The 54735-nt window shown below is 33.2% G+C and overlaps 7 protein-coding genes across 7 annotated transcripts in view; 3 read left to right on the top strand and 4 right to left on the bottom strand.

Annotated features, from left to right (window-relative positions):
- TRIADDRAFT_51271 (uncharacterized protein) overlaps positions 1 to 8481 on the bottom strand; it is a gene marked incomplete at both ends in the record, with an annotated part of 9441 nt that extends 960 nt beyond the window's left edge. Inside the window, 26 exons of the mRNA XM_002107559.1 lie at positions 14 to 88; positions 184 to 276; positions 356 to 385; positions 467 to 522; positions 590 to 701; positions 795 to 904; positions 988 to 1052; positions 1249 to 1370; positions 1452 to 1507; positions 1587 to 1719; positions 1805 to 1888; positions 1998 to 2216; positions 2307 to 2480; positions 2577 to 2666; positions 2748 to 2872; positions 2947 to 3053; positions 3134 to 3224; positions 3342 to 3386; positions 3489 to 3564; positions 3649 to 3774; positions 3854 to 3955; positions 4144 to 4240; positions 4517 to 4619; positions 5490 to 5679; positions 5857 to 5934; positions 8404 to 8481. Of these exons, the coding sequence (XP_002107595.1) occupies positions 14 to 88; positions 184 to 276; positions 356 to 385; positions 467 to 522; positions 590 to 701; positions 795 to 904; positions 988 to 1052; positions 1249 to 1370; positions 1452 to 1507; positions 1587 to 1719; positions 1805 to 1888; positions 1998 to 2216; positions 2307 to 2480; positions 2577 to 2666; positions 2748 to 2872; positions 2947 to 3053; positions 3134 to 3224; positions 3342 to 3386; positions 3489 to 3564; positions 3649 to 3774; positions 3854 to 3955; positions 4144 to 4240; positions 4517 to 4619; positions 5490 to 5679; positions 5857 to 5934; positions 8404 to 8481 (2637 nt within the window). The remainder of the gene's footprint in view (positions 1 to 13; positions 89 to 183; positions 277 to 355; positions 386 to 466; positions 523 to 589; positions 702 to 794; positions 905 to 987; positions 1053 to 1248; positions 1371 to 1451; positions 1508 to 1586; positions 1720 to 1804; positions 1889 to 1997; positions 2217 to 2306; positions 2481 to 2576; positions 2667 to 2747; positions 2873 to 2946; positions 3054 to 3133; positions 3225 to 3341; positions 3387 to 3488; positions 3565 to 3648; positions 3775 to 3853; positions 3956 to 4143; positions 4241 to 4516; positions 4620 to 5489; positions 5680 to 5856; positions 5935 to 8403) is intronic.
- Positions 8482 to 10720: 2239 nt separating this feature from the next.
- Positions 10721 to 20587, bottom strand: TRIADDRAFT_49541 (uncharacterized protein; the record flags this gene model as incomplete). The annotated part of the gene is made up of 48 exons (XM_002107558.1): positions 10721 to 10851; positions 10961 to 11045; positions 11124 to 11240; positions 11327 to 11440; positions 11517 to 11588; positions 11659 to 11762; positions 11846 to 11944; positions 12088 to 12163; positions 12249 to 12377; positions 12470 to 12525; positions 12659 to 12735; positions 12806 to 12887; positions 12968 to 13002; positions 13086 to 13270; positions 13357 to 13389; positions 13458 to 13539; positions 13612 to 13706; positions 13880 to 13966; positions 14062 to 14189; positions 14277 to 14376; positions 14452 to 14494; positions 14567 to 14682; positions 14766 to 14807; positions 14925 to 14928; positions 15011 to 15080; positions 15167 to 15281; positions 15429 to 15485; positions 15565 to 15624; positions 15699 to 15788; positions 15881 to 15942; positions 16066 to 16150; positions 16266 to 16322; positions 16579 to 16616; positions 16692 to 16756; positions 16832 to 16905; positions 16998 to 17072; positions 17190 to 17240; positions 17313 to 17372; positions 17473 to 17530; positions 17598 to 17649; positions 17713 to 17803; positions 18512 to 18578; positions 19186 to 19187; positions 19461 to 19523; positions 19616 to 19666; positions 19778 to 19781; positions 20010 to 20061; positions 20467 to 20587. 48 exons carry the CDS (start codon positions 20585 to 20587, stop codon positions 10721 to 10723), a joined length of 3612 nt encoding a protein of 1203 aa, XP_002107594.1.
- A 3376-nt stretch (positions 20588 to 23963) lies between these two features.
- On the top strand, positions 23964 to 26196 carry TRIADDRAFT_51268 (uncharacterized protein; the record flags this gene model as incomplete). The annotated part of the gene is made up of 5 exons (XM_002108376.1): positions 23964 to 24044; positions 24880 to 24931; positions 25378 to 25548; positions 25880 to 25920; positions 26041 to 26196. The coding sequence occupies 5 exons, from the start codon at positions 23964 to 23966 to the stop codon at positions 26194 to 26196; spliced, it is 501 nt and encodes a 166-aa protein (XP_002108412.1).
- A 3101-nt stretch (positions 26197 to 29297) lies between these two features.
- TRIADDRAFT_51267 (uncharacterized protein) lies at positions 29298 to 30104 on the top strand (the record flags this gene model as incomplete). The annotated part of the gene is made up of 3 exons (XM_002108375.1): positions 29298 to 29439; positions 29526 to 29663; positions 29998 to 30104. The coding sequence occupies 3 exons, from the start codon at positions 29298 to 29300 to the stop codon at positions 30102 to 30104; spliced, it is 387 nt and encodes a 128-aa protein (XP_002108411.1).
- Positions 30105 to 30956: 852 nt separating this feature from the next.
- TRIADDRAFT_51266 (uncharacterized protein) lies at positions 30957 to 36889 on the top strand (the record flags this gene model as incomplete). The annotated part of the gene is made up of 15 exons (XM_002108374.1): positions 30957 to 30996; positions 31728 to 31797; positions 32137 to 32260; positions 33053 to 33114; positions 34172 to 34202; positions 34298 to 34423; positions 34492 to 34569; positions 34731 to 34844; positions 34919 to 34968; positions 35076 to 35179; positions 35342 to 35400; positions 35514 to 35661; positions 35757 to 35851; positions 35962 to 36076; positions 36432 to 36889. The coding sequence occupies 15 exons, from the start codon at positions 30957 to 30959 to the stop codon at positions 36887 to 36889; spliced, it is 1674 nt and encodes a 557-aa protein (XP_002108410.1).
- Positions 36890 to 41078: 4189 nt separating this feature from the next.
- On the bottom strand, positions 41079 to 41860 carry TRIADDRAFT_18815 (uncharacterized protein; the record flags this gene model as incomplete). The annotated part of the gene is made up of 4 exons (XM_002107557.1): positions 41079 to 41224; positions 41328 to 41463; positions 41558 to 41651; positions 41724 to 41860. The coding sequence occupies 4 exons, from the start codon at positions 41858 to 41860 to the stop codon at positions 41079 to 41081; spliced, it is 513 nt and encodes a 170-aa protein (XP_002107593.1).
- Positions 41861 to 42194: 334 nt separating this feature from the next.
- Positions 42195 to 54383, bottom strand: TRIADDRAFT_18273 (uncharacterized protein; the record flags this gene model as incomplete). The annotated part of the gene is made up of 32 exons (XM_002107556.1): positions 42195 to 42350; positions 42643 to 42726; positions 42822 to 42925; positions 43020 to 43113; positions 43196 to 43297; positions 43494 to 43614; positions 43714 to 43814; positions 43926 to 43976; positions 44059 to 44112; positions 44225 to 44332; positions 44414 to 44473; positions 44571 to 44651; positions 44746 to 44796; positions 44967 to 45087; positions 45181 to 45231; positions 45329 to 45537; positions 45792 to 45932; positions 46526 to 46766; positions 46887 to 46955; positions 47035 to 47108; positions 47203 to 47277; positions 47371 to 47508; positions 47602 to 47733; positions 47838 to 47897; positions 48026 to 48214; positions 48308 to 48514; positions 48597 to 48698; positions 48813 to 48955; positions 49076 to 49214; positions 49696 to 49866; positions 52423 to 52500; positions 54120 to 54383. 32 exons carry the CDS (start codon positions 54381 to 54383, stop codon positions 42195 to 42197), a joined length of 3771 nt encoding a protein of 1256 aa, XP_002107592.1.
- Positions 54384 to 54735: the final 352 nt, after the last annotated feature.

Raw genomic sequence — 54735 nt, 5'->3', positions numbered from 1 at the left:
TAAAGGCTTCTACATTTCCAGTATATTCAATCAAGTCATCAAATGCGCAAATCGCCCACTGCCTCTCCTGCCAGTTTCGATCAGGCGTCTAGGGAAGTAAATCAGAATTTAGATTTACAATTTTATGGTCTGATTTAGCTGATCTTAACGTAACTGCCAAAATCCTAACAAATGCATACGTACAATTAAACCAGCAAAGTCCGGCAATAACTTGTCGAAAACTGGTAAGAATTCTTGACCGTAAGTTTTAAACAGTACATGAATTAGATCTGTAACCTAGTACAGCAAAGAAAATACTTGTTAAGAAATTTTAATCCTTTGATAGGAATAATTTAAAAGTAATGTAATCGTTCACCTTTCCAAGTACTTCCGAGTCACATTCGTTCTATCAAATACAAATAACATTAGAAATATTATTATTTAGTACCGCCTTGAATTTACTCTAATTTTGAATATTATCTGCTACCTCTTCTTGAAGATTTTCTTCAACTTCTTCATCATAGTCCTCATCGCCGCGTAATTCTGTGATGAATAAAGATTAAAATGCATAACTTGAAGGCAATTCGAAGACATCATCAATAAAGTCTACCTTGTCGCAATTGAGCATTAGTCTGCAATTTCTTGATTTGTTCATGTATAATCTCTGTCAGCTTTTCCATATCTTTGCCGTTTACACATCCTTTTCCTAATGATTCGATACACTAACGAAGTGAAAGATAGATGCATTAATGATAGCTCGCGTCACGATATTTATAATTATATATAATCTAGACTATAACAGTTCCTATACCAACCTTAGCAAAAGAGTCTAATACATTGGCTAGCATTTCAGGTTCAGGTTCCATTTTAATAGCCTGAAAAATCTCTTCCAACACAAACTGCCATATTTGCGTTACAAGACCACCTGTAATGTGGTAGTTTAAGCATTATTTCTAGCTCTCATTGAAAATAATTATAAGGATCCTTTAAGTAATCGTAATCAAGTACCTTTAAATTTAGCGCTTTCAATGAGGTAAGGTAATGATTCTATAGCTGCACCTCTAACACGTGTCCTTTGTTAAGGATCAAATTAGTGTAGAAGATTACATTTATTATAATAATAAATCAGTTTTATAAGAAATAGTATTAGGATATCTTCATGCAGGTAAAATTTCATAAGCGGGACCATTATCTTTGTAACCTATCAAGGAGAGCGGTCAATTTTATTTTACTATAGTGCTAATTTATGCATAGTATCTACATTGTTACATGCTACTAACCTCTTCCACGTAATCAACAAATCCATCTTTTAATTCTTTGGCATAGCATACCAACATCTGACAGGCTGTTCCCTTATCATCGAGGCCAGCGGTTTTTATTCCAAACTTTTGCTAAATTAATCGGTAATAATAAAATTAAAATTTTGAATAGTTGATATCAGATGTAATATTAAAAGTTATTAAATTGTGTACCTGCTCCCCAATTTTTACAAATTCCCATCCGTCGTCTTGAGCTTTTTCATCGTCTTCTGTAATTAATAATTGATATAGTAATTGTAAATTCCAAGCATCACTAAGACTGAACGGTTTTACGCATATTCAACTAACCATCAAATATTGCAACTTCAGGCTTGGCAGAAGCAGCTTTTATTAAAGGCGGCATTACAACTGGTAGGTACTGGACAAATTGCTTTCCAAGTATCTTGCAAATTCGAGCCCAAGCCGTCATCATATATGAAACCTATTTTAATTATGGGTTTGAATAAAATACTTAAAATTTATGAAAAACGCGATTATCCGAGCAAGGCCAATACTATATTACTAACCTGTGGATCATCATCTGTCATTTCGATATCACCAGTTTGTGTTTTGAGAAGTAACTGCATAACATCATTGGCATCATACAGGAACTACATAACAATTCAAAAATTTGTAAATTATTTAGAATTTTGATATTTGAAATGATAAAGGTAGTGAGAAGGTGTATTAGTTTGTTTAAATTTGAGAACAAGAATGTACCTTATCGGTACCAACAGCTAAGCCAATAAAGCTGACACATTCAATAGTTTTACCACGCAGTAAACGATATTCAGGAGTAGTAGCACTTTGTATTATGAACTTTAGACTAGGCATGAAGTGATCATAGTAAGGTAAAAAGTTCCCTTCAGCTCTCTGTGCTACGGTAGATATTGCCGTAATCGCTTGTTCCAGGACATTTTTAGTACCTTGCTGCATTAGCTACATAATTAAAGATACGTATAACGTTATGTACTGGGAAAATTTAAGTTGACAGAACATTTATATACCGTAGATCAATAAATCAGATACCTCCTGAAGCTTTGATTGTAATAATGCTTTTAACTTGATAGCTATTGGCTCCAGATAAATTTTCAGGATATGGGATGGGCAATCGTCACAAAAATGATAGAGCGCAGCACATGCGTGAGCTTGTACACGAGGATTTGCGATATCATCCATGAGATCCAGCAATTGCGGAAGGACCTAAAATATCATAATAGTATTAAAAAATTTTTCATATCGGGTACAATAAATATATATATAATCAAAACAAGATAAATGTAACAAATTTGTTGATACCTTATCATGAAATTTTTTTTGGAAGTATTCTGCGAAATCAGTTGACATTTGTCCAATCGCGTTGCAGGCAGCGTAGCGGACACGAGGATGCTAGATTATATTTGATTTGAGATTTGCGTCAATTTATAAATCTTACATGATATTGGATAATAAAGCAGTACAAATGCTAACCTCATCTTTTAAAAACGGAAGTATTGTCATGACTACATTGGTTAAAAGTTGCATCATTTGTTTCTGGCATCCATCCGCAACAGCCGATATAGCCATTAATCCAGCATACTTATATCGCCAATCTCCTATGTAACGTAAGTGATATTTTATAGCGTTAGTATAAGTTGGCCAAATAATTGCTACATCAGTAACTACTCACCATTTTGCAACATTTGTGGTACAACACTGACAATATGAGGTAAAATGGCTTTACCACCAAGTGCCATAGCTAAACGATCGAGAGCAAATTCAGCCACGATAGGGTTGCTATTCCATTTTTAGCAAACAAGACGTAAGCGAAATTTTCTATTGACATTGTAAAGAAATTTAACAGTAATAAGGCTTACCTGTCAGAATCTTCCGGATCATCACTATTATCCCAAGCACTCCATTCAGGATCATCCTCCAGATCTATCATCATTGACAAACACTGGGGTACTATCAGATAAAAATATTAGGTATAGAGGTTTTAGTGCAGATTTTAAATCGTTAATTATTGCGTGCGATTGCAATTTTACATCTTGTAGAATTAAGAAAAGAAATAGAATTACTTACTCAATTGTATAATAATTTGTCCGTGTTTTCTCATCATAGCTGGGGCTGTAAAAAAAAATGTATGCAATAAATGAAAGTAAACTATTTAGTACTCTGATGATAACAAACTGTTGTACGAGCAAAAAAGTATTGCTGTGATGTATCTACCTGATTCAGCTAAAGTCACTAATACTTCCAGAGATAATTGTCTATAGTTGCTTTCTGCTTGCGAATTGCTGATATTCTATAACAAGCGTAATATTTATATAATTCGAATTCATAATTCCAGTTATTCAACTCTGATGAAATCAGTAGATAAAGTCTGTACCTTTATTAATTCAACAGCTAAGTCATTCAAATGAGGCCTGATTATTTTCGGTATTGCTTCAGCAATTTCGATTAAATTTTTTAACGGACTGTCATCGTCGGTTTTAGCTAGACACATTTGAACGACCTGTGATAGAAAGTAATCAAAATGATAACGTTACTTATACAGCAGATTACGTAAAATCTAAGAACCATTCTAGAATTACCGTTAGTATCGGTGGTACCATATCTTGAAAATGTCTACGTAGTTGATCGTTATCATTTACCATTAAAAACGCAGTAGTGGCATCGACAGCTAAATATGCAATCTGCGATAACAATTGAACAATTGATATTGTATAGTATTTATTAATAAATACCATGGTTAACATTTAGTCTATGAGTACATCTATAGAATTGGATAAGTTTATTAACCAAAAAAACTTAACAGCAATGAGATCATTGTGAATAACTTTAAATGTTGCACATGAGAAAGATCGCTAGCTATTAAACTAACCTTGTGATTGGTTGTATCTGACATACACTGAAATAGCATTCTTTTAATGACTTCTAAATAGTGAGTTTGTTGATTACCAAATATCGTTGGGAAGTTACTATGATAATAGAATAAAATCAGGCATTAATACCGGAAAGAGTTTAGTATCAATAAATAATATAAGAGACAGCATCGAAATCTATTTTACAAAGTCTATATGTCCTTGTTGATTAATAGATGGTAGCCGTGTGTAAAAATTATATGAAACCAAACTTTTATCCTACGTTTTTATCATTAGTATTAGTAAATACAGCAGGCGTGCCATATCTGAATACTTTGAGCAAAAAATATTAACCTAAACACTAATTACAAACACTAATAAAATCACATTTACCGAAAGATTTGTAAGGCAACTTCCTTATGAGATAAATTTGGAGAGTTAGCAAATTGAAACAAAAATTGCAGTATTTCAGGCCATAGGTTTTGGTTGTCGTCGTCTAGTTATCACAAAATGGAAAATTTCTGAATATTCATAATATTAGGTATTAAACTGTATCATAGTAGCACAATTTTTACAAGCCATAGCGGTATGCTTATATAAAAATATTAGAATTTAAAATTGCGTAATAATTATATCTGTAATAAAATATCGCTCGGTGATACTCAGTAGGGATAAATTATCAGGAGGAATAACCGTCTAAGAGAAAGCTATGAATGTTAAAATCATTACATTTAGCTTTTTTTGGTCTACGTCTTCAAAATTAAGCATTTTCTATCGAGCGATTGTTGATTGTAATTATTTACTCGCTTCAAAACTACAGATTCAAGCCAAGAGATACAGTTACTCTCTATCACTTTTATTATTTTATCAAGCAAGAATATTTCAGCTTCGTTGTATTGCTTGAGTGAGAGCAGTGATCTTGGCAATTTTTTTAGTTATTGAAACCTTCCGTGGGCATGCAATAAGTTAAGGTCGATCTATAGTCTAGTATGGTATCAGAGCGTACTCTTTCAAATGAGTTAGGCTACAATAGGTGTGTTCAATATGAGTATTGCATGTAGTGTATCAATACTGTAGAACAGGTTAACTGCTTTATTTTTTATCGTATACTACAAGTAGAATGACTTTATAATAGATATAGAGAGCCAATGGTTTTGAGTAGAGGGAATGTTAGTGTGCAAGTGCTATTTTAAGAGATTTTAACATCACGCGTAAGGTGACTAAATTATCAAGTAATTAATTAATTACTACCATTTCGCACGTCATAATATTAACTCATCTGTAATTAATAAAATTCAACGTATAAAAGGATAATTTGTAATTTCATTTAAGCACAGAAAAATAGCCTATACGTAGATTTACTAACCAACATAAAGTCGAGCTAATTCGGCGACAGCATCACAGACTTTTCGTCTCACTAAATCGCTTTCTTCGCTTTGAAGTGCTGTTAATAATTCCGTCTTGCAGTATTGCTGAGAAGACTCATCTAATTTTCTATATTCATCGTTCTTGTCATTTAAAACTTTTCTAAAAAGGACGGCAGCTAATTGTCGATTCTATAACAATATAATTAGTAATTAGATTTATAAAATAAGTGATAATAGCTTTGAAAAATATTGGTTGTCATACTACGTTGAGCTGACAAAGTAATAATGTCTATTACTACTTTTCAACCATACGTGTATTTAGTTAAGGAATTTCTATTTTGATACTATATTACTAGAGATCTTTACCTCGATGTTTGGAGAATTTCGTATGGATTGAATTAGCATAGGCAATTTTGTAGAGAATGGAAAATTGGAATATTGTTGCTGTTCAAAAATGAAAACATGCAAAAAGTATGTTAGTCTTTAATCAAGCGGTTGCAATCGATAGGTATTACGTGCACATCCACGCTCTACCCCTGCTGTATGGTCCGTTAATTAATTTATAGTTTTGATGTATGGATCAACAGTATCCAACCTGTGCATCGCTAGAAATGGGGGTATACAGAATATGTGGCCACGATCGGAAAATTTGCAGTGACTCGTATTAATGATTATTAAAATGCCAGTTACAATAACGATGGTATGAATAGGAGTATTTCCTGTTTAGTAGGGATGCATCTCTATAAATAATATATAATTTTGAATAGTGAATAACTTGTTGCAAAAAGCGATCTCTGCCTGGTGTCAAGAGATGTTTCATTACAGGGATTCGATTTTGCCATATTCTACAAGTAATATTTAATATTCATTTTAGCATAAAGTGTTAAAAATCCCCATTTCCCCTGTAGTCTTGGCTACTGTGATGTGCTGTCTTTTATTTTGTAAGAACTAAACATCGCCAAGTTTGAATAGCAAGTTATAGAACAGGTCGATAGGATAACGTTATCGATATACTAGCAATCATCTAGCAGCCAGTTTTGTGCATCAGTAAGTATATTTATTCTAGCCATGAATATAACTGGTGTCTCAGTTGGCTATTTTGGAAAATGATTGCAAGTTAGTACAGTACCGAATTTCTGTTCAGTCCGCATGTCCGTAGCTAGCATGCCTTGTGAATCAGACAAGAAATGGATTGGCTTTTGTCAATGCTTCAGATTAATTAATAGTCGATTAAATCTTATTTTCTTCAATGGACTAAATTTAGGTCTAGTGCGATGGGTAAATACAATATGGAGAAAGTAAAATTATAGTGAAAAACACTATCAAGCACTCAATTTCTTACAATAGAAATATCAATCTTTTCTATGCAAGCTATGGTGAAGACAGTCTTCCCAATCGATACAGTGTACTGTAGTGAAGATGCATGAAATGATTTACTACGAGCTACTCAAATCTTCCTTTCCCATCAAAATGATATTAAGTCACCGATCGTACACTTACTACTATTTTCTCTTCTTTATTTTGAAGATGAGAGTTTTGACATCCTTTTTAGGGGAGTAGGACAGAGCGTTGAAGTCCTCCCTGGACTCTATCACCATGCTATAGTACTACCATAATACTACCTAGTCGTGGACAAGAGGGGCGTGTGAAATCGTCGACATTGGGTGTAACAAACGGTCAATTGATGGCTCGATACCATCATGACTATGCGTCACGTATGTATCAGACACAGGGGTCAGCGTTACCGTACTGCTAGGGTCTCCATTCTCATTAAAATAATAAGCAACTCGCGCGAAATTTCATTTTAAGGGTAAAGAACATACAGAATAAATTAGTTGGAAAAGTAGTTCTAGCACGATATCACACTTTGCTTGATTGATCCTTGCGATTAGTATATTGCAGATTTTACCAAGACTGGATGAATTGGTATGCATTACAATATGGAGTAGAAAAAAGTATTCAATGCAAGATTTGCAATACTGTACGATATTATATCAACTTCCGGACAATCTGTAGTCAAGGCAAGTTCGCTCATTATTGTCGACATTGTAGGATGTATGGGTATGGACTTTTCATCGATAGACGTATTTCGGACTTGATCCGACGGAGTTTAGTCAGTGGTATCAGATGAAGAGTAGGACGATTGCGATAATCGGTGTGTTGTTAACAAGTAGTAAAACCATGTATGTTCTCTATTTTTTCCCTACTCTCTTTTAAGTCCACATTTATATCCTACTGTACAACAATCGGATAGCAGTACTACCGCAGCATGAGTGTTGAGGCGTGGGATTCTATATTCTGATATCGCTTCATTGATGAAGAAATTAATCTGCAGTCCATTTTATGCCTAGTAATCGAGAGTAACGATCGCTAATAAAAGAGGATAGAAAAAACAGATTGAAATTTGAAATCCGTTCTACTTGGTGGAACGATGAGTCAAGTGGGAAGAAAGAACGCGCCAAGTTCAGAATTCTCTTCCATGAGCTTGGATCCTAGTGGGGATTCTGACTGACTCAATGCAGGCGTTAACTCTTTCCAGTGACCAAGAAAGATTTTACACGCTTCATCAACTAGTATGTTGTAAGTAGATCGAGCGGGATTGAATCATCCAAAAGCTCCATACAGATCGAATAGTATAAAAATGTCCCAAGATCATTCATTGTTAGATATCATACGTTATTAAATCAAGACGATTTGATGTACAGATTGTCCGTACTGTCCCTAGCGAGGTGGACTACAACATACTGGATATTATACTGCATGGTAAGTAAGAGGTAGAGTACAATCAGCGGATCCCAAAATTGTAGACAGAAATGGCAAGCTAGATACTTTAAATGGGTTTTGATTTTGGGTCCAAATTTACAGAGTTATTCAATATCTTAAGATAGAATTGTACTAGATAATAAGACAAACCTCAGCAGCATTTCTAATATCATTGTCAGCTAGCATTAAATTGCTTAGGAGATCGTCAAAAGACTTGTTGTACTCCATTTTGGAAGAACGACCTGCAGCCTGGGTTGCCGGGTATGAGGGATCTTCTAGTGTGGACGAGTGCTTTAGTACTACGCAAGCGTTGACTTTGGCGCCAAAGTTTGGTTGCTTACAGACTCTAGACCACACTGTGGTCTTGAGGTGTCATGCTTCGACGACAGACTCCCAGTAGACTTTCACTGCGACTGGACTGTATGGTACCGTACCGGAACACGTCGTACACACTTTTGACCAGTGTTGTATGGTCTGTAGTGGATGAAGTAGGTTATGTCTGTCATTGGCCTACAGAGTACTACAAAATGATGACATTCGTTTTACTCAGGAATGGATCCTTGTATAGTTATAGGATAGCTTTGAGATTCCATTCAGTGGTCACTTCAAATTGATCATAGACTGCTAAAAACTAGAAATTTCTTTCCTTTTCGTAGTCCCTGATAGTGTATGAATATGGAAGAATGCCGCTGGGGTGGTGATATTGTTGGCTTGTATGGCATAATGTTGTTGTACACGAAATAGAATATCTCCCACGCCATCGCAAATACGATATCATGGATTTTACACGTGACACTGTACTGTGTACACTCAACCGCGCGGCCTTTGCTTTGACCTTATTACGGTCATGCTAACGTGGTTGATTGCAACATGTCGGTCCTCCTCGGCCGCTGTACAGTATATTACAAATGTCAGTGAAATGGAAGAGAATCTGTATCGATTTTCCCATTTTTAAAAATTAGATGAAGTTTACTGAAACTTTAGTACTACATGTTACTGAGTGGATTCTAGTTATAATTTACAAGGACCATTTGCTGAGCTGTCTCAGTCTTACTAAAAGTTTACTGCAACGAGGATGCTCTTCACCAAAGAAGAATGATGTTATTATCTGTTTAGCTATAGCAGCAGATGAAAAAAACTTTCAATCTTGAAGAAAGTTGACTGAAAATGAGTGCTGCACGCTACTGAGTCCATTCTAGTTCGAAATCATTAATCAGTACTATTAGCCGAGCTGTCTCCGTCTTGCTAAAAGTTGGATGCTCTGCACCAATTGAAATTGTTGATCGGTTAAGTTGTTGCAGCAACAGATGAAGAAGAACTTTCAATCTTGAATTAAGGAAGTTTGCTGTAACTTTAGTACTAAACGCTACTGAGTACGTTCTAATAACTACGATACGCCTAATAACTGAGCTATTTCAGAAACAAGTGAACACTCAGTGTTTACTAAATGACTTGAGAACGACAGTATGCTCTAACAAGTGCTTCTAGCTGAGCTATTTCAGCATAAGGTGGAAAAAAACTTTCAATCGTAGCAAAGTTCTTCGAAGCTCTAGCTTGGTACCAACTGCAATGGATACCAAGTCTGACGGGCTAAGCCGTTTCAGCAAAACACCTGGAGTTAGAGTAAAATCTTGGAGGTCTTGAGTAACCTTTCTGTGAACTAATGCAGCATGCAGGTCTTGGTACTGTTTCGCTCTCTAAAATGATTTATTTGCAATAGCTTGGAATGTTAATTTGCCTTACATACAGTAGCACTGTATGTAGACTACAGCTATGCTAGGCGTGTGATACCAGGATATATGGTATTATCTATTTCGGCAATGACTGCGTAATGTTTTTATAGATAATTTAGAAGTCAATGACAATGATGTAAATTATCCTAGGTAGTAGATTCGATCTATCCAGATTTTCGCGCTCCATCTCTCCGAAAATAGCACTGTTTACAGTGTCCGGTTAGACGAGTATAATCGTTTTGTAGGAGGTTGCTATCGGATCAAACTGAATTCTCTTCTGATTTCAATTGCATAGGTGGCCAATCTAGACTAGGTTAACAAATTGCAATGCACCCATTATTAAGCTACAGTATAGAATGTATGCTGTACTTGTTGAAGGATTCCAGCGTACTGATATCGTATTGCATATAGACTTATCACACAGTTTTGTATAAGTAATTACATTAGACTTGTAATATTTAGTATACATATTAAATCAAACATAATCCTATATAATATGTACTAGCCTGCCCCTAAAGTCAAATGGATGATACACATAAAAATTTTCAAACTTTACAGTATGAAATCAAATGATTACACGGCATACCAAATGATATCCATCCACATCAACACGTTTCAATAATGCAGGCAGATCTACTAGTAATAATAATATAATAACAACATTCATGACAAGACAGTAAAGTACTTTCATCAGATTTAGCTTGGTCTCAATTGAAGCCTTTAGCGGTACTTTTTTAACGCTTAGCTGGACCAGTAAATAATCGTTGGAATAACTTGCTGAGATTAATTTCTGAATAGCCATTGCGCGATATGATCTTGTTGACGGTGCCATACAAATTCTTAAAATCGGCTTTAATATTTTGATCTATATCAATAACAAAAGACGTAAAAGTAAATTATCCGATTCAAGACAGTAAGTTATTAACACAAGATTTAATTTCATTTCTGAATATCCTATAATTCCTATAGATTACCTATACGGATCCCCTTTTCAATCTGATCGATATCGAATAAATGTTGATAGTAGAGAATTTGATTGTACAAAGATTTTTCAGAGTACTAATAGTAACATGATCAATTTTAGGCAAGATAAAAAGAGTAAAACTTCGATAACATTTTTATTCAGTAGCATCTTACCGTTAGAGTTAGATGTCCCCTTTCGCATGCAGGACAACGAATAGTACGACCAGAGATAAAATACGGAGCTTGCCGCATTTTATAATCACAAGATGGATCATCACATTGCATCCAATTCTAAAATATTTAATAGCATACACATCAGTTTAATACTGCCTTCTGACATATATCGAATTATAATAGGTTGATAATTACAATCAAACCTGGTAATATGTTTTAATAAATTTTCGGATTTCTGAGACAACTTTATTCTGTATCGTAACAACATTATAGTTGCTGTTGCAATGAGGACATACTAGTCCCGATTGCTTCGTAGTCTGTAAATTATTTTTGATGATAATATCATTGATATAACAACGTAGCAGCAAATAACAAATTGTATTTGGTCCTTACCTTATTATATGCACCGGCAAAATCTTCTGTTACCTTACATTTCGGACAACTAATTTTTAGAGGTTCCACGTTCTGTGACATAGTAGAATTGAAATTAATCATTAATAAGAATTCCCAATTAATCTTAATATTGTAAATTAACCTTAAACTGTTCTTCCAAGCTCATATGCATATCACCAAGCATGGCATCAGATTCATTTTGTTCTGCTGAATAGCTCTTATGTTTGTATTGTGAGCCATCCAAACCTAGCGAAACATAAGAAACTGTTCAGTACAAAGAATCATTTGCAACAGCTACTACAGACTTTTTTAAATTCGTAATATAATACCTAAGCAGTCAGCTATCCGAGCGGAATCTGTACCCTCTATAGGATCACATAGGCGTGAAACAACGGGGTGTATTTGATATGCCAGATAATACTTAAAATCTGCATGAAAGGTACAAATACAACAAGTGTAAATTAAAAATGAAGTTACTATAATTTCACAAATCGCAGGGATAGAATCTGTTCGAATTCGGAATAACTATTGATAATAGCTTAATTTCAAGAATAGAATTCTTAGCACATACCAATCTTAAGGGAATCAGATCTGCGAAATTGGTCAGGATGGAAGGCTCGTTGGGCGACATTTAACTGCGATCCATCCTAAGTTGCAATAGGAGTTAACTGTTGTCATCCAGTAATTATTTTCCATGGATATATACGTGCATAATTTGGTAGCAGCACTTACATCACAAATTACATAAGGAACAGCATCACCAATTTGCACTCTACGATTTTCAGTTTGCATCCATAACGCCACATGAATATGAGGTAAGCTCTTTTTATCAGGGTAATCGTTAGGCGACTTCGACAAAGTCTGTATTGGCAGTAGAGGAATTAAAATTTTAAAGCAAATAGACATTTACCATAGTCAGAATATCTAACTTCCTGTATAATATGAAGACATACTTTTAAAATAACGTATTTATCTATGTCGATGCGACCGGAACGGACGTCGTCTCCAACTAATTATAAAACAAAAACGAAATTTTAAAATTTTCATCAATATTTAGTTTTTACTGGCTAATAAAGTAGAACTTCCAAGATAAACAAACGTTTTAACTTAATTATTATTTCAGGAAGATAGTAATAAATTACCTTCAGTGAGATAGGAATGAATTTTATCGACAATATTCTCACGAGAATCCGAAGATAAAATTTGTGATAGGGCGTAGCTGGAAAAGTTTTAAACTTGTTATAGCAAATGATTTAAATTTATAAATTTTATGTATCCATAGTGTTTACTTTCCAACGTCCTTTGCTAATTGACACCAATCTCTTCTGACTATGTCTAAGCCTTTCAGTTCCTTAACTTCGGAAAGAGTTCCTATAGATAAAAAGTAATGATCAAATGACATCAAATAGCCTATTAGAGAAAAATTTTGATATCGAAAAACAACTTCCTACCGTCTTCATTCTTTTGGATTGCAAGAGCTGCGTACCTTGTAAAATGAAATTATATTAAGTTAATATATCGTTTCGTTATATCTAGCTTTTCGTATAAATATTGTAGTAAATATCGTACTTCTTTTTCTTTAGCAAAAGCATAGATTTGAAGACACCGTCAATGTCTATTTCTAAAAGTCTATGGGATTTGTTAATTTCTGCTTTCACTTTATGACCAAGGTTATAAGCTTCGTCTAAGTTAGTTGAATTGGTATTTATCATGATTGAATCGGTATCACCATAAATAACTTCCAATAACATTTGCTGTAATTCAAAGAAACATGATTTAAGTAATTTTATATGACGAAGGAAATATTCATTATTTAATATGTTTGACTATTATATCTTACATTTTCCACCAATTCTTTAGCTTTAGTTAAAATCTTGGAAAAACAAAAATATCTTTAGCTTTAAAACGCAAGCATGACAAATAAATAATATAGTTTTCTACCTCTCTTCCTTTACTTGTTACCAAAGCGGCTAAAGGTTTTGCATAAAATCTCGAATTCGAAAATCCTAAACAGCCATACAAGCTGCAATATAATAAGCATTAGAGTACGTCTTAATTTAAATTCTAAGTTGTAACAGGCATATGAATGATGTACCTGTTTGCCGTTAATTTCAGAGCTTTTTGGCGAATGTCATACTGCAATACAAGACGATGAATGAGGAATATTAGTCTTAAGTACAGGTGGCCGTACTCCCAAAACGAAATATTTCGGTATTACCAGTAGTAGGCTATACTTACTTGTTTATAGGCCAATTCATCTTTGCAACTTTTCATTAAGCCTTTTACCTTTATAATTTTAATTGTACATAAGATGTTAACAGCAGCTTAACTATCAGCCAAAATAAGATATGCTGTACAAATACCTCTCTTCGTCGCTCTACAAGTCCTTTCAGGATTAGCGGAAGAACACCAGGCTCTAAGTCTGGACTAGGATATTCACATTCCAACTCCTATAGCAAGTATCGATCATGATAATCATTCGACCTCATTTATGTAGCTACAACGAAATCTTTTGACATTAAAAGTGACAGAAATGTAGGCATACGTTATCATTGTTCTCATCCGCTGCAAGATGATGACGATCAACTGTAGTGAGGCATATGTTAAATTCTTGAATGATCGTCGGATACAGACTGTTAAAATCCAGCAGCAAAATATATTTGTCATAGAAGCCTAGGAAAAGCAAAGTAAGTAATATTCATCAATGAAATCATGAGGGACATAATTTAGTTATACCACTAAGAACAACTCGCGTTATACCTTTTTTTGGTTCAAGAACTAAACCACCGGAATACGCCGGCTTTTTACGCCTATTATTAGATTTTGCCGCATCATCGTGGTCTTCAAATTCTTCATTAAACTGATATTTTCAAGTTTGTAACATACAATTATTATCAATATTGCATAAAAAGTTAAATTCGTATAGAGCCCAAACCTGTTGCTTCTTTTTAAAACTTTTATCAGGACAAACGAAATCTCTATAGTAATAAAATTATAACACTTAGAAAATTTGTACTATTTAAATATTCAGCAATTCTTTAAATCTTTACTTTTCAGAAAATGCGTGCAGGAGTAAAAATTCATTTCTCTCCGATCTTCCACCAAGGAGAGTTCGTGATAGTACATTTCCAACAATGTTGGTAATTTGTAAGGCTAAGGGTAACGCCTGTCCGTTAAAAAGTAAATAAGAAAATTCCTTGAGCTGAAAATTGATCGCCATAATTGACCTTAAATTTCTAAGATGCTTACGTTCAACTCATACACAATCCGCAAGGCAAAGGTTGCATCCATCTATTATGAGTTTGATATAATTTAAGTAAAGAAATATGATATTCATATACTATTATCACAGTGTGATATTTTATTACTTACGAAAGTATGGTTTACTAGAGCGAATAGATCACCAACAGAGCTAAAAATATTTTAAAAGTTTGCAAAGAAATTAGTGAATACTATTAACTGATTTAAATTTTTGAAACCCATAAACACCGTACTTAAATTTATCTGCAATCTCATCTTGGTTAATATCGAATCTTTTCGCTTTCAGAACGTATGATGTGAGTTCTGCAAAGATATGTAATTGAAATAATTATATAAGCATTTCTATCAAAGACTAGGCAAGACCTAAGGTTCACAGTTTTACACATTACCTGTAAGATCATAACTTTTAACTCGAATTAATTCCTTAGCGGATGTTTTGGCATCACAAATTAATCGACCACAACAAGCGGAACGGTCTGCAAATCCGAAACCACCGACGGTAGACTGTAATCATAAAGATTAAATGGAAATGACAGCGATTTACGAAGGTGAATAATAAATGCAAATGTGATACTAATATCATATCAGACTAAAATACAGCTGTGAGGATAAACGGAATGCGCCATTAAATGTGTGCGCATCGAGACTAACAGATAATTTAGGCATGGCATGTCTTTTAATTCTTCCAATTCGCGACCATAACGACACCTAAGATAAGGACATTCCCATTAGATTGCATAAGAACAAAAAGGTAGTATGTGCCAGACATAAGCGATAGGTATCTTACTTTACACGTATTCATTCTATGAAGGATAACATCGATATCAAATCCACATATATTATGTCCCTGAGAATTGGATAAAAGGCACATTCACTTCAATGTAGGTATAAAGAACGATGGCAAGATACAAGTTAGCTTACCACGATGATATCAGGGTCGATTTGTTGTACTTTAGCGAGCCAAAAACTTAATAATGCTCTTTCCGTGGATGAGATTTCAAGATTTATATTCTACTCGATTAAAATTGCAGATTAATCGCGCCAGTTTTGATGAGCGTAAAATTGTTTAATAAAAATGTATGATTGTAAAACATGACATAAACCTTTTGTTTCATAAAATCGCGAAAACCCATCGGGATGTTATGATCGACGAGATTTCTAATAACTAGAAATAAAAAATGTAGCCTTTTCAATTAAGCTAATGTAATCTTATTTTATCTTGCAATACATAAAATGGTATTTTAGCAAGTAAAACTAGATGATAGTCAATCAACATCTTTCTACGTACCTACGAAGTGACCCTCGAATAAAGATTTTGGGGGTGGTTTATCAAAGTAAAATGATTGGTGTGTTACAGCAGCGATCGCTACAATCTGGGGTACATTAATTTTAAATTCATTGCAGAGATAAAATTATGATCAGAAATTAGTACACACGGAATAATTGGTAGGAGGATTAGCACTTAAAAAGCAATATCAAACTTTTAACCTCATTTTCATGAGTCTTAGGGTTAATGATCGTTTTCATACTGAAACTTAGGATAGTCTGTATAGATTTTAGGTAAGATATAAATTTAATTCAAAGCAGTATATGGTAGCAGAATTATGTAAAAATATTAAAAAAATTAAATATTGACATTAGCAAGAAAAGTACCATTTTAGGCAGTTCATTCCCTTGTAAGACTTTAATAGTTTCAGGGTCATCAACACAAATCTGCAAATGTGATTACATACATGTCAACATACAGTCATTTTCAGATATATAAGTATAGTGCCAAAATTTTGTATACGCGTATACGTACCTCAGATCTGCAGTAGCTAACTTTTTGTGATGGAAATTCTATTGCATTGAATTAATTATACATTAATAATTGCATATGTTATGTACTAATTGACCAATATACTAGAAACTAACGTGGGTTTCTGATTCTAAGCCAGTTGGGGCCCATAATTTTGTTATGTAGTAAAAACGACTCCAAACTATGAATCAAAGATAAAGTTGGCCAGAACATAAATATTTTGATTCCATCTTAGAACACTCAATATATAGCTGACCTCGACGTGTTGGTTCCAAATACATGACTGAATGTCTGCCCTTGCATATCACTTTTTATTTGCGGTAAAGCAGCCTGAATTGAAAGGAAAATATGAATGCACGTTATTCCGAAATATTTTCATCTAAATACATGTTTAAAATGTACTTATTGTCTATAAAGCTTACACTATATTTAACGTGCAAATATTCCGATTCAACAGGCACATCTTTCAATTCAAAAGCATATCGCTTTTTAGTTACCTATATAGTATTGATATGTCAACGATTAATGTACAGTAACACACATAATTATAAAATATGTAATTTAGCATATTTTGTTTCGTAAAGTATTATAATTTGTTTTTACTATGATCTTACTCTGCTTCGGAACGTCATTATTTTGTTCTTATTACAAATTTCACTAAATTCCTATTTAGATCAACCAAATCGTCTTACAAAATTCATTAAAATTTGACACATTTAATATATTTATAGAAGTACCTCGTACACATCTTTCATAGTAACTTCAATTCCCGAGTCTGAACCGTCCGTGTCTAAACGCTACACATGATATAAATTCACGTTATTTTTATTTCATAGACGCATAAATAACTACTTCAGTCTCATGAGCGTCATTTGGACATTTCCTAATAACACTTACGGTTTTTCTTGGTAAGATGTAAATATCGCGTTCTATATTTTTCACAATTAGGCAGCAACTATATCCGAGTGAAAATTATCTCATTACATTTTAAATAAAAGTCATTAGGCCAATCAATGTATTACCTAGCATATGCATTTTCTTTAGTTTTGACTTTACCAAACAGATAAATAATCCCTACGGTAGATAAAATTATAAGTAACAATATAACGAACTATCTATCTCAATGTTTAATCCTACCTTTCTGAAGACTTGGGTCTTCGTAAGCATCAAACCAAAAGAAGTCGATATATTTTTCACCTGCAACAAATTTGATATTATATTGCCAGTGCTAGACATTAACGTTATCTTAAAAAGTTTAGAATAGCAATGTTGCGCAACCGACCGTCTATCTCATCAACTGGTATAGTGGGTGTTGTAGTAGCCATACTATCGACTTTCTGTAAATTTGAATTAATATTCGACTAATTAGTGACACTATATTATGACTAAGAAGATAATTATCAAAATACTCGTAAGTGTTGGTACAGTGTACCTGAAAATCGGAATTATGTAGCGTCTCGTCTGTCATTAATTCCAGATCGTGATTCGAAATAAAGTCCGACCTGTTACGACCCAACGTAAATATATTTAGTTTTATTTTACAGGATCAGTCGTAAAATAGCTAGGGTAGCAGTGAATGTAGCTTACGATGTAGAAAGATGACGCAATCGGTCATTTTTGACTGCATTTACATTTTCCTCCTCAGGATTAACCGTATCTGTATTCTCACAATCTGGGAAGGCTGTTTAATCAAATTTGTTAAATGTAACATTTTAGGGCTTAATTTAATTCAATAGCGTTTTGTGTATAAAATAACCGATACCGATGGCATTTTTAGTTATAACTTACCATCAATGTCATTCATTACAATGTCTAAGTCATCATTGCTAGTAAAATGGTCAGATTCCTATATAAAAAGTTGTGTTTTGTTGGTCAGAACAAAAACCGTATGTTGCTCTAAAGTAGTAACCTATCGTCTTAACTAAGAATCACATACCTTCACAGCAGGAATGTAATTTTCGGTATGAGAATCAATTTCTTGTTTAATAGAAGAATCCGGAAGCCTTAGGATATAATATTTGCAGCATAAGGAGAAACCGTGGTTACGTTGTTGTGATGTCATAATAGATTGCAATGTATTAGATTGACATTTCAGTACTCACGACGGTTCACGATATATGCCTGGTTCTTTTTTTATTACAGGAAGGCTACTTGCTGTATAAGCCTCCGTTAGATTCCTATCGATCCGGCTGTTTTTGAATGCTATTATCATCATAATACAATTCCAGAAAAATAAAGTTTTATTGCATGCTATTCATTGATTTATACAAAATGAGAATATTACAGAAACTAATCGAATAATATCGTTTGAGTAATTAGTAAGTAACATTAAAGAAACTTTATCTTTTTACTTAGTGATGTAAATACTGTAGTTGCGCCAGAAAAATTATCCAGACCTGATATGTTCAAATGACTTGTATACCTACATGAAATATTGTCAACGCGTGTGACTTTCGATTTCTCCGGTTGAATATCAATTGGCTCACGGACATATAATCGCCTTTTCATAGCCTAAACGAAGCATATGTTCAGATTTATTATTAAAACTTTTGGAACTAATGTAACTGACGATCGCGTTAAGTAGCTGTTGCAAGATATTATATGACATACAGCTCCGGTAAGTTGTTTTTGATTTCTAGGATTAGATGGTGTTCTGTAATTGGATTGTAGACAGTAATTGGTCAAGTAGAATAATTAATATCGAAATTTAATAGAACGGATATTTCTGGTTAAAATATTTTACCGATCAGACTTATTCGCATTTGGTACAGGGTCTTTTTTCTAAAAGTAGAGATTAAAATCGAGAATAGGGTTAGTGTTCATGACAGCATGTAGGCCAGGGCTGGAAGACGTCAAGAAGAATATATTCGATAACATTTTTTTACCTCTATTTCTTGTAAAATATCATCCAACAGGTCATCGTTTTCTAACTTTACGTTCTTGTTATTCTAGAAGAACACATAAACATAAGATACGGTGTTAGCATAGCCAGAACATAAAAAAAACAGTGGATCACTAAAATTCAAAGACTCTGCTTTACCTGAGTCTTCTTGCTACTTGCTAGAAACATGCTTTGGATTGGTTTCATTACCTGAAGTTACAAAAAATTTTTGATATAACGCCCAATATGAATTTGGATAGAAACTAGAGAAAAGGTACATAACTTCTTTTCGACTACGGTCAGTTCAGAAAGTACAGTTACAGTACTACATAAAACGGAATTTCCGTGTCACACTTTGTGTCGTGCACTTAAAGTAACTCTGATTAACACACGTACATACATGTACAAGTAATGTTATAGGTTATTCTCATTCCTTCAAAGATACTACGGTATTATGCTCATAATCATTCGAAAACGTTATATCTTATCTATAAAGTCTTAAATAATTTGGATATTACTACTGTAGCACATAACTTATAACTAAGATTGTTACATCATATATTTTTCAATATTCACAACCCAGGCGAGTCGTTCAGTGACAACTTCTAATAGCATTTACAGACCATTATTTACGTATAGGTTTAGAATTTGTAAACAATAAATCAGTAGTAGATGCTATAACATTGCTACCGATGTAACGGAGTAAATATTTTACCAATTTTTTTTGCTTTTTTGCAGATGGATGGCCAAAATTGTCACGTTTCTGCTTATTGCCTAAAATCAAAAAATTAGATTATGACTAAATCACGAATAAGCATGTACATGGTGTAACACAAATCATATTATAATAAAAAGATTGGATGATTTTTATTATCAATATCATATTAATATCACAGGTTATTATAACTATTACATTAATGTTTATGATGACAACACTCATGTAGGCTCAACCTAATTATGCAACAATGAATCGGTGCACGGAGTAAATAGATATCGCTCAAATATGCTACCTCCGCTATATTTATTAGCTGAATCCATTTCGGTATCTTCTTGATCAAAGTCATCGTCGAAAACTTCTCTTCCATGGTCAGCATAGCCAGTGCCATCTGCATTGCAATGACATATACACATAAATCAGTAAAGTAGCAAAACGAAATGACAGTATACTACGATAGTAAAAGCTGTAAAGAAGATGTAACATTATCTCATGTAAATGCTCACGCCTGCAGTAACATTATAACCGAGACTCTAATTAAATAATAATAGAATGCCTGTTAATATACTGTTTAAAGTTATAATTGCGCTGTCAAGTACAAATCAAGTAAAGCTTATTATAGAGTCATGGCGGAATCCCATTTGTTAATACAATAATCGAACAAAATATATCTATTAAAAATGATAGATTAGTTCGCATAGGTTTGTACACATGCTCCGGGTATCACTGATCACTAAATCTGGACAGCAATTATGACGTTGTGATATTGATTGTAGCATGAAAAAGAGAAAAACAAGACATCATAGTGTATCTTCTACATATAATGTACAGTAGTCTGCGTAAATGGTTAATGAAAAATACTATCTGATTTTCTTTCTCCTATGACATGAGCTTTACAATAGAAATTTAATTTTTACGCTTTCCAGCATTAGCTTTTTTACCATCATCAACAATCCATTCATCTTCTTGTCTTGAAGTTACAATTCGTGAGTATTCTACTTCATCAACTTCTTCATAGATGTTTGAATGTTTCTCCAACTACGATCGCATTAAAATTTACAATAAGCATTAACAACCATACCTTTAAAATTTAGTAAATTAAGCTACTTCTATCCTGGATATCGGAGTAATTGGTATACAAAATGTTCATTTACACAGTTGGTAGATAACGTCACACTGTACTAGCTGACATCAAATCTGTTAATTTAACACTATTGGATGGTACATTAACCTACGATAATAAAAATAGTTAACTTTGACATTTTTAACGCAACTAGACCCTACTAATAATGAAAGCATTCCCATTGCTGTAATTACGCCGGTAATATAATAAACCATGATGACTTCGGTCAATTCACTTGAATTCACTTGAAATTAATTTTACTTTATGTAACTGTTAGGTGAGTGCTAGGCTATAATTTAACCGAATTTTGTACCTATACATAAGGGTGATGAGAAATGCAGGTAGAGTATTCAAGTCGAATATAAGCTATTGAGGGTATATTTAAAGGCATCAAGTCTTTTACATGCTGATCTATTCTTATTTTATATAGTATATCGGCATACATTGCTGTACTATCATTGTAATTTGGCTCGTATAATGCGATTTTGTTCATTTACCAATAAGTTCACTGTTGGATTCAAGCCATTGATAAGATTTTATTCAACATTCTACAGTACTTGCCAAATACTAATCATGCTCCGTTTTACAAGTCGATCGGCCAACTATATGGTGAGAGTATGTAATGTTGGAGTGGTGTATAGAGGTACTGGATATCAATGATGCTCTTTTGATCTTTAGACTAAACATTTACTTGATGTACATGAGGTATTTCTAATATCAATGTTGATTTGTTGTTATCGTATTGGATTATAAGGATATTATAAACTTACTTGGTATTTATAACGTCCACCATCTTCTTTGGCTTTCCTAAATTATAATAGAACATGTGTAATATCAATAGCTGTTGTAGGTTCAATCAACAACTTTTATTGAAAGTAAATATACATTAATGTAAAACATCAATTTTCTTAAATTAGCTCGTCAATAGAGTTCATTAGATAGCGATTTGTTGGCAACATGATGTTATCGAGAGCATGTTAAAGTTGTGCTAGGTGGGAACATCGTTACAGCGATTCGACGAACACGCATACGTACAATCATGGAGCACTAAATACTTATGCCCCTCAATATGAGGGCATATTTAGTAGTCCATAGTGCTATACACAGCTGCTCAACATCAACGTCAGGTTGAAAGGCTTAATGTATAAGCTGATAGCAGAGCTTCTATTCAGTTGTTATCCGAGAAGTTCTGATCGCAGGATAATGGAAATCATGAACAAGGGTAAGGATAAAATGCAAGGCTAGCTTAAATTAGATTGTCAGTGGAATTTATTGGACATTTGATTGATAACATAATGACATCGAATGCCAATTCTACGTCCAGTAGGCACAGAACGTAACCATTTGACAAGTGCACCTTTGTAGCTGCTTTGCATCATGGTAAGATTGCAAAAATCTACTACATAACGCTGGCTACAAAGCTTCCATTTAGGTCTGCATGGCAATGTTGATTCAATGTATGATCCAAGAAGCTTAACTGGTTGCGGGACATAAATTATATGCAAATATCAAAATAAAATTGTAGTCATGATACAAGCTAGGTTGAATTTAATCGTTGCAGAGCTCCTTTGATATTTGACTGGCAATAGGATGCCAGCCAGTGTGGCAGTTTATCGCCAGTGTGAACCGAATATTGCCATGGCAATTGGACGAGTCCGCTTGACTACGCTAGAGACCCAAGAGTGACTCTCAGGTCTGGAGTATGCAGCTGCTCAACATGATCGTAAGATGGCAAAAATTTCAATGAATCACGTTGACAACAGAGTTTCTATTCGACTCTGTGTGGCAATATCAATTCATCTGCCATGCAAAAAGTTTAACTGATTGCAAAATGATAGAATTCTGCGCCATGATAAGAATAAAATGCTAATCACAATACTAGCTTACCTCAAGCTTTCTATTGCGCGATCGGCTTTGGATTTGGTTTTGGCTCTCAATGACCGCCTACTTGCTATACCGTCCAAATGGTTTAAATAAATGACAGTGAATGATCTTATTGGGAGAATTATTTTAGCATCCTTTTCTCCTTCTTATTTTATGTTATTACCTGTATTATTGGAATCGTCTACGGTCTCATTTTGTTTTTCAGAGGTCACCATCATCCTGGTGATGTCGTCGGTAGTGAGGAGGGAAGAAAAATAAATTTGGCGCCAAAAGGTTGGTGTTGGATGACTTGAAAGGCGAATGAATGTCAGGCTTCAGCCACTACCTGTTTTAGTTGTTTACATGTCTGACAGTGCAGGCCCCTGTGTAAAATAGATGTCGTAAGTTAAGGCAGTGATATCCAATGTAGCATACAGGCTTTTCATGCTCTATACGACATTTATTTTACACATTATTTTGTGCACAGTGTACAGTACTTCTGCACTGTGTTTCTACTGTTCTGTACAGTGTACAGTACAGTACGGTACAGTACTGTACTGTACCGTACGTATTGATACCGGCCGGAAACAACCAATCAGTAAGCTGTGCAACCTGGTAATACGGTCCTACTGTATACTGTACCATAGAGGTCAGAGAAAAACAGCTTTTTCTATTAACTCTTTATGGATATAGTGGAATAGTCAGTGGACAACATTGCTTCCCATCATCAATTCGTTCTGCAACTCTGCAAACATCAAAACTGCAAATCGCTCAAGACTGCGTGCTACGCCATCGTTTCCTCAAGCATGTCGCAATCTTCATCATTCAATTATATCATTCGTTCTGCAACCTCGGACGATGTTGGGGACATTTTAAGACTGATTAAAGTAAGTCAATATTATAGTCAATGGAAAATGCGAGTTATGGCAATACTGTAACATGCAACTCTTTCGATCATGCTGATGAGCCCAAGGACTCCAGCCATGCAGATCGGCTATGGCAAACGTTGCAAGCTGAAATGATCGGTATACAGTATTATCACCTACATTATGTAATGTACAGCACTTTACTGGTTGATGATGGCTAACATGGACAAATAGACTGATATGAAATGTTGGTTTTCGATTTTGTCATTGGCCGATACTGTTACAAATTTGTTTACTGGATGTGTAGAATTTTGCTTGTACTCCAACGTTGTCTTCTAGAATTCAACTGACAAGGCCGACCTTAACTTCGATGAATCTGAATCACTTTGTGAAGTGTTTACAAAACGGCAAATTTTGACATTCTATATCATACAATACAAATTTCGTTTACAGTACTTAACTTTACAACAAATACTTAAAACGAGCTTGTGTCATAAAAGTCAGCAAGCACTCAGCAGTAGTCTTTGCAACATGGACTAGAAGGAGTTCTATCAAAATAGTTGCTGCATCGTAATTTAAAATCGTATCGGTAGTCTAAATGTCAGCAAATAGGACAGCCGTGCAACATCAAATGAGGCTTTATTACTTCAAATGATGCATTACAGTGCTTGTACTTTGAAATGAAAGTCATTATAAACTGTAGGGTAAAAGTAAATATGGATCATTCAGCTGCAATCTGAATTAAGTTGAGGCGTAATGCATTGTTTTTGAATATATCAAAAAATACGTATCCATGCAATAAAACGATCTTGTCTAAATATTGTTGATTAATGTTGACCCTTATTTTTAAATTTAGTTACTTGCAGAGTATGAAAAGGAACCAAATGCCGTTGAAGTGACAGAAGAAAGTACGCTTACGTAATACTACTCGTAACTGTAACTGTAATAAAAGTGGAGCAAATAAACGTTGAATTCTCCTATCAGAATGCTATAGCATACAGTATTGATCACAAAGATTCTTCTAGTGTTAATGTTAGCTTGGGTAGCATACGCTTGCAGTACTTCGATTATGCTCACAATCTTGGATGAAACTCCTAGTTGATCTGAGTCCGTTAGTAGTTCGTATGTATAGAAGCCTACCTCTGGTGTAGCATTGTTAGCAATATAATAATCTAATTTAGGACATGTATAGACGTTGGTTCATGATATTACATTTGTTCAATAATTTAACTAGAATGTAAAAATATAGATGGATAGGACGGTAATCACATTCTGTATATTTATCAACTATCATCATATTTTTGATAGCTGAACTAATGTGAATTTACCTAAATCGGCTTTGTATGTCATGTAGCTTTACTCAAGGACGGATATGGAGATGGCGAAAGATATTTTAAATGTTTTGTAGTCGAAGCTGTCGACTCTCACAAAATTATTGGTTTTGCGTTATATTTTTTTGCCTATTCTACCTGGCAGGGTAAAATGCTGTATCTAGAAGATCTTTTTGTGGAAGAAGCATATCGTGGTATGTAATTTTTGTACATCGAACTAAATGTCTGTAAATGTACTATCTTAATGGGAATGTATGTACGTCAACGATTAATACGACATATAATTTCGATTATTTTACTTCGCGAAGCTATTGATTGGTAACGCGTATTCTTCAAAGTTGTTTACTACATTAGAATAACTTTGCAGTAAGATATGATAATACAATGATGATACTTGATGATTAAACGTGGCAGTGCTGGCTGCAAATAGTGCTAGATGTTTTATATGACTGCATATATATATAGATAAATCAATAAGTAAAAACATATTACAATGCTGTTAATTGATCCATTTAATATTTTTAGGCCATGGGATAGGGAAGAGTATACTGAAAAAGTTATCACAGGTTCGTAAAGCATGACAACATTTACATTTTCATTTTTTATATTTATCTTATCTTTGATAGAATCTTTGCATTATTGTTATGTCTTGCTGTATTCTCAGCACGCTTCTCTCTTCCTTGTAGGTAGCAAAAGACACCGATTGTTGTCGAATTCATTGGGTCGTATTGGATTGGAATCAAAAAGCTATTGATTTTTACGAGAGTATCGGAGCAGGAATATTATCGGATTGGAGACTTTGTCGATTGGACCGCCGTGGAATTGAGAATTTACGTCAATAGGGTCTATTAGATATATCACATAAATATACCATTGAATATTGGTATACGAGTTGAAACTCGTAGAATTGTATCGCTATGTATACGTTGGATATTTTTTAGTATATATATCATTTTCGATGAATGAAATATGCCAGTATATTGCTACGTGTATGTCATTAACGAATGGAAGTTTTGACAGTTCTCATATCAAACAAAACTGAATATTCACTAGCGCATAATCGTAAGGTTTAACTTATGTATATTATATTATTAGATAACCTTTTATACTTACACTGATATGTTGAATAGAGCAGTGAATTTATTAGTCGTTAGAGTTTGCTTTTAATTTTCTTCCGGATTAGTGTTCTACCATGAGATTATGTGGATGAGTAATTCTGATCTATAGTCACTCACTCATAGGACAGTTTTTAGCATTAAACATGCATGATATGTTAGATATTAATTATATTATTATTCATTTTTATCGATGTATATGTCATATGTAATTTCTAATTACCCAGAATAATATTATGGTGACATTATTATTTCAGTTCAGAAAGTTGCTGTGTATTAGTATTGTTTTTTTTCACTTTGTATGTAATATAGGTATGGGTGTTTGCAGTTAGTTAGTTTGCACCAGTTATAAGGTATATATACAGTATATATATATATATATATGTATATTGCAGGCATCATAATAAATACTCTTTCGTCATATCAGCACTTGCTTATGAGATGCTTGTAGATATACTGTAGGTTGAAGATTAGCTTGGAGTAACGTATAATCCCCGTAACTACTCGATGCTCTATACAGCTCAAGCAACAGTATATTATTACGGTCAGTAGCAGCTATCTTTCCTGTTTGGCCGGATATAAGTTTATGGTACTTAAAATTGTAGTTTTACTGTTTCTTAATTTTATTCCTATTTGCATGATTGAATACAGTTCCTTAATGTTTGATCGTTGGTGTAATAAAGTATTTTCTCAATTCTGAATACATCGTTCTAATGCAAGCATCCATATTAATTTTGCAACAATCTTGCCTCCATATCAGTGATCTTGTTAGACTTTGAAACGGAATACATTTGACGTATATATAAGCATATCGTGTAATAAGAGGGAGGGAGTAAAATCAAGTTCTTCTTCATATACCGAAATGCTTTGGCATAATGTCGCAGTGATTCCTGTCTCCTCCTACAGTTACAAATTCACTATGTCAGCTCACTTCATGCAAGCGAGCGTACGGGCTGTAAGATGCTTGTATCATGTGTGTGAATAGTGGATAAGGGCTTTCCATCTATTTATTACGATAAGCAGCTATTTTTGTATGCTACTCTATCATTCGTAGGAAATCTACGTGGGGTTTTGCTTATTCAAATCGTTGATGAAATAAGGCCGCGAAGATATATACTCGTATGTAGAACGTTCATTTTCTGCCAATTAAAAGTCTATTCTTTATTCATTTATTATCCTCTTGTTGGAGTATACGCCGTACGGATACACGGTATGGTATGCTAAGCTTACCGAAAGTAGCATAAATTAATTATTTGTAGTCTCTAGCTAATATAGGGCTTGATTAAAAACACTGATAATGCATTAGTATGTTATGATTACAATTATACTCGTACGTATTATAATCAAGCAGAGCCATGGTGGTGCAATGTGTCGATGCAACTTAAAGTATATTTGCCATAAATGAGTTTATACTCATTACAGATGCATTTACTAATTTTTGGAAAGTATCTATCGATTAGTTATGCGTTAAATCAACATTTGATCCGTTTGACGTAGAATATCGAACTAACCTACAGTAACATTACCCGCATAGACATATGCACGTACGATATATAATTGCGTCTATACTCATCAAACTATAGGTATAATTTATTTTCAGCTTTATATGCGATAGCTGTCAGTAACAAAAATTATTTTCAGTTATACAGTATTATTAACATGTTATGGTTGCAAATGATAGGTCAACACCTAGTCGTTATTGTTGAAAAATGATGCAAACCTGGATATTACCTCACGCATTTCTATCCTTACTTCTATCAATATTAATATTATTAATACTATCTCGATATCGGTTATTGCTGAGCAATAACTCTACAGTTGCAATTCTCTGATTGCACTATCCGAGAGTAATACAACGTGATTACTAAACTGACTGCAGCTCCCATCCAACTTTTAGCCACTAAGTAAGTTTTAATCGAGGAAAGCTGATATATATAATATAGGATTGCGGCTAAATTGCCGCTAAATGCCGCTAAATGCTAAATGTTTTGTTAGGATAAGCAAGCGGCCATTTATGAAATCTGATAGTAAATATAGTATAGCGCTTTAGGTTGGAGTAGATATTCTATACTATTGCATAAGACGACCGTAGGGGGTCGAATGGCCTCATTAATTATGCATATCGTTTCCCGGTATTTCAAAAATAGCCCGGCCATACCATAAGGGTACTATCTCATACATGGCTCAGCGTCATAGATAGTAGACTAGGAAAAGGTGAGAAAATATCCAATAGATTTTCAAGGACGACAAGTGCGTAAACTGCCCATCATCCACTACCGTTCAGTATCGCCGAGAGGATTTTTTCCGCCCCTTCTACGCAAATTATTGATGACTAGAAAAGTTGTCCGCCATTTGCTGCCTGGTATTGCTCTTGGAAAGTTGGATTGTAGGCGCGATCTCAAGGTTTTCCATTTCCTTATTCAATCCTAGAGTAGCTATGACATAATTCATGTTAATTCTTGTTATTATATTGGTTATTGCACTTTCTTTCTTGCTTTATCTTGATATTGATGGTATATTCCGCTTGCAAGCGCAGAGTATTGTCCGAATGTTTTTGATCCACTTGTTGTCGATTGGGCGCATAGTTGATGTTTTGTTTTGGCCTTTTTTGTTACTTTGGACTCATTTATTTTTCATCGTCTACGCCATATCACAGTTTAGAAGAAATCTACCATCATTATTGTTGTTGTAGTTGTGGTATAAGATAGGATTAAGCTTGTCGAGTATAGGTGTATTAAATGGGGTTGTTGTTATCATTGGTATGGCGCTTAAAAGCTGACATTTATTTTGAAGGTGATTGACTGTCGATATTGCAAACCAGATCAGCTATGTCGGATGTTCAAGAAATGCCTGTATCTCAATCAGCTGAATTCGACAAAAATTTGACTCCTAGTCACAGTAGAGAGATTGTTTCCAGCCAGGATACGACGACATGGGATAGCAATAAGGAGGCGATGAAGGAAACGACTGGTAAGGATAGTACTTAAGACACGTTGTAGTATGGTTGAAAATACTTTCATCAAGATGCCATGGTAACTGTTATTTGCCTGCTGTAGTAATCAGTAAGAGTAGCCATCATGCGATGCCAGCGACACCCGTGGTTACTTGGCCAATCTTAAATTTAATTCCTGATGGCCATAAAGAATATCGCTCTAGTTCAGCCTATTCTATTCTCAAGCAAAGGAGCGAAGAAGGTAATTTAATAGTCAATTTAATCGCTTGCAATTGGTATGTGTTTTTATACATTGAATGCAAGTATGGTCGGTAGGCCATTTTGATTTATATACCATTGGTAGATGATAACGATTAAACTATTTATCCGAGTTGATAAAATGAGATCTATAGTCATAGCAAGATTATCATTCATTCAAGCAGATACTTTAGAGATATACGTATACATCGATATAAAGTATAGGCTGTAGAAGCAGATAATCGGTTGTAGGATAGAACGCTGGTCATGTCCACTTGCGATAGCAGCTTATTTCAGTCCATGAATAAGGGGTTGAAAAAAAACATACCATTGACTAGTTGCTTACTACGTTAATATCGATGTCCTGTCAACGGATAATATGCTTAACGGGATCAAATCTTCGGCTTTTGCTAATAGCAAACGTATACTATTCTGCTTGGGATAGGTAGAGTGGAGAACTACTGAAATCGATAGATTAACTTTCAACATTTATTATTAAAAATGTTCGTGTAAAAGCTGTGACATCATCAGTTTTAAATTGTTTTCAGACTGGAAAGTGAAATTCCTTCACACTTCATATCACAGTACTGGTATACAAATAATTATTCAGCGCTCGTGAATGTGAGAGTTAAGCTGTAATACCATTCGCATCAGTGCAATTGCTTGCTTAACTGATGGATTACAGCTTATGCAAGGTTTCCTCTACAACCTAACTGGAATATAATAGGACAAGAATGAACAATTTTTCTACTGTTAACAAGCAGAGAAGCATGCATACATTACTCTTTTTGTAAAAGATATATATGCACAAATTGAATCAGTAGATTAGCTTTTCCATAATTACTGCAAGAGGAAAAGATCTGTTAGCAGCAATCGTAGGTCTTAGATAGCTATAATTGAAACAATGTATAATTACTCAATAACTGAATCGTTGACATTATATTAATAACATGCAGATGCAGTTTGATCTCTGCCGTTTATGAAAGATTTAGATGTTTAATCATCAGACGAGCTAACATAACTCAGATTACTTCAAGAGGACAGGATTCTTATTAGCGCCCAGGCCATAGATGACCAAAGAGCTCACTGATACCTCACTCCAGATATGTAAACCTAAGCCTGATGTATAATATGTAATTTAATCGGTTAGCTAGCTAATTTAGATACACGAGTAGATACCACAGGAAGTAAAATCTCATGTCAGTAGTGCTATGCTTTAAATAATTTTAAATTAGGATAAGTACAAAGAAAGTTTACTTTCTAAATACCTGATATTATAGATGAGTAAGTGGCTGCCATGAGCCAACTTATCGCGGCCTCGTGCCAAATTGGCACAAGTAAAAATTCAGTTAGTTCATTTTTATAAATAAGCTAATACGGAAAGAGACAATTTGCCCTTCAAGTAGTCTTATGGCACAGGTTATAAAGTAACATAATAATTTAATTTCTTAGCAGTAGGCATTATACTACTGACAATCAAGCACAGATATAACGCTCCAAATATCCAATCCTACCTAGTATGTGAAAATTTATCAGCAGAGTAGCTAGATTGGACATATTGCACAATGTATAGTAGATTGCTACAAGAATGAGAGAAAAGGTCTACCTAATAATTACATATAAATTATGCTTTAGCCTTCTATAGCTTTAGATAGAGAAATAATTGCCATTTCTCAATAACTAATATCATACTAATGGCATTAAAGGAATAGATTTATTGCAGCATCATCAGCATAGATGATTATAGTTTTTAAGATTATATAAGAAGAGTAAATCTCCGTTCCAATTACTGTCATATAATTGATATACAATCGCATATAATCGGGTGATTGCTGATTTGTTATCCGCTTATATCCCGTAAATTACTGGCTTAGATACTTTGTAATTTTAATAATGGTTAAAAAATTCAATTTTTTTCTAGTATTTATTATCGTATCCGTGGCATGTAATAATAGATTATGATTCGCTAATGCTTAATGAATCACCAAATTCGTTGGACTACATAGTAACATTAAATTAAAACTTCCGTTTTTGAACAATTTTATTTGATACGTAATTGTGTATTTAGATTCGCCAACCGGTGATGCAGATCAGTCTCCAATGTCAAATAAACTATTATGCCCTGTAACAGCTAAGTGGTAAGTAGCGAAGCCTGCAATTATTCGAGATAATTACGTATTCACTCGAAGTAGATTCGTCGTACGCATAGTATCCTATGAAAATATAACTCTATCATATTGGTATAAAGTGCCGTGCACTCAGCAATGGAGAAAGTGACAATTTTTGACATGCTTTGCTAGTTACATGACGTAATCAGTATTAGAAACACTGTGGTCATCTCATAAATTAGCTGTATACTGGATTGTGTGATGGAAGGCGTTGAATTGCTATACTGAATCACCTGCTAGGATTTTTTGATGCTCATTCTGTCTCATAATGACGACTAACAAGTTACTGGTATATAATTCAATAATTAGGCTAATGGAAAATTACGAAGTAGCAGATGGCGTAAGCTTGGCGCGTAGTGCAATCTACAATCATTACTTGGATTTTTGTCAAAAGAATGACCTAACTTCTGCTAATGCTGCAAGTTTTGGAAAAGTAAGTAGCAGATCAATTACTACAATCACTGATCATTCACCCGTTTGAAAAGTTGTGTTCATAAAATAATCGGAGATCTTCTATTTTAGCTTCGTTGTATCTTATTCTGCAAAAATTAATTGTAGTTATAAAGTCGGTTTTTAATTTAAGTCACTATGGATAGGTCAATTTTTAGCAGAATGGTATATCACTAATGATCGATTAGTTCTCACCTTTAATCAGAATAGTTGACTATTTGCTTACATTGCACCGTATTTAGAATTACTACAATAGATAGACATGCTTCGTGTACTAATTCTTGAAATGAGCACATATGGCGTACAAATACCTTCTTTCTTGCTATTTAAACACGTGTAACAATCATCTGAAAATCTTCTAAAATTAATTTAGCTGTGATCTTAATATTAGATCATAATTTATTTCTGATATCAATTATATCTTACCGTTTGTTACCTTTTTGGACTGATACATTTGAATCAATTTGCACCGAAACTTAACGATACTGTATTATCGGGATCACAACTTACTGATAGAAATATGAAAAGTTGATTGATTTTAGTGATATGCATCTGCTCAATTTTCGTTAAAATGCAAAAATTTTAAGCGTGTAGTGCAAAGTGCGAAATTCTTATTCAGCGATGAAATTGTGAATATTTCAATATTTAATTCTTCAGAAATTCATTAGAAATGATATGGACTGCCAGAAATGGCATAATTTTAGTATATGCTGATGAGTAGTTATACTCATTTTTATTTCTATTTACATTAAAATTACCATATCTCGCACTTTAGATCATACGTCGGATATATCCACAGGTCAAAAATAGAAGATTGGGGCAACGTGGGCAATCAAAGTAAGGAATAGGCTCACGTAATTGATTATAAAATTAAGTAACTGTATTCTTTTTAAGAATATTTATGGACTTATTGTGATACCGGTAACAATGATAATCTGTTAAACAGAAGGTATGATAGAGGTGTTAGCATATCTGTAATTTTACTCATCAAGTATCACTTTAATGCTTATTAATTTTAATTAGATAATGGATACAGAATTGTGAGTTAGATAATTTTAATACAATATTGAAGCTTTGTAATGAATTAATACGATTATAATACTTTTATATTGGATTTATAATAGCATTGTGCTATTAATGTATTAATTGTGCCATTGCTTGCATGAACTCGACAAGGGTAGTAGTTTCGTACTGTATTTCATTTATTTGCACATAATCATCTAACGGTTAGGTAAATGTGGCAGGGGATCAGTTAATACGGCAATATGGGTAAACTACAAATTAAAACTTATGTGTTCGTAATCATTGCTTGCTATAGTGCTTATTAAGAAAATAATATTTGATGTTACGTTGTAGTAAAACCAAATGTGCCCAGGTGTATTGTTTATGTACTGCTCGCACACTTCCAGGGTGTAAAGTTTCGTATGCTGTGATATATTGCTCCTACAATCTCATTCTATTTCTTGCTTCTCTGGACGACATTATTAGCACCAATAGTTAAATAATTTGAAATTGTTGTCAGGTTTATAAATTTTTTTTCCGTTATTGAAATCACACCTTTCTTTATGAACTTACGGACTATTCGGTAGTTTAAAATTTAACTTTATTATTTTTTGGCAAAAGATTTTACGGATTGTCAAATATCGCTGAAAGATCTTACAAAATTTAAGTTTACTCATTTTCTAGTTATATTGCTATCATAGATATCATTACTACGGAATTGGGCCGAAATCAACATCAAATTTCCATAGCTACTTTAGAAAAATTAGTGTTAAACACAATACAAGGTCTAATATTTAAATTAACGATCTAACTTAAGACTTTTATCGTATATCAATGATATCATGTTGTCACGTAAAACTTACTTTATCTATACGTCATACATGTCAATCAGATTCAACGACCAGTTAAATGATGATCCTTCGGTAAGTTGATCTATATAGAATATTATGCAGCGAATAGTTTCCTTACTGACAAAAGCGTTCCATTTAGGTATTTAATATTATCAATTTATTATTAGGCTGAAGGACTACTAGTTTTGCCCAAATCTGTCATAGATGATGTAGTACGTAGTCATGATGCTATGCTTCCTGAATTCCCTAATGCTGGTGATTTAAATTTACCAGATTTGGAGATTCGAGATAAGGTAAGAGCGAGATCATCCTATTTATTCATAGTCGCTATAAATCTTAATTTCTTTCTTATTTGCTATAGATTGAAACCTTCTTTATATTGTATCGAGCGCACTGCCATAAATTATTGGATACCGTGGTGTGTGGCAATCTTAGACAAGTAAGATATTTCGTACCGGCTTTTAAATTAAAATATAAATGTAATTGATACCAAGAAAAGTATTATAGTATCAGGTCAAGTTTTGCTGTAAATATACTGTAGATTAATTTTTTTAGTAGTCCGTCTTTACTGATGTAAGTTTTATTGCAATAAAACTGCAGATTCAAGAGATTATTTCTCATTTTTGGCACGATTTGCCTCCGCAAATGACAGATGTTTTACACTGTCCACCAGCAAGTGATCTCATATGTATTTGTGATATGATTTTGTATAAAGTAAGAACATTTTATGTAATCACTTTACTACGATAAAACTTTAATAATAATGATGAGCGATTACTGTTATATAGAGTATTGGTCATATTTTAGTTCCTGGAACGTTAGATGCGATTGCCGTCAGGTTTAAGAAATAATGAAATGCTGGCTTAAATTAAATATTCTACCGTACGGTGGTGTTATTAATTGATAATTATAAAAATATCGTACTAACTTATTTCGATAAATTAGTCTGACGCGGGCCATAAGAAATTTTGCGCATCAACTTGAGGATTGGATTGTGTCCGGTTTAAGTGGATATGCGCCCCAATATTTAATTGATTGCAAGACAAACGGTATGTCAAGATTGTCAGCATAATTGTCTTGTCTATATATAGTCTAGAAGAAATTGACTGTTCGTAAAGTCCTGTATTCATTAAACTATAGTAAATTAAATTTTTGGCTGCATACAAGTTTAGCCCAACATACTTACGTTGTTTATTGGCTTTTACTACTAGTTGCTTATACATTTAGCAAGTCACTACATCGGTTAACTTCATTAGCTCACTTGGCTCAGGTTGGTAGTATCACTAACATCGTGTTGATATAGAAACGCTGCTATTGTTTTAACTAGTTCCGGTACAGTAACTGTACGGTAAGGTACGATATGATCTAAATTTTTTATTTTAGGCGGCTCGTAACGAACTTGGCACTGCTTCAGTGTTAGAAAGTATGATAGCGGATTGGGAAATAGTTGACGAACAAAGAGTTATTTTTGAGACAATATGGATGTATTCTCATGATAAGACAGATATAATGGCTGTAGCTATTGGAAAAAGTAAGCTTTACTGTTGCAACAGCCAATATCTAATTCAATAACCAGATTATTACTATTTCGTAGACTAATTATTCGATTAATGGCATTTTATGTAGACTTGCATATATTTAAAGATTTATTATCGAAGCGTGCAGCAATCGAAGAATATATCAGTTGGCTAAGCGCTATTGTCAATGATTGTGTTTTCTCGGTAAAAATGTGTAGGATATTGAGAAAGTTCTTCTGTCGTGTCGTAAAATGTAGTAATTACAACAATTTAATCATCTTATTTATACTCGTATTTTTGGGTTAACATTATAGAAATCCAATGATCGAAAAGTAATAAAGAAAGCTGCAGAAGAATTTATTTTGACTTGGTCTTTTATATCATCCTTAGTCATTCGAGATTTTACTCTTCGTAGTGCTGGAAGTTTTGGTAAGGTCTTGAATGATACAGCAAATCACGCAACATATAGTATTGTACTTTATTTTATTAAATAGTAGGAACAATTTTGAAGGCTGACAATTATAATTTCCTATCTAGGATCGTATCATTTACTTCATACACTATTTCATGAATATGTGCTCTACCTTATTGAAGCTTATTGGTATAATGATTTGGAATCTAGTTTATACTATCAATTTACCAAGGCATCAAAAGGTTGTTTTTATCGTGCTGCAAGTAGTGTTGTAACTCACTTATTAGTGTAAAATTGACTGTGTAAACTAATTGCTTACAGTAACGGCGTTAGCTGCATGCCATTTTTAAACCTTTCCTTGCATTTCTGTAGATGACTATGTTTTGGCTTTAGATCGTTTTGGTGATATTCGAAAATGTAACCCCGTGAAAGATGCTTTCATATGGTCGCATTTGCCCGTTATCCAAAGTATTTATTCTAAGCGCGATAGTAGCAATTGTTGCTATGACAGTTTTGGGGGCACCACTAATAAATCATTCAAAAAAGCGAGATTGGCATCTGACCCATTATCATCAAAAAGCTCAGTGCAAGGACGATATCATAGTCGGTCTCGAGGCAATAGCAATGCCTGTAGTAGCAAAGGATATAAATCATCGGCTTTTCCGGCGAAATCTGGTATGCAATCAGAGAAATTATTAGACATTGTCAAAAATTTATCAGCTCGTGTCCAAAAGAGAAAGTCAGATCATACTAAGAAAGATCCTTCTAATAAAGAGAAAGTACCTACTGGGCCTACTTCACTGTTTTGTGACTCGACAACGTCATCGTAGTTACCTACTCATCACTGATTATATTATATATTATTGAAAAAAATAAATAATAAATTAACAGTATTTAGCATTGAAGCTATAGCTATCGCACGGTGGGCCGTAATATTATAATATGAATTGTTTATCTTGTATGTGTCGGTACGGCGGATTACGTACAGCTTACGGTATTTCGGACTAAATTTAAAAGTTACAGTCAATTTGAATTAGAATAATATGGGTAACTATTGCTCTTGTCTGTTAATTGATATTGCAATTTGTTGCTCTGATTATATCTCTACTACAACTGTCAACCTCTGTCTTCGATGACATATTTGTATTATTACATAAATTTTATGCTTTCCCAAAATATCAGATGCCGATATACATGCTCGTACACGTATTGATAATGGTAGCTTTACCACAATTTGATATGTAAAGTTATTGTGGTTATTACTACTACCGTTTAATTATTACTGTAACATCGAATGTATTAAAGGGTTTATAGAAACATTATTATATTCCGTATAATAATGTCTAGTAAACTGATATTGTGATATTATAGAAAATAAAATTACGTTATAGTAAGCAAAGATGTAACGCGGAGATAGTATTTAAATACTGTTGTACTGCATATCGAGCTGAAGATTCTCTCTTGAATGATAAATTATTTTCCTTCTGTACCATAGCCTGGAATCACTTTAGATCCTATGATGTATCGTTTTGGGTTAAATTGTGGACTTGAATGCAACCTAGAAGGTTAGAACAGCTCTATGAATAATTAATAATTACTCTTACAAGTCGTGGTCTATGCATTTGTGAATCCTATTTCTTGAAGATAGAAATTAGCTGGTTGAACAGACACGCTTATCATGAATTACGAGTATATACAAAGTAGAATTCGTAATAACTAATCGGAAGATATTTATGCAACTTAATTCTCCTGAATTATATTATTAATACTTTGAACCTAAGGTCACACGATTCCTTGCCAAGCAAATGAAGAATTCATTTACTATATTATACAAATGTCGCTCAACTTCCATCCTTACCATCAAAATTAGCAACGGAAGGCGTTGAATTAATATTACTGCAGGTATAAACATATACGAAGGGCGTGGATTTATATATTGTTTCAGAAGCAATATATATACATACATAACTACACCGTAACCCACATTAGGCTTAATCAAAGCAATCTTTAATAAGGGCGGTAAATAAAATTATATAAATATTAGTTGCATGATAAATGATGTTATTTATGACAAACGATTTCATCATTTCATTAAGATAGATAGGTATTTTCAGATGCTGTCATTCGCAAAACTCTTAAAGACTTCTAGTACGTAGTATCTCGTACGTATTTTATACGTTAGGATAGTGATCTACTGAGATGGCTCAAAGAAACTTTAAACGAAATATAGTTGCGTTTTCTGCGAATAACGGAGCACTATAGAAGTTTACATCTTATGCTTGCAATCTTTCGAAGCCGTGCATTTTTAATGCATCAAAAGCTTGCAGATCTGCCATATTACGCATAGATATCCTGAAATTGCGAGCATAATTTAATATATTACAATAAAGCATCACTAAACATGTTCAGCAAAGATGTATCAAAATAGTACAATTGACAGGGGTTGTAAAATTTTTGAAGGTGCTGCATTATTCAGTGTTATTTTCGCCCTTCGTATATAGTACAGGTCGGGTATTAAATAGGAAAATTGTTAACTGTATCAAAATCTGTCCATTTCCATTCAAAATTGATTACATCAATTATCACTACTAATCCTATAGTAATCATTAAAGTGGCTAATGTATTCTTTGAAGGTGATATAACTAAAATATTAATCTTATTGATCCAATTTCACCAATAAATAAATAGTCTTTCGTGATATCGTTAATTTCGTATGGTAAAAATAGTTAATATAACCCATCATGGAGGATTACAGTTTGCTCCGTATTAAGTGCAGTTGTCAATATTTTAAATCTTTAAAATTGTCAAATAGACATCGGTCATTAGGTGTCGCTATCATACTGCAATTGATCATTCCACCACTTATTTACATCAAATTTATCATTCATATTGAGCTTCTCATCCGTTGATTCCTTGCTAGCAGACATTTCTAACGATCGCTGTCTATTAAGAGGCCGTCGTCGAAAACTTGAAATACTGTCCGTTGCTGATTTATTTAATGGATATTTTCTAGATGATGCAGCTTCCTGCTCAGAGCTTGATCGCTGCATTAGATTACGATGACGACCAAACTTTATTCTGTTTACCCTAGGGCTAAAGTAAACTTTCTCCAGCCTGATTGTGTTGAGATTCTCTTTCTCGTCTTCGTCGGTATTTTCAAGGGATTGCTTTCCACTGAGACTGTCATTGTCATCACTTGAGCTACTTAAACCAGCAACTTCTGTTGTAATGTCAATACGATTTAGTCTAACTGTTTCCGTTGATTGAGGTATATGTAATCCTGTAAATAAAATAGAAATAAAAATAAAAAATAGTTTTATTATAGTAACGGAAAGAATTACGCAAAATAGCAAAGGAAAGTGAAGTATACTTTGTAATACGTAATAGCAGATATTTATTCAATTTCTTGCAGTTATAAATATTAGCAGTGAAATGAAATCTTTCATATTACTTATTATATTAATCATACTATATATAGTATTATATTGGTAAGAGAGAGTTATGTTTCATAAGTAATTAAAAGAATCTTTCTAAGTGTAAGATACTTATATTGCCATAATATTTACTTGACTGCTCTAATGGGAACGCAGGCACATTATTATTTTATTTTTAACGCCAAAGGAACTTTTTACCCTAATTTCATATAGTTGCAATAGGTTATCTAGGGAAAGTTTACTAGCTAGTATAGAGGAATTTAGTCTTTGTGGCATGCATCATTGATTAGAGTATTCCGGGACTTCAATGTTAGGCTTGATATTGAATATATCAAAGCTATCTCAAGATATAGGAACTATTAGAATGAATATCAAATTTTCTTCCGATTGAAACTAAGAAATATGTAAAAATGTTTTCAAGCCATTTATTTAATTCATCGGTACCGGTATCTGTTCGAGCTCTAGCTTCATTCTACAATAATAAGCAGATTTTTTGATTATTGGTAACAACGTTAATAATACTCGTATTCATTAAATACTAGTTACAACTCATAACGGTAACAAGTAATGTTCATAAACAACAATGATAGCTAATCACAAAGCTTTACCTTTCGCTTCTTCATTATACAGTTAACAAACCAAGATTTAATAATTTGCTTGGCGACCTGGATCATTTTAGTACAAAATTCCAAAGTCAAACTTTAATAGAAGATGCACACATATTGATACTCGTATTTAAGGTAATTGTGCATCATAAATTAACTATTCGATCAATTTAAGCGATTTTGAAAACTAACATCCTCTTCGATAGCATACTCCAGTTCTTCTCTTTCGATTAATTCTTTCAGCTGAAGGCATTTAGTAATATCTACTGATCTATATGCTAGCATGCTAGGCATGATAAAAAGAAATTAGATATACAATGCTGCCTATAATGTATTCTTAATCGAGTTTTAGTTATTTATGATTAATCCAAACGTTAACGTACTATAGAGTTCAAATATGAAGTTCCTTTTGGTTAGTAATTAATCTACAGTACATTTTCTTCAGGCAGGACGATAATTTTAAATTATTAATTAATTATTTAATTAATTTACACCGGCTTAATTGTACCTCAATACATCTCTAAAGGAAACATCTTTGCCGTCATGACGTTTCTCTAGTTCGCAGCACATATATTTAAAGAGGAGGCGATCACTTGATGAGTCTAACGCTAGTCGGCCCTAAAAAGATTTAAAACTGGCGTTTAATGTTACAATAGCAATAATTTACAATATGCTCAATCAGAATTATTTAAATATTTAGAAACAAAAGTATATTAAGTTGCTATAAAACTGAATTAAATAAAAATAGTAATTATTAATTATTCAGTCTCACTGTAATCGTTGCAGTTAGCTAGATGCTCAGTTGGCTTAAATGGATAAGTTAAGAAACAAATACGATCAAGCTATTTATCAATTTTTACCTTTAGCAGTGCTAATAAGAACTTCACATGACGCACCGGAATCGTTCCCTATACGTACAATAGTTGATGTAAACTTTTATCCGAATAGCCATCACAAGGTAGCATTTTAAATGAAAGTAATTAGAAATGTTCATGATTAAAAGGATGTACCTTTCTATTTCTATCAATAAGATTCCAAGTTGTTTGAAAATTATAAAGATTCTTTTGACTAAGCAATGATTCTTCTTCATCAGAGTAAAATAGCGAGAAGTTTTCCACGACAATAGCTATTGATTGATAATTAATTTTTTAGAAATCTATTGATCAATCATACCCGTTTATACTATGACTCCGTAGCAATATTAAAGTCGACGACTAGGCATTGCTTACCAATAAACAAATTCACAAACATAAATGAAACAATTACGTAAAATGAAATAAAATAAATAATAGCAGCAGCATAATTGCCACAATCAGAAATTCTTCTTCCATTTTCTAGTGTGGTGGTACAATAGGGCGTTGTGATCTGTATTTTAAAAAATAAATCCAGCGTTTTGATACAAGTTGCGTTTTTTTCAAACACAATACGATAATAAACTCAGCTCATTTGATAGCCTTACCATACAATTATTCATTATTTTGTACCAGTCTTCACCAGTCATAATTCTTGTTAGTACCAGCATGGCTTGTCCGGCTGACTCAAAATTAGTATGTCTGAAATAGTGGGTTAGGCTAATTACTATTAAATAGCTATTAAGTCATAAACAGCTATTGACGAATATTAACCGGTTAATTCCTTCCCCCCATTTTACATTTCCGAAAAGAACAACACCCGCCAAGGCATAACACATTAGAACCATCATCAATGTACTAAGTCCAAAGAAGCTCTTCCTAACACTAACACTAACTGTAATGAAAAGCATCTTCAACATATCCTGCGGGCGAAAGGGTATCAGTATTTTAAAATCTTTCAGATTTAAAGTAGTATGCACGATATAACGTCACAAAAATATGTACGTACATGCTTCCATGTGACCGTGAAGAATTTTAGAATGATTGTCATAATACCAAGATTATTCAGGTATTGTATCTGAAATTTAGGTTGCCCAATTAAAAGTAAATAATACTGTTCATACAATATCATTGCCAAAGCTAACAAATTTAAATTGTAAAGAATTATAAAATAGACGACTCTAATTTAGAAACTTGCATTCGTCGTAACAGGATATTTATAATTGATTCTAACGATACAACATTCTACCGTAAATTTACATATATAACCTCATTTTCAGCCGTAAATATAACGGATAGTACAAGCCATGCAGTTCCTATCAATATCAATGCAAAATCGTATCGATTTCTGTAACTCTCAAAGTATCCAGCGAAGGAGTATGCAATTACTCTAAGAAAAAACTAATAGAAAGAAGTTAAATATGCAATTAAGAAATAGGTTAAAAGGTGGCATTTACGGTATAAAAATAAATCAATAGTAAATCATATATAGAGAATTCAAGTAGATTTATGGACAGCAGACATACCATTAATAATGAAGGTACAGTGTCTGTTAATCGGTCATTATAGCAAGAATGAAATTATTTACTTGCAATATACATATAAATTAAAAACTATATTCTACTTATGATGTATGGCGTTAATTTTTAAGCTATGTATACATTTAATATCCTAAAAAAATAAGAGCCGTTACCTCAATCCAATACCAACCAATAAATAGATTAGCAGCGAGAATAAAATTACTAGGATCAGGTAAATATTCATTATCTTTCGACCACTATTAAAAAAAGTTTGCAAATTATCGTATTAGATTATATTGACCGTATCATTTATTCCAACACAATCCACTCAAGGTATTTGTGTATCATTTACCTTAACATATAGCATGAGACAGTTTGACGTAATAATGATTATGCTAAATATTCGATAGTATTTAGATTCTATAATGTCATAAATTTGGCCACGATTGGTTGAGTCTGAAACGTAAGAAATTTTTATTAGTTCTGTGAAATAGCTCCCAAAAACTGCAGATAGAAATAAAAAAATATTATCTTATAGATTACTACAAACCAGGCCTTGGAGGAATGTGAAGAGGCTGAGCGATTTTAAGGCGGCCTTTCAAATCTAGCCATCGTCTTTGGTCAACAGTTAGCAAAGCAGTTCCCTTGAAGTTAATAACATTCATAGAATAATGATTTAGCTATCTACGATACTATCGGCTAAAGATATACTTGCTAATCGAATACCTTATTCTCATTAAAATTTGTCATGACTACTCCAACAAATAAGGTTAATCCTATCATAAATCCAACGAATACAAAGACGTGGATATAGATAATTCCAAAATCCTATCAATATAAGTCAGAAGTTGCACTTTAATAGTTTTAATGTGATTAAATCTAGTGAATACCGGACTAATTGTAAACATGCAATTTATATTTACAATATTATTTCATTTTTGAAATTTAGTATACGCGTTCATCAAATAAAGGCTGATATCAAGTGTAAGTACACATGCTGCTACGGTATTAATGGGAGCTATACCTGTTTCATACTTTGCAGGATACTTCGCATACTTGTCCAACCTTCTAGTGTAATAACTTCAAAAAGAGTCAGCATAGCTTTGCCGATATTATCAAAGCTATAGCCCGCTGGGCTCACCTTCCTATTATTTAATAATAAAAGATAAGTAAGTAGCAGATGTAAAAGTTTTAACCTGTTACTAATCAAAGTAGAATTCATTCGTATCGCATATTTTTATTACCACACTTCAGGAACAAAGAGAGTGGTACTTTTACTTTCCCGTAAACCAACAACTTGAGTAGTAACTTGTAAAGGAATTGAAAATGTTCCACTACAATTTTCCTAAAAGTTAAAATGTTGTTATTTACTTACTTCAGCATCAACAGACGCTTAAGCTAGTGTAATCAGATAAAACGTATAGAAAGCAATTTAGTAATTATAATGCAGTCGAACCTGTGGTATTCCAAAGCCTTTATTACATCTTGCTAATTTTCCAGCAAACATCTGAAATTAATAAATTGTACAAGAATGAAATACAAAATCAATTACAATCTTATTATAGTTAAATTAGAAATGTAGTTCTCACCTGTACACCATAGTTCGCAAAAGTAAACAGTAGCATTAATAGCATTAAGGAAACCTAAATAGAGATTAATTCTGCTGTTATTGCTATTGTTATTAATCTTATGCAGGCTTATTTATCTGAAACTACTGTATTTCCAGGTTGCTAGGTATATGAAAGCGAATCATACCAGAAGAATTTCCTTGAATCCTCTCACCAACTCACTAACAACTTGACTCATCTTAGGAACCAAGGTGATCACACGCAGTGGTCTTAAACATCTCAAGACAGCTAGAAACTAGAAACATTACCGCTTTCCTGTCAGTTTTACTTTTACAGAATTAATTACCAAATCAATTGCTTATTAAGTGTGACGTACCTCTGCTCCTGAATTAACCGATAAATTAAAAGCATGATACAAATATGATAAGACGCTTACCTGTAAATTCATAAAATGAAGCATAAGCCAGATCATACTTAGAAAAGCTATTTAAGGGATAGTCAATAAAGTAATATTTAATCTACGCGTGTCATACAAAGTAAACAAAAATATCTAAGAAACCACTGAAATTTCTCATTAGCGCAGCTGGGGTGAAGATAAGACCATCGGCAATAATCTGTAATATAACACCCGTAAATTTATTAAGAACGATTCTGAAATATAATAGAATTGCAGTTTTCTATTATCCTAAAACCTGGATATAAGCTAACCTTAATGATAAGTTCCAAACTGGTAACGGCGATAAATATAATATCAGCAATCTATATATAACACATTATTAATTAAACGTGATTATTACACCTAGAAGTTTATATTTATGGCATTATGGTTAGATCGCAAAATAACTTGAGGTACGTTACAACATATACTGACATATGCATTAATTTACATTATGATCAGCTAGGAGATATTAATAACTCTAAATTAATACCTGTGTAAAATTAAGGCCCACATCAGGCCCATGAGGAGTCTCCCATGCCATAATTAAGCAGGAGGAAATGTTAACAATGATAATAAACCAATTTAGATACGTAAATGATGCCAAAATATTACTATAGGAGAAATTTCGGTGGTGAAAAGGAATTTAATTAAAAGTATTAATTTATGAAATAGTCACTAGCAAAGTGATATATTCGCATTATAACAGTAATTTCTTACTGAGCAAATTCCAAGAGTTGTGTTTTGATGTTAGATGTCTTAATTCGAGGTCTATTTTAATCATTAATTATGCTAGATTTCAATACTACGCTTAAAGTCAAGAGAGCTATAATTAAAAATAAAATAATTACTAACGGATTATATTTAGCATGAGCAATTCGCTGGCATAGTTTTCTTAGGTGGGAATTGGGTGAGAGTAGAAATAATGACGTATCGAAGAATGGATGATTCTCTCGTAAATTCTCTTCCATCGCTCGACGCTTTATTTTCGCCTGCTGTTTTTTTTCTATTATTGCGTTAACATCTACCCAATCTGATGGAGCTTCGTTTTCTAAATTATCGGACTAATTTATTAAAGTAACAGTAATAAGTCGAAGATTGATTAAATACTGTTATCGCTAAGATAACTTGCATTAATTACAAACTCCTAGTACATGATAATTCGCAAAGACTACAACTGGCCCTTAGTTGAATCCTTGCTTAATCGTATCTCAACAGTAAAAGTTACTATATATGACATATATTCAGTCGAATGAGCTATTAAAAGAAAATCACTTTAAGTCTCTTATAAACATTTTAATCAAACCCAAGCATTTACTTTTTCCTTATTTCTTCTTGCAATGTGTTTTAAAGTATCTAAATCCGCCTTATTGATAACATTTCCTTTCGAAATAAGTGAAGCCCTATACGTATAAGTAGTAACTTTAAAGGGTATGTCTTTCGGCTTATAAAGACTAGTCTAATTGTATAATGGAAAGTAAACCTATTTATAAAAAATGATCGAATCGACTACCCTGTTTCCGTTCTATAACGTAGCAATCATCGTATCAAAAAAATCATACCTTATAGAGCGTCTATGAGCAAAAGGGTGTTTTACGGAATGCTGCCTTCTAATTCGAGGAGACAAAACTCCTTCTGGAGTAGTCATTACCGGTTTTCCAGTTTGAGTCATTCTGGGTAATAAATGTACAATGGTGGAGTATGAGAAGTACTTATAGAATTATCGAAGGATGTATATACACTTATTTTGTTACAATGCAAATTAAGAGACTGCTTAAAATCTGATCTGTGTGAATAAATGACAATATAAATCTGGCCAACTGTTTTAATAAGATAGAAAAAAAAGTTGTACAATACATATAAAATTCTTAAAAAATTACTCCGTACTCAATAAGTTTCGTCAGTCGAGCTCTTCTACGTGCCATGGCTACTTCTGAGCTGCGTCTTGAACGCGTAAGATACTGGCATAGATCAATTTCATATTAATTATAACTTGCAATATCACGGGAATAGCGACAAGGTATTATTATTGATTTTAATAACGTTCAATACCTGACTATCAATTGTGTTACATCGTGGTATGGGAGACAACATATTTGGAGACCGTTGAAATTGTTCGTCGGCAGGATTACAGGCTGTAACGTCTTCCGTTATTGTACGTCTTAATTGTACTTTTCGTGCTGTTGCCCTTCTATGTAAAATAGCAGTATTATCCTCTTCTTCTGCAGGCATTGTATCGTTGACCGAATTATCGTCGGTACATTCATTTACATATTGCTTTAGGAAACTTTCTCTGTAAGATAGAAGAAAAATTATCTATCTCGTATGCTCTTACAACTTAATATAATAACTATAATTTATCATTGTGTAGATGAAATATTCTTAAAGGAAAGCCTTTGCAAGAAAATATTACCGCATTTTAGGAATTTCAAAATTACTAGTTATTGTCGATTTCTTAATAGTAGCCATTCGTGGTTTCTCACTAATATAAAAGATAATTTAACAGCTCTGCAGGATCTTACATACACAATTAGAGATTGGAGTTATTAAATTTCACCAACCGAAATTTTTCGTAGACACGAATTCTATAGGGTAACTTTTCTTCCGTTACAACGCTCTCTTCGTGCATTTTCCCCTGTATCAATAGAATAATTCATCATAGGAAAACTGTAACGTAAATACGATATTGTGAAATAATGAAATAAGTTCACAAATAAATATACGTGTACCTGACGATATTTCTTAACTTCTTCATCTAAATCTAAACTATCCAAGATAACGGCAATAAAAATAGAAAAAAGGATCTAAAGAAGTATAAAATTAAAAATGAAACTGCAATAAAGAATATTTGCCACAAAAAAAGTATATTGATCGACGCATAAATTGTAACTTCTAACCGAGGAAGCAAACAAATGTAGCATTGTAAAATAAATAGCCACTAAAGGTGAAAGATCGATTGTATTTGCGAGAAGAGCATCATTCATGACATCAGGCCAACCTTCTTGCAGTAAAACTTGAAATGTGGATCCTACGGCCTGGAGACAGTTATTGCATTGATTAAGTATCTGCTATTTAATAGCAATAGCAACAATAAAGTACATTTATAAAATGTTGAGATATTTTCTTACCGCTGGATACGTCTCAAACAGCTTTAATTTTTCTACTCTTGAGAAAAGTTGTAGACTTAATAAGCTAACAATTAGCAAAAAGCAAATGGTAAAAGCCAATAAAAGGCCAATCTTCTTGCCATTTCCTAGAATCTATCACATAGATTATGAGTTAAGTACAGTATCTAATAAAAGCAAGTAGTATAGTGTTAAGGAACAGAGTATAATTAATGCTGTAATATGCTTAGATGTCTCACTCTAAACATGAAATCTTGCAGCATTGGAAGGATTCTGACTATGCGGAGGATTCGTAATACCTAGTTATAGTATGAAAGATTTGATATTTGAGAACAATCCAGTGAATTTTTTGTGCAAAAAGAATTACGTGAAGTGAAAAATGAGCAATAATTTCGTATATTAATATTATCGCAAAAGGTAATCCTACCGCAAATACAGTCAATTTTGTCGCTAAATTGCTGTCTTGGCCAATAGCGATAGCAATCAAAATGTACACACTACTACCAACAGCCAAGATTAGCTCATAAATATGTGCAAAACGAAATAAATAAGAGCGAATTCCATAACAGTACATCTTGAATATTGCTTCAATATTGAAAAGCAACGTAAATGCGATCTATATTGGTCAATAACAACATCATACACAATTCGTAAGCTATCTCTAATATTCTAATAATATGTAATAGATTGCTGTAATTTAACTACAAACCTGCGAATACCAAATAAAGTTTGCATAATCCTCGGGCATGTGAGCAAATTTACTTGCTAAGATAGCCGCGTCGAATATAATGCATACAATGATAGTTGCGTGAAATGCTCTCAAATGCAGAACTTTTGTTATCCCCTCTCCGTTTTTTCTATAGTAACTAATCTCTGATGTAACTAGGTGCCATTTCCCACTCGTTTCTTGTAAGGTCTATTTAATTATAAAATGGCAATTAGCAGTAAAATCTAATAACAAAGTCACTGCAATGGCAAGTTCATAATTTATTACAGACCTTAGTAGAAAAATTAGCTGGTAAGGCGATATTGCCCCACATCTCTTGTAGCTGACTTCTCATCTCTGCGAAGGCTTCAGTGATAACAGCGATGAATACATTCTGATTGGGATGTTGATTGATATTACGTAAATGTTTGTTTAAACAATAGCTGATATTAAGCACTTAAACTAAACTGTAGCAGCAATTTTATGGATAAGAGGTAGTTATATTCACCTTGATAAGCCACGCTACAAAAAATACCATTGTTAGGAAGTAAATGTATGCATACCAACTCACATAGGAATCCATCGTCTTATACATAGTATATACCCAACCTTCTAAACTGGAACTCTGATATACACTTAGCAAACCTAGCACTGGACAACATATAAATATAAAATTTTAAGTAATTACGATTCTGATATATAATTTGTTAACTTGGATTAAATATTGATCAGTATAGGGTTATTAGTTCCTAGTATTAATCTTATACTTACAAAAGTTATCAAATCCAACAAATCCTAATTCTGTCCTTTGAATATCAAAGTATTGCAAATCAATACATACCATGTCATTGGGACATTGATAGCCACTGTCAGAAAAATTGCTACACAAAGTATCTGGAATTGCTAAGTACTTCGGTAGCTCAGTAACATTTCTGAGAAATAAATATTGAGAAATAGGTTAGTGATTGCTCTAAGAGAAAAGACATGCTAATCGTTCTATAATTGACATGGATTGCAGGATCTGTGTAGAGGCTAATAAGGCAAAGATATGCTAATTGCTTTATAGCTGACGCTTATTATCGCATGGAAATGTAATAATATTATTCTATCCAACGCAACGTTTATTATTAGAAAATCCGTACTGAGGCTAATAAGAGAAAGACATGCTAATCGTTCTGTAGCTAACATATACGCGTATTATCACATAGAATATAATGCATATCCTATCATGTAATACAAATTTCATTAATAGAGCATCTGTATAGAAACCGATGTATCCGGTATGGTAAGTTTTGTCAGTGCTAATTGCTTAATTGACTTATAGTATAGTATCGCATTGAGTACCTATAATTATTTAAGGTGCAAGTATGTTATCGAACTATTGCTTACACTCGTAATTCAACTGCTGTCTTATCCACGCAATGCTGCTGTAAATCTCCAAATAATTGGACACCAACGAAGGAGTATAAGGAAATAAAAAATAAATAAAAGACTGATACAGTCACTATTTGCTGTCCTGAATGCCTGAAAAGCAAATTTAGAATTGTTATGCACGACAATATCTTTTAAATTTTTATGCTTATATTACAATGGATATTACAATGGTTATAACAGTGATATTAGGCGAGAAATTTTAAAATAGTATTCAACTATTAGTTCGTGGCTATCTGTTTAAGAATAAATTGATTGTAAGACAATCAATAGTAAAATTAGTAAAGACTGGAGAGAGAACGTTTGAATTGTTACTATAAGGTAGAAAACAGTTACTAGAATTTAACTTTTCTTACTCTCGTAATTAATTGTAACTACGTATTTTTGTACATATTTGCGCGTTTCTAATTAAAAACATGTGGTAAGTACGGTAATACTCTACTAGGTAGTTATAGAGCAGTAAATCATATAATCTATGCACTAAACAGCAAAGTAGGAATTTATCGGATAGTGTTATAGTAGTAAATGTTTTTTAAAAATGATTCTGCACTTTAGATTTCACTCTAGTGTACAGTATATCATTAGGTGATACTTTCGGCAAGATTTGGATATGAGTGCTATTTTACCTGTAGATTGAATTCATGTTTGTTTTAGGTAAGCTATATTTCAGAAAGCTGCGGACTATTTTTATCGGTAGTAATGCCCGAGGAGCGTACAATACGTTAATCCAGTCGTAGTCATCAATTAAACCGACTTCTGGTAGCTCAAGTACCTGTAGTTAATTAAAATAGTTATATTCTTAATATAAACGATATGAGGCTCAAAACTATTTTATGTTTTAAAGTTATACCACATATCAATTCATGAAGAGCTCTCAAATTGTAATAAACATATAGAACTTGCTGTACGAAATCCAAAATCAAATAAAGTTTAAGACTTTGCACTGTGCTTTGGATAATTATGTAGCATTTTACTGACATCCTTGCTTATAGTACGGTACCAAGGGAGAATATATCTAGTTAGATAGGTTGAAGCTATGATTATGTACTACAGCAATTAATCTTGCCATCTCAGCTGTTCTCTCAATTTTTTAGCTCTAAAAATCGAATAACACTCTACAGTAGAGTAATAATAGAAGTAACAAGCAACTTTCATCCATGAATAGCAATGGCTTAATTACTTGTGGGAGTACTACCATTTCTTTGTGATGGTTAGGTCATAAACTTTTGTGATTTACTGAAGATTTGGAGAAAACATGGCGAATAAGCAATGTTCTATGTGATATTGGAGTTACTATACAGTATTATTTCTGATGGTAGTCTGGAAAACCCTAGTACAATCACTGACTGTCAACTGTATCTACATTATCTGGTCTGTATAATTTGATGGTACTACACTGGATATAATACGGTAATAAATCTAGAACTAGATTAACAGAAATTCATATTGCCATCCTCTTAAAATACGTTAATTAAAAAGACTACTCGCTAAAGGCCTATTATTGCTTGGCATTGCAGGTGAATAAGAGCCTAACTAAATCATTAAATTGTAATTGTATGTATCTAATCAATAAATAAATGATAGCTTAGCGGTTTTATATAAATGGGATACTTTGTAATCCGTCCATAGGAAACAGTCAGTAAATTATTAAGTATGCGCAAACTTTTTTAAGCCTAAATGTAAAATTTTACTGTAGGGGAGTATCAATGCATTTGCAATTATCCCTTGAATATAAGTGAAAGGTAATTATTGGTAGAATGTTGTGATTCTTGGCCAATTCGTATTCGTATGTTCGTGATATACAGGAAATTAGGTGTATGTCAGTACTATCAAGGCGTTTTAATGTTTGATTTCCAAATCAACAAGCTATTAGAAGCAAAGATTTTGGTCACTTACGGCTACGAGGATGTACCAAATATAATCTCTGCGTGGCTAAAGTGCAGATAAAATTATTAAGCTGAGTAAATATTATAGACTACTCGATCCTGTAAGACTTATTAGTCAATTATAAGTATCCGCAACATAGAAGTACTCCAATAATACCTTACAGTGAGCGCTAAAAAACTCTCCAGTGAGTTGCAAAACGGTATATTACATTTATTGAATGGAAAGAAAAGGATCTTGATTACTATCATCGAACAAGTTCTTTCCTATATACAGTATGCGCATTCAGCCCAGAACATGAGTCAACTTCATCATTGTTGAGCTTGATATCAAACGAATATTTCCTGTTCTACGATAGAACAAGTTCTTTCCTATGGATGTATGTACACTCCGTCGAGAACGTGTGCAAATTTCATTATTATTGAACTTGATATCAAACGAATATTTACTATTTCAGGATAGAACAAGTTCTTTCCTATGGATGTGTGTGCATTCAATTGCGAGTGTGTGGGCAAATTTCATTATTGTTGAGCTTGATAGTATTCTACGATAGAACAAATTCTTTCCTATGGATATGCATTCAGTCGAGAGCGTGAGCAAACTATATTATTGTTAAACTTGATATTAGATGAATATTGACTATCCTACGATAGAACAAGTTCGTTCCTACTGTATGTATGTGGTATTCAATCGAGATCGTTTGCAAATTTTATTATTGTTGAGCTTGATATTAGATGTTGATAAGTAATTGGTATCAGGAATGAATAATTCGAACTGTAGGACGTTCTTCTACTTACTTCTACAATCACCGTCAGCCAGATACATAGTAACATGATAAAATCGAAAATGCACCAAAACTTCTTAAAATAGGCCGAATCACCCTATTGTATTCAAATAATAGAAATAAGATTCAATACAACAAGAAACAATAGCTAACGGTCAATATTAACAAAAGCAATCGTCATCAATAACTCAATAGACTATTGATGATGACAACAATAGAACAATAATAGCTTGTCGTAATAATAACTGAATCTATCTAATCGAACTTTCATTTTTTTTTGGTGCGAATAATACAGCGGAATATCAGCTACTTTATCAAGCCATTTTCAATTGTATCCATGATGAAATTTCATGATTTTATCATAAATGATGAGATATAAAGTGATATTGATTAGGTAGTATCATACTCCATGAGTTCAATGAATGATGAGATCTAAATGATGCTATTGAGAGTGATATTGATTCGACAGTATCATACTACATGAGTTCCATGATAACCTATGCCTATTAAGCAACACGCCTTACATATTTTATTCCCTTCTATCTAATTTGGCTATTGTCTTTGATTAACTGCAGTTAACGACAAATAATCAATCGGTTGATAGTAGATAGTGGCTGTAACTGTATTGGCAAATACATGATACTGGGTGGTAAGACATGTACAAGGGTACAGTATCAATCAAAGGCGAATGTTGCGGGGTTGTATTTCTTACAATGATCGTGATATGTAATAGTGTAGGATCGATTCTTACATGATACCTTTTCGTCTGCTATGATAAAGTAATTGCATCTACGTATTAAAAGATACGAGCAATGGTGAACTGAACTAAGAAGATTTATTATCAGCGGACAATAATTAATGGATAGTCTTCATCAAAACAGGGGAGCTTGATAAGATAAAAAAAAAAGGTGAAATAAAAAAAAAGAGAACAGGAAACAATCCTATAAAACTAAAAATAAATTACTTTTTCATGATGATCTTTGATTATCTCGGGTGAGAATGGCTAGAAAAAATTGCTTATCATAGATCATTTAAATTTTGATCATGGAAGAATAACATGATAATATAAAATTGACACTTCATGAGTTTTGACTCATATCATCCCTCTACTGTACTGTTAGCAACATAATAATTGAAGTGACAGGTGCAGACTATTTCCTGATCATTTTTTTGTATTGTATTGTATCAACAAACATAATGGATCATCAATCATTCTTACTGATTCAAGCTATGAAAGGGCATCCTCGTTGAGTTAATGGACTACCATCAAATGGAAGATTATCCAACAGTCGATTACACTTATTGCTTTACGTTGTTTCAAATTATATAAAGGGAGAGAAGATTTTAATGGGATAGAAAAGAAAGGGGAAATAAAATGACTTTTTTTTTGAATATTTCTTTGTAAAAGTATGAAGAAGTCTTATTTTAACAGTAAGCTATTTGGACAGTACATAGAATTAGGTCCATGTGCACAATATTGTATACATAACGTTGAGTCTTGTATTATTTTATTACGTATGGCAGAGTAGAAAACAAATGTCATTGAAATGGATAAAGGATAGACTATTTTCTCATCAATCGATTACATTATCGAATTTGTCGACGATTGATATAGATAATACGCGTGAAAATAAGGATAATTTTCATGATCAAAACAGTTTTGTATTGAATGGAATCGTTCAAAGTATGGCAAGAAAATGGATTGATTGATCTTACCTTGAAGAAACCATCCCTCCGTACTTTAATGATCATTTCAGCTAGGAATACCAGACCAGAAAAGATGTCCAACGCAAGACAAATATAGCGAATGACTTCAGCGCTTTGAAATGTGGCAGGGGTATTCAGAGCGACTGAGATAGCTGATATGACTGTACAGAATTTTAATAGCAGCTTGATATTGAAATCATTTAATAAGCTAGGAGTTTCATCGTTGGCCAAGACTTCGTCGGGCCCATAATCGCTTAAAGGTAGATTATACATTTGTGATAGAAACCGGCTGGAATCCTGACCACTTGATAATACACTATCTCTAGTCATTGTTGTTGCTTTTTCTACCTAGGTAGTTAATTAATTAATCAATTTTCGCTAGAATCCTTCTGCTAGTCTAGCCAATAAACCGAGTAACCAAAGTTAACGTTAAAGGGAAAGATCTTCAGTCTATTGTCCCCCTAGTCACGTGACCATGTGGGGATGAATGCGAGCTGTGGATTGGTTGGCCGAGACTCTGCGCTGTGCACTGTGCAGTACAGTACATTGTATTGTACTTTACTGTACTGTACACTCAGTGTACAGTACTGTACAGTACTGTACAGTACAGTACTGCAGCCTGAAT

This window comes from Trichoplax adhaerens, genomic scaffold, assembly GCF_000150275.1.
Source record: "Trichoplax adhaerens TRIADscaffold_1 genomic scaffold, whole genome shotgun sequence".
Taxonomy (NCBI): Eukaryota; Metazoa; Placozoa; class Uniplacotomia; order Trichoplacea; family Trichoplacidae; genus Trichoplax; species Trichoplax adhaerens.
This window is presented reverse-complemented; position numbering and strand designations above follow the sequence as displayed.